We start from the raw sequence: 69872 nt of genomic DNA on the forward strand, positions 1-69872 counted from the left end.
TGAATTAAAAAAGGGTTTGGGAGTTATAAAAGAAAATGCCAACTTGTCCTATTAAACGTTTTACCGGACGCCGACGCAGACGCCGAGGCGAGTTGTATAGCTTCCTTATTATTCCGAATAGTCGAGCTGACGTATTTGACATTATTTCCACAAAAAAACATCTGTAATTAATATTGCACAGGAATTTACGGGCTCAATCCTACCGGACATTGCCAAAAACCGCTGCGCTTGCTCAAGAGTATGTAGATCGCCAAAAATGAGCTCAAACATATACACAGAGATTAAATAAAGTTATCAATCCATTTTTGGGGTAACCGCCTTGGCAAGTTAACCTCGCAGTTGCTACACAGTTTAATCAAGTTCAATTACTCAACGACGGAATGAATCGAAGCAATAGTGTTAACACTCAACAGTGTAGACATATCACGTGGTTTGTGACGTCACATTTGGTTATTACAGGAAACAAAATACGTATGTTTTGTAAAAATCGATATGGAAATAACAAAGTTACGGCGATAATTCTATCTGAATCGAGATGTATTTTGCTTTCTGCAATAACCAAATGTGACGTCACAAACCACGTGGTATGTCGACACTGGTTATCTCCTCCACAGACATTCACATGCAACAGTTCGCCTAAGAACAAGTTCGAAACTTTGCAGTCATAGACATGTGTTTCTGCAAAATATGTATAATTCAAATATGTACCTACCATATTTACTGTCACAGAGTGCACGCATAGTGACAGTCTTCGTCAAGGGATCGCTGTTTAGAAACAGATCGTCCTTATAACAATCTCCAATTGTATCAACTATGCATTTAATGGTATATTCCGTGCTATAAAATGATAACAAAATATAGAAAGTAAATAATATTGAAACTAGTAATACAATGAAATACAGTTGGTGACCCAATTGAAAGATGGGCAATGCAATGAAATTTAAGTATGTATTAAAACATATCTAATTGTAATGGTGGCATATAACTGACATATCATAAGTAGATAACCAGTTGTATAAATATATTTATAGAAAAGTGGTTATCTAGTTAACCTGCTTAACTATTAAGTGGAATTCGCAAACTATAACTAGTTAACCTGTTAGTGCTGTATAGCTAAAAATGTAAAATGTAATAGGTGACAGTTCTGGCCACTTTCAAGCCTGTTTTCAGTCTTATGATATTTATCTTACCAAAAAAGAGTCGCGAATGTTAGCTAGATAATTATCGTTAGCACGACATAATTCGCGAACTCTATTAGGTTAACTTAGGGCAATAATATGCCACCATAAATTTTGGTTTAAACCTACTTATCACAAACATCTGATAGCAGCTTCCTCAACTTAGACAGAGGATCTGACCCTACAGGTGCATCCGTTAAGAAAGCATTAGAGACCTCCATAGCTTGTTTCTGACCAGGACAGCTTTTGACACGTTGTACCAGAACTGTTGGAGAGCATGTCTGAAATAGAATATAATAGGGTTATTAGTACTGCGTTTTGATCCGGGAGGTTGTATTCGACCCGAGTGGACTTTTGCAGATTCGGATTTCACGAGGCGCAAGCCGAGTGAAATCAATATCTGCAAAAATGCACGAGAGTCGAATTCGACATTCTGGATGAAAACGCAGTACTAATAACCCATTTATTATATACATTACTGGTTAGATCACTTAAAAGCCACATGTTTTCAAAATACATGTTATTTTAACGACGCACTATTTTGTTTTATGACGTCGCGCAACGATACTTGTTATGACGTGACGTCACAAGGGTGGAATACGGCCGTATTGCACTGAATACGGACTACCGTATTTTGCGATATATATTGCGTGGGGATTTATGATGGGTATATAATAAAAATGCGTATCATCAACATAATTATCAATAACATACACTACAGTTATAAGTAGGCATGCATGTTTTATGTGTACTTTATAAGTATCGTCCATGGCCAAGAATGTAAGATAGCTTCATCCCGACCAATCTTCAACAAGGGAGGTAAATACAATGTGATGACCATTAAAAAGGAGTTCTATACGGGTATTTTATCTTTGCCCGTGGCCAAGATAGGAATTTCTAGCATGGTTAAAACTTTGGATCTACTTATCTGAGGTGGGAGAAATATGTATCTCCAAAGTTCGGTGTTTATGTTCATTACATTGACTATTTTTATGTTTCTACGTGGACCATTAACAAATTTCTTTAAAACACTCAATAAACCAGCCGTTAATGTTAGTGTGGATCAAATGTATTCAAATGATAACATCTTAAACAAAATCGGTCGGTGGACACGTTTCAAAAACATACCTGACTAGACCGTTTCACAAGCTTACCTGACTAGACCGTTTCACAAGTTTACCTGACTAGACCGTTTCACAAGCTTACCTGACTAGACCGTTTCACAAGCTTACCTGACTAGACCGTTTCACAAGCTTACCTGACTAGACCGTTTCATAAGCTTACCTGACTAGACCGTTTCACAAGCTTACCTGACTAGACCGTTTATTTACATACCTGACTAGACCGTTTCACAAGCTTACCTGACTAGACCGTTCATTTACATACCTGACTAGACCGTTTCACAAGCTTACCTGACTAGACCGTTTCACAAGCTTACCTGACTAGACCGTTCATTTACATACCTGACTAGACCGTTTCATAAGCTTACCTGACTAGACCTTTTCATAAGCTTACCTGACTAGACCGTTTATTTACATACCTGACTAGACCGTTTCACAAGCTTACCTGACTAGACCTTTTCATAAGCTTACCTGACTAGACCGTTTATTTACATACCTGACTAGACCGTTTCACAAGCTTACCTGACTAGACCGTTTCATAAGCTTACATGACTAGACCGTTTCATTAGCTTACCTGACTAGACCGTTTCACAAGCTTACCTGACTAAACCGTTTTGCCCTGGACGTTGCATGGATATTACTAATTGCACTTCCAAGGGTTAACCCTAAGTGGTCGAGTACTATGCGAGGCTCATTGTTCACACTAGTATCCCCGAAAGAAAACTGAAATTACATTTGATTAGTAAATATTGTGGAAAACATTGAATTATCAAGTATATTAAAGTATCAACAATGATACTTTAAGGCAATCGACATATATTTCGCGAAGAAAAATCATTCAAATATTGAAATCGCCCATACTGTATGCACAGTCACGTACAAAGAAAACATGATTTTTACAATTGAACATTCCCACTTCCTTTAACCATTAACCACTCAACTTTTGTAATTCAGAAAAGGGTTCTAATAGTTCCGTGTCATATCCTTTATATCTATTCGTCTATGGAATAATTTTTTACTGCATACTTTTGAATAATATACGAAAATTCAGATTTAAGTAATTTATATAAGGTCGTGGCATTTCATGCAAATTCAAGTTCCGATTTGCAAGAAAAAATAAATGTGTTGGCAATTAGAGTCATATTAAAGTTTGACCTTGGCACAGATAAGGCCACAGTGTTATAAACTATGTTTATGATAAAAAGAAATATGAAGAAATTGCCCCAATGGCAAATATCTGCTTAAAAATGCAAACAAAACGCACACTAATTAATGTATTATATGTCTGGAGAAGGGGCGAAGTATTTCATATCATATGAAAGACCTATGTCCGCGTTTACTGTAGATACTCGACAATGAAACCAAAATTATTGGAAGGGATTTTTTTAAAACAAAATATATATATTTCCCTTTCTTTTCTCTAAAAGTCTGTATTTGAAATACGACTAAACTGTTTAGATAATTACATTGATGCCAATGAAAGGCCATATCAAATCGTTTCTATATTGGGCGTCCGTGGAGGGATATGTTTCGGGTTTCCCGTTCGAAATAAAAAAAAACACATTTTATATATGATCAACGACCTTACCGAATATTTTTAATTTGTGTTTACTATAATTCCGACTACAGAACACAAGTACAAACAACATGCCAGTGTGCTTTCCCTCTTTCAAGTGAATGGTGGAGTTTGGAGGAGCCCTAGCTTTGAAGGAGGAGAAATAGTGTACGTTGTTTTGCTAAAAAGGAGAAAATCCTCATATAATGTTCAACTTGTTTTCAGATCTTTTATTCAACTAACCTATCGACATTTTCATGAATGACACTATTAATTAAACCCATTTTGCAGTGGAAATCCAGCTAATAATCGAGAATGGTCCAGAACGGACCAAAGAGGCTAGTATGGTGTTTATTTACAACTGAGGACGTCACTCATTAAGATTGGATTTTTTCTCGGGGTTTTCAGGATAGCTAGATTGGTTGAAGCTAAACATAAAAACAAGTTGGTATGACCTATACACTTACATCTCTGTGATACTGTTACTGCTACGCGTAATGCACCAGTCAATTGTAACCACGCCCCCCCCCCCAGGTCCGGGGGTATACCGGGGATAGCTGGGGAAATGGGCCGTGTTTTTACCTTCCAGGTGGCCACGCAGTGCCGGGTGAATGCGGTGGATTTGTCTTCGCGCCAAATATAGCAGGGAATCGGCCTTACTTAGGGTCCCTAGGGTGCGGGGGCATTTTGCGGGGTTTTTACCAGCAGGGATTTTGCCCGGGCTTGGCTGGACCGAAAGTCAAAGTCCCCGCTATTCCCCGGACCTTGGGGCGGGGGCGTGGTTACAATTGACGTATACCGCATAACGTATAGCAAAGATGTTGAAAAACACCTCTGCAAAATTGTGTTTACCAAAAGTATCAGACAATGAGTGGCCATCCACGGTCATTTCTGACAAGATCTATTTCGCCGTATTTTGAGTGTACTTTTCAATATGTCTTTTAATTAAAGTGACACTCTAACATACACATGTATAACAAACATTGATTTACTTACTACTTACTAAATAATGCATTTATGGAAAATATTAATTTCTGATAGCAATATTGTAACGGTGTATTTTATAGCTAAAAACGCAAGAATATTAAATGATTGGTGAATGCTAAAATATTTACAGTGATTTACTATCGGCGCATAGGGTAGAAATATTGTGTTTTCTGCACCTTTCTTTCAAATTAAACCCGGTATCCTTTGTTATTGACATTTATTTATATTTCTAGGTATATTTCAACAATTGTATTCATTGTGGTTAATCTTATTTTGGAGTAAGAGTGCATCTTTAAATGTTCAACTCATAATGACCCTAAAAGCGTGCTCGATTTGTGAAATCGAAAAGGTTTTACTTTCTTCCTTATGGAAACCCACAGTTTCGATTTCACTTTAATTAATATTCAAACAATACATTCAAGTACCTACATAACTAAAGCATATTGTGCAAACTTTCATAGACGCAATTATTTAGAATGCGAACATTTCAAATAAACACAAACAAAAGAAAACATTATCGATAGAGAAAAATGATAACAAAAAAATATACGGGATACACAAATTCACAAATATTTGTCTATAAAGAATAATATTTATTTTAAAATTTGAAAGGGAGAGGGAGGGAGGGAGGGAGAGAGAGAGAGAGAGAGAGAGAGAGAGAGAGAGAGCGAGCGTCTGTGCATGTGTGTACGTAAGAGAAAGAGAGAGGGTGAGAGCGTGTGTGTGTGCGTGCGTGCGTGCGTGCGTGCGTGCGTGTGTGAGAGAGGAACGCTGGAAGATGCTATTGCTGTCCGATAAAAAACTAATTAACTACCATTTGTTTTATGCATAATTACAAGGAACATATTACAGTAAGTAAGTTGAAACAACGGAACATGTCAGATGAAGCGAAAGAAAAATAGAGGAAAGCAGGTAAAATAACATCAAAATATACTCTTTTACAGGGTTATGTTTTATCTTCCAACATTCCGAATCTCCTGTTTTTAGCTTTTTCCACTTTTAAGGGTCTTACATTAAAGTAGTGCGAGTTTTCGCGAATGGCAATACAAATTACCAAATCAACCCCTAATGTTTTACACAACTGTTTTGAGACAACCCATTTTACGATCCGCACCTTTTCTTCCTTGTCATACTCATAAAAGTCTTTATGACCTTCAAAAGGATTTTGAAATAATATCTTTATCTCTTTGTCCTTAACCATTTATCCGACACTGTAACTACCTGCCGAACCCTTATTCGTGTATTTTATTCTACTGAATCTAAAAATAAACTTTAAATCATGTTCAACCGTAATAAATATCGCCAGGTCAAAAGCTTAACATTGATTTCATTTTCATATCAAGCACTGAATCAGGTTTTAATAGGGATTCTATGATGCATGCAAACAACTTGCTTTGGTTAAGTACTTTTGTAGCAGCATACATGGGTCAGGTGAAGGTGAAAAGTTTGTTCGCGCGCGTGCCCGTACATGCGTGTGTGTGTGTGTGCGTGTGCATGTGCGTGCGTGCGTGTGTGCGCGTGCGCGTGAACATATGTTCTTAAAGTGTAGAGATATTGTAAGGTTATGGTTTAAACATATTTATTTCATGAAAATATGCAAGTGACATCATATATTGCATTCTAAATATTTAAGAATTTGATCGAAAGCTTATAAAGATCATTTTCTTCTGTAGAAAGAACTTTAATATACTAATGTGGTTGTCTTAATGATAAGTGTATAATAATTATATAAAAAAAATACATCAAAATACGTCATAAATGTATACATCGCAATGGAACTCAACACAAGTTTTACATGTTAATGGAAAAACACATATGAAGATCCTTGAAATTTAAAATATATAAAATAATCATTGAGTGATAAAAAGGTTTCTTTTCCATTGAGTAAACAGATGAATTTTGAGTCGCATGTAAATCAGCAAATAAAATTGAACTCAGCGAAACATTTTAGTAGAATCAAGTATACGGAAGAAAATATTTTGGAATTAGTACAATCAGAAAAAAAAGTTCATTACCATTTAAGAGTAAAGTTAAGGTGATAACTGTTCCGGGAACAAGCGAGTATATTGTTGTTACCATAGGTGTTCTATTGATGTTAAATAGAGGACAAATGAGCATAAAGTGACGAACAGATTCAACTTCCCCAGAGAGACATCAGGGTGAGGAATCATGTGATTTCACATGTGTCACCACGGTTAAAAACTGATGTAAACAAGCAAGAAAGTGACAGTTATTTCTAAATAACTTTTTTGAGAGAAAAGATGGGAACATAATTCTTAGACTATAAAAGACTATCCTATTTTCTTCTTCTACAAGTGTGAAATATTTTGGATTTACTTGTATTTTAACGATGGAATCCTTGGCCAAAATTTCGAATCGACGGGATTTGGTAGAACGATGCTACGCTGCGTGCGCCGTGATTCTTTGTTTTGTACATATTTCTTAGTCATCTGTAATAGTCAAGATATCAGACATGCGTTAAAAAGTTAGTTTTGCTCCAGCTATTGCCAGAATAATTTTCAATGTATGTACATAATTTCGCAACGGTTCCTTGTGGAACAAATGAAACTGCCTCATTAACTATTCATGTTTCCGAATCGTTCCTAGCCAAACCGCCCACGGTACACACCGAAGCATAGCGCATATTCGGGTCGGTATAAAACGCAGCGATTAATGCAGCCAATATAAACATATACGAAAAACGCAGGGGTTGCGCAGCCAACTTATAGGGAAAATTGGTGTCCATGGCCCTATTACGGGGTTCAAGTGTCATTAAACAAACAAAGTTTGGATTCATTTATTAAGTGTTGTTCTTAACAAAAATAACAAAATGGCAGATGAAAATGTACACTATTTATTGAAAAATATAAACAAATGACAGAGGTATTTATGAAAGAGCAGGTAATAACATAACAGTATTAACAAAGTAGGATCAAAATACGTTATATTTTTGAAATAATAAATAAAGTATATCAGTTGATATTCAATAATGCTTTATTGGACTCATTTCTGTTAAATTTATTTACAAAGACCACACGTATACTCGGCATTTGCTAGCGAAATGTCAGATGGCGCATTTACACAATATTTATGGTACAATTTAATTGTTGCAGTCGTCGCATTGAACCATATCATCAAAACATTCTGGAAGGTTACAAATGCAATAAAAAAAATTATATTTATGGATTTGACGTTTTTCTTTTTCCGCAGACTGATGGTCTTAATTGTCAACGGAAATTCGGTTATACTGTAGCAAATTTGGGCCGAGCGATACATTGTTAAACTGCTGTCTGCTGCTTTTACAGTAAGGTATATATTTTTGCAATTGTAAACTTTCACTTTCGTTTTGAATAGTTAGAAAACCGCTGTTTTTCAATTGTCTTAAAAGCAATATATTTCTGTAGCAATTTCTCAATAAAAACAATATTTAATGATACAACATGATTGTAAATTGAAATAAGATGGTTGAATAATAATAATCATTATGCAAACAGCGATTTATAATAATAATTTTGTTTTCTGAAAATATAAGGCGAAACCCCTACGAAAAAGACTTAACGTTGAAAATGGACTATTCCAACTGTATACAACCGTCCAATGTGGTCACGTGATATCGTGAGTATAAATACAGCAAACCAGCGGGTCTTATTGGCGCAGGCCTTTTAAAAAAAAAAAAAAAAAAAAAAAAAAAAAAACAACAACAAAAAAAACCTATATTATTAATCATTATTATTTTTAAAACAACCATAGTAACCCTCTCTATATATGTACATGTACATTTAAAAAACATGTAGGCAAAACAAGTAATGTCAGTTCATATATATATATTAGAAATATTAATACATATAGTGGGCAAAAAGTCCTGTTCTCACAACACTTTCTTGTCAATGAACAGACCGTGAGTCTTGCCCATCCTTTAAATAAATACCATTCTTACTCGTAAATGTTTTTAAGATACAATGCAATATCAAATTTAAGACTGGAGAAATGAAACCATATCCAATATTCAGAGCTGTGGAACCTCCCTAGATGTCATTCATCGCAGGTTTCGCGGTATTTTGGGTAAAAAATTACTCCTTTGACGAATATCCCATCAACCGATGGGGGTATAACTCCCCTTTTGGCTTCAAAATTCTGTTTACGTCACACTTGGGGATGTGACGGGGTCAAGCCATAATGCAGGGCTCATTATAGGGTGCGGGCAGACCTATATAAACTCAACAACGACAACAAGTCTTATTGGCGCCGCACTGAAGTGCGCGCCTATTATGGAATGGGAATTTATTTTAGTTAGTGGTAGGAGCGGTTTTTAAGTTGATTGACAGTTGGGTTTTACTGTTATTTTATTATGATTGAAAAATGCAAATGGGTGGCGATTGCATGGGTGTTAAAAATGCTATTTATGGTTGAATAGATTGTCTTCAATGCATCTTCTAAACATTATTAATACCTTAATTCAGTTTAAATATTTATGGCCTTTTAGGATTTTTGTTTTCATAAAGATTTCCTGTTATATTGGGCTTTGTCAATTTTTTGTTGTTTTGTATTATGTACAATTACTACTTCTATTTCCTAACTTAAAAAAAATCGTCTCATTTGTCAAATTGAATTGATACATATTTCATATAAGTGAAAAAAACAACAACACTATTTTTAAAGATGCACTCTTACTCCCAAATAAGACTTATCGCAATTAATATCATTGTTTTGATTTTTCAAAATGGGTTGATAGATGTCAACAACAATGTTTCTTATGAAGGATCTTGAGTTCAATTTGCAAATAAGAATGAACATAAAACATGGTGTTTCTACCTTGTGATACTATAGTAGACCACAGTAAATCTTTTAGCAATCACCAATCATTTAATATTTGTCATGCTTTTTGCTATTATAAACAGGGTCACAAGCTTGTTATCAGTAAACAATATTTCAATAAATGCATTATTTAGTAAGTAGTTATTGGTTTATCAGACAATTTGATGTGTGTTATAAATACAATTGTATGTATTGATTTTAAATAAGAGTTTCACTTTAAAGATGCTCATTTAAAGATAATGAACAGACACACTTTAAACTAGACACATTTGATACTAATTATATGAATGATTATTGTTTAGGTGACCTCTGATTTGTTTTGGAGATATTCATAAATGGGTGTTATTCTTTGTTGTCTTCAGTTTCTTTTACATTTAAGGATTTTTATAATTGCTTTTCTGGTATATATTAATTAATGCAAATGAAAACACACTTTAAACTAGACACATTTCATACTAATTATGTAAATGATTATTGTTTACATGTACTCTGATTTGTTATGAAGATATTCACATAAACGAGATTTGTCAGTCCATTTTTCCGTGAACCGGTATGAAGTGTTTAACGGAACAAATTACCGTGGTTGCCGACGATTGTATAAAAGGAAATGACCTCAGAATCAAAATGTGTCAAAAAGAAGAGACCTGTTCAAATCAATTTAAGATCTCTTCAATTGATATGAAGTTATCTTCAATTTATAGGCGTTCAGATATGCAGTATTGAATAGCATTATGTTGAAGTATTATTGCGCGAATACATCTCTGCATACATAATTCTTTCCCTATAATGGCTCAAATCAGTTCTGACGTACTGTGTGTATGCTTTCTCAAGAAGGTTGACTCGGGATATCAAACCGATTCATATGAAGGAACGGAATAACAACTCTGATCGGGACATTAAAATAAAAATAGTGGACAATAACCATCTACATGCATCGGTTACCTACCTTATATGTAATATTTTCATTATTTAAGGTAACCTTTCCTGATAATTGTGAGGTGTCTTTATTTAGCTTTCAATTTTAAAAAGAAGTACAATGCTTTGTATTTGTGAGAAACTTGGACGTAGAGGTGAGAAAAGTTTTGGTTTATTAACAATTATTGATTTAAAGCAAAAAGGTCAGTATAATGCACTAGTCAATTGTAACCACGGCCTCCCCAGGTCCGGGGGTATACCGAGGATAGCCGGGAAAATGGGCCGTGTTTTTACCTTCCAGGTGGCCCAGTGCCGGGTGAATGCGGTGGTTTTGTGTTCGCAAAAATATAGCGGGAATGGACCTTACCTAGGGTCCCTGGGGTGCGGGGGCATTTGGCGGAATTTTACCATTTGTACGTCTCTGGATATTACCCGGGGTTGGCTTGACCGAAAGTCAAAGTCCCCGCTAATCCCCGGAGCTGGTGGTGCCGTGGTTACAATTGACTGGTGCATAATGAGCTCGCCACTAGTCCATATAAACAGCCGCTAAAGTAAAGAGTCTTCGACGATTTTTAACTTGACTAATCGAAGAGTTAGGAGAGCTATACTACTCACTCAGGTGTTGGCGTCGGTGTCACACCTTGGTTAAGGTTTTGCATGTAAGCACCTTTAAGTCATTATCTCAGTAATCAGTTATTGCATTGAAACTTTGGATATGTATTCCCAACTATCTTACATACTAAATTAATGAAGTTCGATAACAATATTTGAATATAATTTGCAAAAAATAGGCCTTTATTATTCAACTTAGAAATTCTTGTTAAGGTTTTGCGTGCAAGCACACATAGGTTAATATCTCAGCAACTACTTGAGGTATTGCATTGAGACTTTATACAATGATACCCAACCATCCAACCTACCTAATTAATCAAATTAGATAACTCTAGTTTGCATTTAATGCAAAATAGGCCTTTATTATTTGACTTAGAAATTCTGGTTAAGGTTTTGCGTGCAAGCACACATAGGTTAATATCTCAGCAACTACTTGAGGTATTGCATTGAGACTTGATACAATGGTACTCAACCATTCAACCTACTTAATTAACCAAGTTAGATAACTCTACTTTGCATTTAATGCAAATAATTGCCCTTTATTATTCGACTTAGAAATTCTGGTTAAGGTTTTGCGTGCAAGCACACATAGGTTACTATCTTGGCAACTACTTGAGGTATTGCATTGAGACTTGATACAGTAAGAATGGTACTCAACCATCCAACCTACTTAATTAACCAAGTTAGATAACTCTAGTTTGCATTTGCCCTTTATTATTCAACTTAGAGATTCTGGTTAAGGTTATGCGTGCAAGCACACATAGGTTAATATCTCGGCAACTACTTGAGGTATTGCATCGAGACTTGATACAATGGTACTTAACCATTAAACGTACTTAATTAACCAAGTTAGATTTAATGCAAAAAAATTGCCCTTTATTATTCAACTTAGAAATTCTGGTTAAGGTTGTGCATGTAAGCACACATAGGTTAATATCTCAGCAACTACTTAATGTATTGCATTGAGACTTTATACAACACTACTCAACCATCCAATCTACTTAAATAACCAAGTAAGATAACTCTAGTTTGCATTAAATTCAAATAATGGCCCCTTTTTTATTCAACATAGAAATTCTGGTTAAGGTTTTGCATGTAACCACTTTTAAGTCAATACCTCAGCGAATACATCATGTATTGCATTGAAACTTTACACACAGGCTCCCAGCCATTTAACCTTCTTATTTAATCAAGTAAGATAACTCTATCTTTCATAATATATAATTTTTGCCCCTTTATTATGTGACTTAGAAATTCTGGTTAAGGTCTTGCATGTTAGCACACATAGGATAATATCTCAGCAACTATTCGATGTATTGCATTGAAACTTTATACAATGGTATTCTACCACCCAACTTAATTGATAACCAAGTTAGATAACTGTATTTTGCAAATAATGGCCCTTTATTATTAGACTTAGAAATTCTCATTAAAATTTTGCATGTAACCACATTTATGTTAATATCTCAGCACATCATGTATTGCATTGAAATCTAATCTAACAGTGATCCATGCATGTTTCGCCAAAACTTTTCAATCCTTGCACTGAAAAGCGGTGGAATAGTCGAGCGCGCTGTCTCTGTGACAGCTCTTGTTGATTTGGCGACTCTATGCGTCCATATCCCACTTGTTATTTTCCTAGCCAAGAATGACAGATCCCAGCTCTAAGTGTATTGGGGGGAAAGATAACAGGCACCTGCTAGATGGTTCAAAATGGCAATGCTTTGTTGACAGAAGTCAATCTGAATTAGACTAATTATTTGTGTTTCATTAAACTCTTAAGTGTAATAAGAGAAAGGTATTGGCTAAAAATAATTAATGTTTAGCTTTTGTGTTTTCATTTAACAGTGAAGTGTTAAGGATTGTTGAGTTACAGTAACTGTTGAAGAATATATTTTACATTGGTATGGATCAGTCGACTTTGGCGTTTAGGGAACAAAATGAATATCCAAATGTTAAAAAAAAGTTCCTTAAACGGGCATTATTGTGGCAAGGTCGCCACTTACCACTTGCTCTAACATTTGACGATTGTTTGGACTAACGTTTGTTATACCTTTGCTATTTGTTCATCTGTTGTATTCATGTTAAAGTTTACTTAAATTCAGGTTCCTGATGAAATGCTTGGTTGAATAGTGTCAATATAGTGATTTATACTTTTTAAACAGAAGTAAAACTGAATTTTTTAACAAGGAGTGTTACTGTATTAGTTTTTATATATATGTGCAATAACTGGTGAGATTTTGTAATATTAATTCCATCTTTTCATGAATTTCAGGTTTTAATGTTATATCACAAGTACGAAGGTTTTCCAGAAACAACAGGGAAATAGACAGAAACATAGACAGACTGTGTGTGGAGTTTAGAAAACTAGAAGGTGGGTCAGTGGACATCAGCAAAGATGAGGAATCTGGCATCGCAACAGTCACCATGTGTAATAGTGGGAAGAAAAATGCTTTTACAGGTATATTAATGCATTTCAAGAAGTTTAAGAGAGAAAAAATCATTCATATATACCTACTTGACTGATGCTTAAACAGAACTAACTTGTGTACAATTTCCTGACATGTGTTATGACTAAAATAAACAGCCAACTACTGTTATCAAATGTACCAGTTCATGTATATTAAGATTAAAGAGACAATGTTATGTAAAATAATGTTATTTCTTATTACAAAATATATTATCCATTAAAGTTAAATAATCTCACGTACAACAATGTAACAATTTGATGCCTGTTCGCATGCAGGCATGTACATATGAATTGCATTAACATTAAAAAATTTTTTTGCATCAACCTATATTGAAGGCCTTTAAGTTGACTCTTCTTTTCCTATATACAGCTATCACAAATGCAAGAAAAATGTTGTTCTCTTTTACTGTAATTAATTTCAAAGCATGGCTTCGTTACCCCAACAATGTTTTTCATTCTACTTTTTCTTATAGGGAAGATGATGGTAGATCTCCTTGACTGTGTCACAGAACTAGAGCAGTGGACAGCTGGGAAGGGTGTGGTACTGACCGGAGCAGACAACAGTTTCTGTTCTGGAGGCGATCTTGAGACAGTAAAGAGGGTCTTGGGGAATGGTTACGGTATGTGTGAACTAATGCAGCATACAACGTCTAGATTGTTTGACCTACCCATGGTCAGCTGTGCTGCCATATCTGGACACGCACTAGGAGGTGGTGCTGAATTAGCAACTGCATGTGATTTTCGAATTATGAGCAAAGAGGCAAAAATTGGATTTGTCCAAGCTCGTTTAAATGTGGCAACTGGGTGGGGAGGGTGCACAAGACTAGCTAAGATTGTTGGAAGAACCACTGCCCTGCAGGTTCTTGCCTCAGCGAGAGTATTAGACGCTAATACAGCAAGGACTCTGGGGCTTGTGAATGATGTGCTTGATACTGACAATATAGCCACTGAAGCAATGGACTGGTTGTCCAAAAATTGTATTGGAGATGTTAATGTTACAAGAGTGATAAAGCAGATGGTAGTTGCTGGCTTGTATTTTGAGGAAAGTCAATCCTATGATATGGAAAAACAGCTTTTCTGTAAGGTCTGGGGTAGCAGATCTCATAAAGATGCTCTTGAAGCTAACATTAAACACAAATGATAGAACATGGCATTAAAATGTATAAAATATTTATGATGTTGTTGTCAAAAATTGTTTTCTTTTGTATAAATGATGATTATAATGCCAATTGTGTGCAATATATCAGTAATAGTAATAGGGGGATATTTTAAGACAATAAATGTGAAAGATTTTGTAAAATCAGTTGTTGTTTTTTTCTTTAGTATCAGTGTTCCTTAGTTCAAAGAAAAACAATTACACTTAAAGGTTTAATTGCACTTAAAGGTTTAAACAGTTTTGGTTATTTATTGATTTTATTTGATCAGTGAGATTCACTTAAGAATGTTGGGTGACACTTGAGTGATGTCTTGGTCATCAGTTAAAGCAGTTTGATTTTTTACAATTTAAAATAAATAAATATTTTTTTTACATATACCGGCAGTTCTGCGCATCAAAAAATATATTTTAAAAATGTTGATGTGCACGCATTTCCTTTAACCTGTTATTAAATACTAAGACTTTTTGAAAACTGATATTTATTTGGTTTCACTCATGAATATGCATTTCTTTTTTCCCTTCACTTTTAGCTCAACCATGCGAAGAATATGGTAGTGATGTTCCAATGATTGATTTTAATTAAAAATTGATTGGTTGGACCTGAAATCAAAGACAATCGATCGTATTTGGTTATAACCGATCATGAAAATAAATAAATATAAAAAAATAATAATAAAAATATAAGTATGTGTTCAGATGTTATCTTTAACAAAATGGCTGATGAAAGGCTCAATGAGCAAGAAAATTAACTGTTTTTTATGCAACAACACATAGTAACTTCAATCATAGACATAACGTATATGCATATAATGATTGAGTTATTACTGTATATGAATAAAACTACAATTCAGGTACTATCTAGTATTTAAAACAAGAGGGCCATGATGGCCCTGTATCGCTCACCTGTAGCTTTGCTAAATAAAGTGAACATTCTGACCTATTATCATAAAGATCCAATGAAAAGTATGGCCCCTAGAGGCCACTCTTTTATTTGTCCCACTGACCTAGTTTTTTACCCCACATGACCCTATCAGTAGGCAATGCTTCAAACCAAATATTTAAGACCTAGTCCTTGTGGCTTCAGACAAGAAAATTTTAAAGTTTTTTCCTATATAAGCCTATGTAAAACTTGTGACACCCAGGGTGAGGCCTCTTTTCACCACAGGTGCACAAATTGAACAATCTTGGTAGCGGGCCACTAGGTTATGCCACATATAAAATGCCAATGTCTTGTTGGTTTAGACAAGAAGTTTTTTGTTCTATATAAGCCTATGCAAAACTTGTGACTCCCCCCAGGATAGGGCCTCTTCCCCCCAGGGGCATAAATTGAACAATCTTGGTAGAGGACCACTTGGTTATGATACATACCAAATATTGAATGCGTAGGCCTTGCATTTTCAGACAAGAAGATTTTTAAACACTTTCCTTATATAAGCCTATGTAAAACTTGTGACCCCCTAGGTGGGGCCTCTTATCACTTCAGGGGCATAATTTGAATAATCTCGGTAGAGAACCACAAGGTAAAGCTACATACCATATATCAAATGCCTAGGCCTTGTGGTTTTAGACAAGATTTTAAGTTTTCACTAAATAAGCCTATGTAAAACTTGCGACTCCAGAGGCATAATTAGAACAATCTTGGTAGATGTCCATAAAGTAATTATACATGCCAAATATCAAAGCCCTAGGACTTCTAGTTTTGGAGAAGATTTGTTAAGTTTTCCATATCTAAGTCTATGTAAACCACGTGACCCGGGGCGGGGTCATTTTTGATCCCAGGGGCATAATTTGAACAATCTTGGTAGAGGTCCATTAGGTGATGCTACATATCAAATATCAAAGCTCTAGGCCTTGTGGTTTTGGAGGAGAATTTTTTTTAAGTTTTTCTTATCGGTTACCATGGCAACCAGAGTTTCGCATGGAATCCATGTCTTTGAACAACTTTGGTAGAGCTTCATGCAAGGAACATCCCTGCCAAGTTTCATCATGATTGGCCAAGGGGTTAAGGAGATGTTGTTCGAAGCAAAATGTTGACGAACGACGTACATCAAGTGGTCACAAAAGCTCATTATGTCACTGCGTGACAGGTGAGCTAACCATAGGGCCATGGTGGCCCTGTATCGCTTACCTGCCATCGATCCATACTATTGGGACTTTCAGGATTGCAATGCATCAATATTTTGAGTTACTGGTTCTTCCTTAATTGTTAGTAATTAATGGATGCCACCAGGCGACAAGTTTACTTTGTTGTTAACAATCATGAATGAATGGAAGTTGTCATAGTATATTAATGAGCAAACAAAATACAAACAACATCTTCAAAGGGTTTTATTAAGAGATGATCATTCTGACCAAGTTGAATTGAGTTAAGCCTAAAATTGTGACCTCTATTGTGTTCACAAGGTTTTTCTACTAATTGACCTAGTGACCTAGTTTTTGACCTGGGTTGACCCAATATGGAACTTGACCTAGCTTATGTTAAGATGATCATTCTGACCAAGTTGCATTGAGATTAGGCTAAAATTGTGACCTCTATTGTGTTCACAAGGTTTTTGTACTAATTGACCTAGTGACCTAGTTATTGACCGTGAATGACCCAATATCAAACTTGACCTACATTTTATAGCGATGATCATTCTGACCAAGTTGCATTGAGATTAGGCTAAAATTGTGACCTCTATTGTGTTCACAAGGTTTTTCTACTAATTGACCTAGTGATCTAGTTATTGACCGCGGATGACCCAATATCGAACTTGAACTAAATTTTATAGAGATGATCATTCTGACCAAGTTGCATTGAGATTAGGCTAAAATTGTGACCTCTAATGTGTTCACAAGGTATTTCTACTAATTGACCTACTGACCTAGTTTTTGACCCCAGATGACCCAATATCGAACTTGACCTAGATTTCATAGAGATGATCAGTCTGACCAAGTTTCATAAAGATTAGGTCAAAATTGTGACCTCTGTTGTGTTCACAAGGTTTTTCTAATAATTGACCTAGTGACCTAGTTATTGACTGCGGATGACCCAATATCGAACTTGACCTACATTTTATAGAGATGATCATTCTGACCAAGTTACATTGAGATTAGGCTAAAATTGTGACCTATATTGTGTTCACAAGGTTTTTCTTCTAATTGACCTAGTGACCTAGTTTTTGACCTGGGTTGACCCAATATGGAACTTGACCTAGCTTATGTTAAGATGATCATTCTGACCAAGTTTCATTAAGATAAGGCTAAAATTGTGACCTCTATTTTGTTCACAAGGTTTTTCTAATAATTGACCTAGTGACCTAGTTATTGACTGCGTATGACCCAATATCGAACTTGACCCAGATTTTATAGAGATGATCATTCTGACCAAGTTGCATTAAGATTAGCCTAAAATTGTGACCTCTATTGTGTTCACAAGGTTTTTGTACTAATTGACCTAGTGACCTAGTTATTGACCGCGGATGACCCAATATCGAACTTGACCTAGATTTTATAGAGATGATCATTCTGACCAAGTTGCATTGAGATTAGGCTAAAATTGTGACCTCTATTGTATTCACAAGGTTTTTGTACTAATTGACCTAGTGACCTAGTTATTGACCGTGAATGACCCAATATCAAACTTGACCTACATTTTACAGCGATGATCATTCTGACCAATTTGCATTGAGATTAGGCTAAAATTTTGACCTCTATTGTGTTCACAAGGTTTTTCTACTAATTGACCTAGTGACCTAGTTATTGACCGCGGATGACCCAATATCGAACTTGACCTAGATTTTATAGAGATGATCATTCTGACCAAGTTGCATTGAGATTAGGCTAAAATTGTGACCTCTATTGTGTTCACAAGGTATTTCTACTAATTGACCTACTGACCTAGTTTTTGACCCCAGATGACCCAATATCGAACTTGACCTAGATTTCATAGAGATGATCAGTCTGACCAAGTTCCATAAAGATTAGGTCAAAATTGTGACCTCTGTTGTGTTCACAAGGTTTTTCTAATAATTGACCTAGTGACCTAGTTATTGACTGCGGATGACCCAATATCGATCTTGACCTAGATTTTATAGAGGTGATTATTCTGACCAAGTTGCATTGAGATTAGGCTAAAATTGTGACCTCTATTGTGTTCACAAGGTTTTTGTACTAATTGACCTAGTGACCTAGTTGTTGACCGCGGATGACCCAATATCGAACTTGACCTACATTTTATAGAGATGATCATTCTGACCAAGTTGCATTGAGATTAGGCTTAAATTGTGACCTCTATTGTGTTCACAAGGTTTTTCTACTAATTGACCTAGTGACCTAATTATTGACCGCGGATGACCCAATATCGAACTTGACCTAGATTTTATAGAGATGACCATTCTGACCAAGTTGCATTGAGATTAGGCTAAAATTGTGACCTCTATTGTGTTCACAAGGTTTTTCTACTAATTGACCTAGTGACCTAGTTTTAGACCCCAGATGACCCAATATCGAACTTGACCTAGATTTTATAGAGATGATCAGTCTGACCAAGTTTCATAAAGATTAGGTCAAAATTGTGACCTCTATTGTGTTCACAAGCAATTGTGAACGGACGGACGGACGGACGGACGGACGGACGGACGGACGACGGACGAAGAGTGATCACAAAAGCTCACCTTGTCACTACGTGACAGGTGAGCTAAAAACAACAATTGTACTGTCGATAATTGGTTACTTGAGTGTAACCGATTATCGATAGTAAAATTGGAATTGATTCCCAACACTAGAATATGGAGAGCTACATGTATACTACTTACCCTAATGTCAGCGTCACACCTTGGTTAAGGTATTGCATGTAAGCAAATCTAAGTCATTACCTCAGCAATTACACCATGTATTGAATTCCAACCTACTTAATAAATGAAGTTAGATACCAGTAAATCTATATTGCAAATAATGCAGTTTGGCATTTTATATTATTCCACTTAGAAATTCTGGTCAACCGTCAATGTTTTGCATGTTATCTAATTTTACATTGATCCATGCATGTTTTTCCAAAACTTTGCTTTACTTTAGCTTATAAGCAGGGGAATAGTTGAGCACACTGTCTTTGTGACAGCTCTTAATTAGAAGGACCATGACTTCAATTTGGTGTGGCCTTAATCCAGATATGACTTCTGTCAATTCCAACATTTGTACCAAGCTTAATATAAAATTGGTTGAAGTTTTGCATGCGAGCCATTATCAAACACATTTAAGTAGCCACTTTTTGTTGCGTTAAACTTTTGTCAGTGTTATCAGGCTTTGAAGGTGATTCATTTTGACACAAATCTGATTTCTTTTGGAATTGTCGCATTAATTCTTCGCTTCAAGCTCCCATTATACACACAGCACAAGTCCTTGACTTGTTCAAATATGGAATTTTATGTAACAGGGCCTTTTGATACATTTTTGTGTAAGAAATTTGGCCTGTTCACCCAAGTCATACTTCGATTACCGCACACAAACTATGTGTTCAATTTTAAACTTTTTAAAGGTTTATAAAAGACCATAATATAATATATATATATAATAACATTAATTTAATGTTTGTTTGAATTTTGATACCTCAGTTTTATGACTATGTCACCGAGTATGTGGCTAAATATACCAGCACGCTGTTCTCTGAGAGGTCTTGGAGGAATGTGGAAGTGCAAAATAAACACAAACAACTATGATGTAATTTCAATGTTTTATTTGTACATGATAATCAACAAAGACATTAATTCTGTGAGTACATTTACCATAACGATACTTTGTAGGGAACAGCACACAAGGGAAGTTCTGATGGACCCGATTGGGCCCAAACTCATTTAAATATTTAATCCGAGTTCAGGTTGAGGCTCAAAACTGCAAATATGTATTGCAGTTTTCTTAGCATTGATGGCAAAAATAGTTTAATACATGTATATTACCATTCAAAAGCTTCAATGGGCCCAGATCATTGAACCAATAGTATTTCATAAGTGGTCAACAAAAGTGAGCTGGAATGTGTTACATAAGCCATAGCTTTATTTACAAAACAATATGACTTAACTGAATGTTTTTAAAAGACTTTGGATGATTCTCATATTTATTATTTTTTCTAACAGCAAGAACAATGCATGGGGATAGGCAGCAACCCCAGGCTGTCTATTTTTTTTACGACTACGGCACAAGATGTTAATAAAAAAGAAGCTTTCTGCAGCTAAGTTTAAGAATATGATTAAATATGCATTTTGATACTTGTCAATCTTATCCCTCCAGTAATAATTTCATTTTAGAATTTGAGTATTATAAAAATCCAGTTAGCATGAAAGCTTAAGAGTTTCTTGTGACCATTTCCAATTTAAAATCAAATCTTACTTAAGTAATTTTCTTTGACAATATTAATTCTAGCATATACTGAGTTACAAATTTTACTTTACTACATATTTAGACAACATGAAATATAATGTAAACAGAGTAAAAGAAACCCATATCACAGTCAAATAAATGTGGCAAAGAAATGAGAAATCACAAACCTATTTCACCCATAAACAAAACAAGTACAATTCGTAACAATAAATATACATTTTTACAACAGCAGAAAGCTCAAGGCTATTCCATTTGAACAGACAACCCAAGAAAAGGTTTTTGCGAATTGGACTTCCCCCCCCATTTCCCTATAGCAGTTTATTCAATGTTGAAAGGTTGAAAAACAAATCCACTAGACTTTTTTCATTTGCCTTCCTGGGGTGGGTTGTTAGTTTAAATGAAATTACCCTGAGGTAACACATACAGATATATACACACTATCTGATATAAAAGGAAAAGTGTGCACAACAAGATCAGCAATGCCACGCATTGTATGGGGAAATATTGAAGTCACATATAACAGAGGGGTTAACAGCTATCATTAAACAATGGCAACACAACACATTATTACTAGTCAACAGAGACCAATTCATATCAACTACTCATAGGGTTTAAGCCGAAGAGTTATTGGAGTGTGCTGCAACCAGTTCTTTATTGTTATTACTCTACTTATTACTGTCATGTAGACAAGCATGTGTACCCTTCTGTCTACTTAGAATGAAATGCTTAAGACCGAGGAATATTTCTTTTGCTCAGTTAAAATTTATAATGTGATCATAAATACAAACAACATTTTCAGCAAATGAAACCTTATACATCAAACACATCAAAGTTTTCTTTCAATTTCATAGTAAGGCCACTACTTTTATATAAATTGGTTTACAAAACCGGCGGGTCTAATTTTCCGAAAAGTACAAAAAAAATAAAAAAATGAATTTCACTATTTTTTCAAAATTATTTTCCCGACCGTATTGATTTTGGTGCGAAACGAAAGAAAAACGCACAGATAGGAGTACGAATGCAGTAGATCTCGACTGTTTTGTTGTTCCGTGGCCGTATTTGCCAATTTATAGTGATAGCATGTGAGCCAGTCAACTGTTATGGCAGCGCAGATGGCAATGGCGGAATTGACGATAGCAGTCATTCTTTGTATGAAATAATTAATTAAAATATGCAGGAGTTGTTAAAATAACAATAGCAATAAACATTGGCAAATTTAACAGCCGACACAAACAATAACTGTCACGTGATTGTTGTTATTCCCCGCCAATTTAGGTCATGAAAATATCGTTGTTTATAGATAAAAAATAAAATTGTCAGCGGCTGCCACCGAATTAGTAGACACAAATATCTGTAAATTATGTGTGAGAAAAACATTTTATAACATTTTATGGTTAAATATCAAATAACAGTGCACTAAGTGTGAGTGGTGAAATCGAAAGTAAAATTTCTAAGTTGACACCGGTGACCTAGTTTCACAACTTCGGTCGATGGTGTTTATGGATTTGAAATCACAAAATGGTTTGGAAATACTTGTTATTGAGTCAATGTAAAGCTTGTGTTTATTCTAGATTACATGTTTATTCATGTTTGGGTTAATAGTAGAGTAAAAACAATGAAAGAGTTGAACACATGTCTTGAGCAATGACATTTTAATACTAATGCCATGAGTTGTGTGCAAAACATTTAGATAAAATAACACGGAAAACTATTTTGAATAAGTCCATTTCAATTTGTAATGAACTTGATATTTCACTATAAATGAGATTTGTTGTTGTAACCAAAGAATACTCTTTAAAATGAAAAATAAACAAGCATGAAGTATAGATGCCCTGTGAACTCGTGTATACACAAAATGGCGGAGTTGGAAGAAGATGAAAATATCCGATACATGATTATGGATTTCTCTGTTACTATCATTGGTACATAAAGTTAAGTCACATGCTAGATTTATTATTTTGTTACGTGATTTTTATGTACTGATGTGGTAATTTGCTGCAAGATTTGAATTTGAAATGGATTTGGTGAACATCCCATGGTAAATATCCCGGTCCGAAAATATCCGAACTTAGCATGGATCGAGTTACACACAACTAGGACCCACCATGGAAAAGGTTATTAAAACTCAAATCTAGGTCTAGTTTGGTTTTTAGTTTTTCAGGAATTGCTTTCACAAAGCTCAAATGTCTTCATAAAATGTTACTTCCTTATTTACAAAATTGGTAATTATTTCACTTTATTGGCATTTTCCAATATTGAAATAACTGAAACAATGTTTAGAAAATAGTATGTATTGTTTTAATACAGTGCATTTTTTTTTTTGTATTTTAATGCGTAAAATTGCCTTCTCTTTTTTCAATTTAATATTGTTCAGTTTAGTGTTCTGCATTCACTTTTGCTTTATCATACCCTTGAAGCTTAACAAATGTCTTGCTGAGTGATATTCAATGTATCTTTGATAAAAAGTGTAGTTTATACATGTAAACATGTTTTATAGTCAATTTCATTGATGTTTTATATGTTTCACAGTATGTAAGATTTAAACTATGTGTTTAATTAGAACTTTGAAACTTTGTGTGTATTAAAACATGCATTAATAGCAGTTTAAAAATTTAAAATGCCATGTAAATGATATAATTTTTCAATGTTTTTATGTTGTTCTCTGATTTTTACCCTTTAAGAGTATGTTTTGTGACTTTTTTCCTTTTTTTTTTTTTTTTTTTTTTTTTTCGACCGCCCGGTGGACATTTTTCCCAAAAATTCTTGTAAACCAAAACATAAAAAAGGAGTGGCCTAATTAAGTTCTTGACAGCCTGATGCAATGTGCCCTTTCATCCCTTAGATGCATTTCCCTCTGTGGCATCATGTCCTTATTAATTCTTGGCTAAAACCCTACATTACTTATGAGTAACAGAATACAAAATTAAAATTTCAACAACTAGTCAAAAATATGTAAAGTCTATCATCCAAAAGAATACTTTGAATTAAAAATCTAGTTTTTTTTTCAGTCAATTCATCTTAACAGCAATTAACAGCAATAACTTAACAGTTTTAATATCTTTCAGTTACCTTACAACAATATATTGCATAGTACTATAAAAGGTATACCCTACATTAACACCCTACAACAGTGAGCATACTGACTCACAATCATAACCAAATCTAACTTCTGCATTCCAACAGAGATCGCAACAAGAAATCTTATTTAATTATTTAGCAAATATCTGACACAAACGTCTAAATTCGCATTTATAAATTCATTTCCATGGTGGCTGTATTTTTAACTTAACACATTATTATCGCAAAGACTTGCCGGTGTAAACCATAATGACAGAAAAATCAGATTAAATCAAAGCATTCTCGATAAAATATAGAATGTGACAGCACTCTTAACTAGCCAAACATTCTCTTTCTCAGAATAGTCAGTATTCTGTAGCAAAAAATAAGAAATTAAATAAAAACATACATGTATTTGTCATTGGTGTGAAGGAGCAAAAAAAATGTACAATCATTTGTGACTATGTTTTTGGCTCTAATTATTGCACAACAAGTATGACAAAGTCTACCATCTTGAATCATCTCTGAAATAAAACAATGAATAAATGGGCCATTCATAATCTGCACTCTTTTCTGATTCAATATCATACTTATTTATTTCTTAAATATCAAAAGTAATGTTTGGAAATAAAATGTTCATTAAGAACATATAATTATCATTATCTAAGTGAAATGACAATTAACTGGCTTCTTTTAGGAAAATATCACTGAAAAAATATTTTATTACATTTAAGTAGCAGGGTTTTTAAATAATGGAACAGGAGTCTGTTACCCTAGCAGTAACATGAACACTGAGTGAAGACATTTTAAGGAAAAATCTGTTGCTTCCCAATATTTAATTGAACACAGTTTCTTCTGAACAACTCCACAAATACTGATATTAAGACTCTGTTCATTATTCAGCAGAGTGACGTTAAAACCTCAAGTAACATTGTACACGAAATTATGAGTACACATTTCAGTAGAGTGACTTCATTCCCTCCTCTTCAAACTGGGCCCAGGCATCATTCAACTCAACAAATACTTCCCTAGCCAGATCCAGATGAGGCGAGTCAGATAGCTGTAAGTAAAATTGTTTATAGGTAAGGTTAATGTCGCAAGTAAAATATAATACATAGAATGTACTTGCGGCTAAGGGCTATTCCAGTAAAACATATAACCCATGGGGGGAAGGCGATTACTTCCTTAGTATATGGGTGGGTGTCTTTTCACTTATTTGGACATTCAAACGGTAAATTTGCTTCTGTAGGGGGTGGTATAATTTAAGAGTGCCTTCCCCCTGGTTATCTGTTTAAATGGTTTAGCCCTAATCATATAAGCTTAAGTTAAGAAGAATATCCAATGGTTAACTTTTGGCTAAATACCATAATCATTGAATCTATTTTATTGGTAAGTAGGTATTATTGGATAATATTAGCTTATCAATCAACTGTTCAGTTCCATCTTCACTAACCTTATCGGGGTGTACTGAGAGCACAGCCTTCCTGTACATTTTCTTCACCTGGTCTGCGGAGACAAGGTCATGCATGCCACACTGTTTCCAGCGCTTTTCATCCTCCCAGAGAACAGTGTGGAGAGAACACAACAAAGCTCGGATATTACGCTCCTTGCCCTTTGTCCACTCCATCACCTACAAAAGATACACACATTATTGGTTATAAGTAGAGTTGATTGGCCGGTATCGCTGAAGTAATTAGTAACACAGAACCCTGTGCTTGGAGCACAAAAACAGTTTTATAAATGGATTTAAAAAAGGTACGAGTGAAGCATAAAAGAAGAAAGTAAAACTTTGAAGAGGCAGACTCAAAAACCCTCGAAGTATCTTTATAATAATTTGCATCTGTGTCACTTCAAACAACAAAGTACAGATTGCTTGAAAGTATGTTCTCAAGAATGATGTGGTGACAACCAAAACACTTTGAAGGGATGAAACTTGCTTCTCATAGCTGCTGCTGGGGTGGTACCAACTGAGTACCTATTCGACGCAAACTTATCTGTGTATCTGATTGACAAGTCTGTCCCACTAAGTTTATTGGTAAATTCTTAAGAAGGATGCAAGTTATAAAGAAATGATGTGATGGTATTGCACATATTAGCAAGAATGAAACCATTGTGAATTTAAAGCAATCTACTACCTGGAGTTTAATAGGGTCCATTTCCTCAGCCATGACTTTCTTCTTCATGGCTCCTATTGTCTTTGGGCCATCATCTTTCTTTGTAAAAGTACTGTCCTGTGGTAACAGATCCTCAAACCCAGCATTCCTTGGTGGACGTGGTCCTATGTAAATGTACATATTACAAATTAGACTAACTGTGTTAGAGCATCTACATGCATTCATGTTTGCAACAGGTAACTTTTATCAATTTCTTAAATATATTTATTATAAAGGTATACTGCATTGTTTTCTAACTTATTTGTGCATGAAAAGATCAATGAAGTCAAGTTTTTCCATCATTTTATCCTAACACACAAGAAACAGTTTTATTCATGTTTATTAACCAGCTTTTATTTTCACACATCTTGGACATAGTGTGATTCTTAACACCGATATAAGGCAATCAACAAACTTTTTGAAAGACAAGAAAAATATCCTCTTCAGAGAAAAATTTAACCCTGCTTAAAAGCCCCCTTTCACACGGGCGTTCATCATCAAACAGATAGCATACCAAATGGTTTTTGTCCTGCATCACTTCGGTTTGAAAAAACACTGCCCTGGTTGTAGTTGGGCCCAGATTGTGGGCCCCTGGGACCAGCACCACCTTGCCCAGCACCTGGTGTCTGTTTGGGTGGTTGCTGCTTGGGTTTAGGTGGTTGTTGCTGCTGTTGCCAGGGTTGCTGTAGACCACCTATAAAAAGAAATGACAAAGAAAGGTAATGCCTTAAGAGATAGGTAATTTGAATAAACTATACAGCCATAGGAAATTTCTAAATACTATACAGCCATAGGAAATTTCTATCTGTAAATTGAGATCATTTGAAAATATCTTTCAATGAAACATATTCCATACCATCAAACCTTCTGAAGTAAATATTTTCCGAAGTTATTAATATGAAACATGTAAGAATAGTTAAACCTACACACATTTAAAATGATATTATGTCCAATGCACACAATTTCAGAGTCTATGTAATACCTTTGTATCCTGACCCCATGGGAGGCTTTCCCCCTTGTGGCACAGGTTTGCTACTTGGCTGTTGGTTCATTGGGCCAGGTGATGCCTTTCCAAACCCTCCAAAGTCTGCAAATGGATCAGCTGGTTTGGACGGTCCTGCCGGTTTACCTAAACCTTGTGCCTGACCCATTCCCCCCATTGGCTGGAATGTTCCACTATTGTTACTTGACATGCCCACACCTGACTGCATTCCTCGGAATGTACCACTGTTGTTTCGAGGGATGTTAGCCCCCATACCCATTTGTTGGAATGACCCAGAACTAGCTACATTGGGAATATTGCCACTGCCCCCTTGAAGATTGGAAGATGAGTTATTTCTTGATAAGTTAGGACTAGATGATGTTGATACAAAGCTGTTCCAATCTCCCATTAGATCACCACTACTGTCAGTTGTTGCTTTACTCTTACCAACTGAACTCGAGTCTTCTTTAGTACCATTTAGATCTGCAAATGGATCAAATGCGTGAAATTCTCGTTCAGGAGCAGTAACTTTCACTGGAGGAACATTTTGTTTTGGCTTATTATCAAATGCTTGGAATGGATCAAAGGAGTTTTCATTTTTCTTCCCAGATGAGCCACTTCCAAATATGTCATCATGAACCTCAGCTCCTCCGAGTAAATCAACATTTGATGGAGTCTTATCTATATGCATCAAATCTATGTTGTTTGCTAAGTTATCACCACTGTTCATGTTAAAGAAATCAACATCTTCTGTTTTTGACTGAGGTGCAGCATTGTCACTATTTTGTTCACTAGGTTCCACATCTATTAGACTGCTGGCTGACTTATTAGCTCGTACATCTGTTGAACTTCCTCCCATTCTCTGCTGACCAAAGGAAGCGAAGTCTTCCTCATCATCACTCATACTTCCTAATAAACCAGTTTCTGCCTCTGTCAAAACCTTTGTCTCTTGAACAGGTTCGGAGTTAACGTTTGCTGAATCTTGTCCTCCATTATTCCATTCTAATGTTTCAAAGAAATTGGCTGTTGGGACCTCTTGCCTAGGCTTGGACTGGTTTTGTGTTTTTGGCTGGTTGCTAGGGGACAATCTAGACTGGTTTTGAGGTGACGACTGGACTGTTTGCTTTGGTTTCTCACTTGGGACATGTTGTGGACTGTCATTGGAGCTTTGACTTGAAGACCTACATAATTGCGCTCTTCTCTGCTCCGATATACCTAATGAATAAAATTTTTATTGAAAGTTGTTTAGTTAAAACCACCTGTGATTGTCACATAGCTTGGATACTAAAATATGGCCTTCCAATAGGAGTTTTATATGAATTTATATGAAAATATCATTTTATTCATATGATCTTTTTTCAAATAAACAAAAAGAATTTCATAGAAATTTCATATTAATAGTTTTTAAATAATATTGAAGGACTGAAAAGCCATATTTTAGTGTCCAAGCTATGTGAAAATTGCCATTTGTAAAATCATTTAAGTATAGATCTTAGCTTCAGTGCAAAATTCCTCATTTTAGTACTCCTGGATACTGGCAATCCTGAAGACAAAATTGTTTTACAAGCACATGTATGTTGTTTTTTTTCTTTCCTACCCATTGTTCAGTAATTTCATCATTTATTATGATAAGTTCTACAAAACAATTCTCACGATATTCATCTACCTACCAAAGTCTGCCATGGTATCACTCATCTCCTCCTTGTTAGAGAAGAGAATTTTGGGCGATAGTCTTGAAATATCGAAGGTGTCCCAGGGTAGTTTCTGTTCTGGGGGTCGGTCCTTGGGGCTCACAGTGGTGTTCAAGGTCACTGTGAACCTCTCTGGGTACTTGTCTGGGGTGTCAAGCTGGTCTAGGTCATACCTGAGATAATGTATCATTGGACAAGGTAAATGCATAGACTGGTTGTATAATTTATGGACATGATCTAAAAATCACGCTCAACATTCATATGTCCAACCATAATCTTTTGCATGTGCAGTTAAGACCTGTGTTTGCTAATCTAACATGGTAATTTTGAGGGCAAGATTATGCTTCAATTATGATGATAGCATTTCAAGTACAAATCAAACCAAATGGTAACATACTGTGTAAATCTGAGGTTTTTCCTGTCTGCCATCACAAAGCCAGTGTGGATTTGGAACTGAAACATCTTCATAGACGTGATCTGTAATATATTATAGGCAAATGCTCTATGATACCCAGCAATATACATGTACAATGAAGCCCTGAATTGAAATTCTGCTTTCAAATATGCAAAATTTACCTTAAAAATATGAATTCAAATGACTTTATACAACGAAATGAGGCTTTAAAAAACATGGGGCCTATGCAACTAAGGAGCAATGGCTTACCTAGGAGGTATTTTTAACGTATTTTCAATGCGGTATTACTGATGCAAATTAATCTAACAATATTGCTCATTGGATTCTTGATGAAACAGCCCCAGCTTATAAAAACAATGTTAACCTGTTCTTAGGAATTTACATTTGTCTCAGTAGTATAGTTGCTTGCATATGTGCTGGGTTTTCTTATGTAAAAATACAACTAGAGCACAATATCCCTATCCTACCTTTCCTTGAATCTTTCCCCCAAATGTAGACCTGGCATGGTAGACAGTGATAGTGATATCCCCTGTGGCAGAGACATTCAGGGGTATGGTGACCTTGCCCTCTGCCTCGGAGAAGCCCTTTATCTTCTCGTACTCTTGTGACGTTGACAGGATCCTGTCCTCTCCCACATACACCTCCACAAACGGCGTGCAACCATTCCTGATGAAAACCAATCAGTTCATAATTTCAATTCAAATTTTTCTAAAATATTCTTACCCTGTTCTTTTAACTTAAAGGTTTCACTACTACGCAATCAGCAACTGTGACCTTGATCAATGATCATACCAATTTCATGACACCATCTGTGTCAAGGAACTTGAAGATTAAACCTATAAGCCACTCTCTTTTGAAGGCAGAAGACTATTTACCTAACCATATAAGAAAAGGTCTGTTAAAAATACTATCCTTTTCTTAGAAAACTGATTTAGTGATCAACAACTCGTGTCTGTGATAAGTTGAAATTCAAGACAACGTTGACTTACTTCATCTTATTGAAGAGGGGCACTGGTGCCATGGTGATGGAGTTGAGTATGACCGGGCGGTTGTGGGGCTTGTAGAGTTTATCTCCTACCAACTCACTCATGTACTCTATGTACCTGAAACACAACACTCAAATGTATATACCTAGGTACCAATACTCATGTACTCTATGTACCTGAAACACAATACTCAAATGTATTTACCCTGGTACCAATACACTCAAAGGATTGTGCTTCCACCTTAACCACACACTAGATCACTCACACACTCTTAACATGGATTGGATTGAAGACTGAGCAGATGAAAAAAAAAATTCCAGAGAGTTTGTGTGCCACATTAGGCCAGCAATAGGGACAGAGGGCATTGCCCTGGTGGGGGTCAAAGGTGACAAAGCATTGTACACATTATTTGAAGAAATGATTTAAAATATATGTATCCCTCTTCAATGTTCAAATCCATCTTTTACACTTACTGTTCACTTAATAATTTAATGAGGCAAATCATTTTGTGAGACCTATGATTGGAAGATATAAACAAGGAAGACTGCATAAGATATACAATGGACAATGTCAATATTAACCGTACCTTCTCTGTGAGGGTGAGACCTCTGGTGAACATCGTTTGTTACTGAACATTGTAAGAGCCTGCTGGGGACCGTCAAACAAGCGACAGAACACGAGAAACGCCCCCGCCACAGTGGCCGACGATGCCTTGCCATCCTATGGAGAAGAAAGAAGAACACATAGAACAAATTGGAAGAGTTTGTCTTTTTGTTACATAATGTAAATTGCAAATTGTGAAAAATCATAGAATTGGAAAAATGCATTCCTTACAGTTTTGAGAGAAGTACTCATATAGTAACTTTAGGTCTGAATTTTTGTGGAATAATTCAGTGACACTATATTCTTATAATTAAGTAAATTCAGAAAAAAAGAGTTAAAAATGTTTTTTTCTGAAGATCATTTCTGAATTCATGGACCAGGTATTTTTGTATGAACATTTCTTCAATGACAAATGTTACTGTATACAACTACACTAGAGCCTGTTTGATAAGAAGGATCTCAGTCCATAGTTTCTATAATCTTCAATCTGTATGAACATCACAAATGGCAACAAGTTTTTTTCTAATTTTTAAATTTTGTGCCAATATTTAATACTGGCTAAATTTCAATTAATAAAAACATGTAGACAATAATAAAAATATGAGAATAAGGTAACATTTAGGGCTATTCCATTTAAACATATAACCCATAGGGGGAAGGCACTTTTAAATTATACCACCCTCCTACAGAAGCAAATTTACCCTTTTGGGGTCAAAATTAGTGAAAAAAGACATATATACTAAGAAAATAATTGCCTTCCGTGGGTAACGTGGGTTACATCTTTTACTGGAAAAGCCCTTACTACTAAACTAAACTAAGATCATTATTGAACAGACCACAGAACCGTAGTGGTTTTAAAGAGAACAATACATTTGAAAACATTTTATTCTTAAAAATGTTCACAAACATGTACACAATCCACATACCAGGCAGTGGACTACACATATATTTTTTGGGTTCTGTCTGAGCCAGAGGTGCATGTTTTTACAGATGGCAAATAGGTTAGCCAGGGAGGGTGCTTTCCTGATAGGCCAGCCACAATCCGATACCTGAAAAAGGATAAGAAAAGTCAGCATCAAACAATGCAGATAATAAGTACTTTTTTGGTAAAATTAACAATATATCAACTGTCGAACTTAATATTATTATGGCAATACTTGCTTAGTATATCTATATTTGGTAATTTAGCTTTCAGTTTTATTTTCAAATTAAAGCATAATTTGTCCAAAAAAACTGAGGAAACATTCTGTTCCGGATGCTTAGTCTCAAAATAGCTTAATATATTTCCATTTCCAATATGCTGAGAAAATCTTTGGCATTTACAAGCGGTATTTCATAACACAATGACCAAACTGCATTATTATAATGGTTTATGTAAGTATACATGCACACATGTAATCGTTAATGCAAATCTCCAGGGTACCCACCCTATTTTCAAACTTTATGTTCCTGTACTGTCTCTGTGACAGATTGTACACGGCATAGCAACCCCGGTGTCGGCCCTCTAGGTACGTGCGCACGTCATCTATGTGGTTCTTGATGGCTGACTCCACACCCTCTGCCGGGAAAGACATCACTGAAACAACATAGTTATAGGGATCAAGAGCTGTGACTAATGTAATTCATTATAATTTATTATATAGTTCCTTTCTATCTTGTTATTCCTTTCATTGTCCTTTTAATGAAATATTCATTTAAAATCAGACTGATATATAAATGCCAATATCTCATTTTAGTTTAGTTTAAACTTATATATTTTACAACGATTGTAAAACAAGTTATTACAACATATATTAATCACTTTCATTGGCACAATTTTATGCAAAAGTGTGTCTTGTGTTGTAGGGGAAACCAGAGTACCCATAGGAAACCAAAAACCAAACTCACATGCACCAAGGTCATTTTAAAGTATTCATTATAACAGAACAAGCAAAATGGAAACTACAGAGACGAGCACAGTAGCCTAACACTGAGATGTTGTTTAAATGCACAACGGTGAAGGCCAAACAAAGGGGCAACGACCCATGACTTAATTTTACTGGAAATCACATCAGAGAGAGTTATCAAAATGGTGTACATCATACATTATAACCTGCAAAGCATGTAGAAAACTGTAACAGATGTTAATAATGCAGGTTTTAATGACACCTTCAAGAGAATATCATCTTTATGCAACTGACATTAATTATTGAAACTGTATGGTAACAGCTTACACTGTATCTCTGAACGCTTCTTACCTGCTACTCTTGATGTGATAAAACTTATGTCAAGATCTCCTTTATTCATGGTCCTGTAAAAATAAATAACTGTTACCATGGAAAAATGACATTTAAATATTTTTTAAAATCTAGCTACACAGTGGGTACAAAATTGAAGATTAAGTTAGACAAACAGGGCTTTAAAGTCTCATGGCTCATTTTTCTAGATTCGCTCCCTATTTCTGTCAGTCCTGTTCCTCATCCATCATAACATGCAATGCCATACTAAATAAATAGTTTCCAAAACATAAATATCATTTTATAAAGATCTACTGTATTAGATCTAGTCCAAATAGCCATCTTTCTAGATTTGTTATTGGCAGACACGTGGCATAGAAACATAAAAATGATAAAAAAACTAGAAATGTGTCCATAGGACACGGATGCCCCCACTTCGATTTTTTGTCACAGAAAATAAGCCATAATGATTATTCAGGATAATCTGCACATATAGGATAAGTTGAGTTGAGTTGGGTTTTACGGCATCGCAAGACTGTATAGGTTATATGGCGCCATTCAGGCAGGAAAAAACTTGTTGGATCCACATTGGACACATACTTTTCAAGAATTAGATTGGAAACATATATTTTTGAAGTATTTTTGGCAAAAAAGGGCCGTAACTCCTAAATGACTAAAGCGATTTCCATGACTATCGAACTTGATCAAGATATTATGGTCACAAACATGTGTTTAAAGTTTGGTGAGGATTGGACAAACAGTTTTCAAGAATTAGATTGGAAACATATATTTTTGAAGTATTTTTGGCAAAAAAGGGCCGTAACTCCTAAATGACTAAAGCGATTTCCATGACTATCGAACTTGATCAAGATATTATGGTCACAAACATGTGTTTAAAGTTTGGTGAGGATTGGACAAACGGTTTTCAAGAATTAGATCGGAAACAATCTTCGGGACGTACGTACGTACAGACAGATGTACGTACGGACAAGGGCAACCCTATATGCCGCCACTTTGTGGGGGCATAATTACTGAACGTCCATTATTGTGGATATTACTAGATCGAATTATCATTCAAGAAATATTTCAAGCAAGACAAAAGATGATCAATATAACTATAATGAAACACCTTGCTGAATAAAACTTTAATGAAATACCTTGCTATCTTCTTCCAAGGCAAAAATTGCATAGTGGTTATAAAATTTCCCTGAGTCAAAACTGAGAAAAATATGCCATGAATCTAATGAGCATATTTTTTTTAAAGAATGCTTGAGTTAAACAGAAATTCTGCATGTATTGTTAAATTTTCTTCAAACCAATGCATCCTTGTCAGAATCCACTATGCATCACCAATATACCGGAATTAAACCAAAACATTGAATGATCATATTGCGTATTTCCTACAATATCCATTTCATCAATTGCAAAGCAATCAAAATTGTTATTGCAACACATTATAAACTTGTCATTTATTTTTAGTTATAGCTGATAAATTTAAAACAAAAACAAATTTAAACTTTTTAATTTAATTTAGATACATGAGCTTTTTCCCCCCCAAAGCCATCTTGGCTAGCAAAAACTGCAAAAGGCATTCGTTTATTAACAAAATGGGTGGAGCTATTGACTGCTGCTAATTTACAAGGTAATGGGTTCGACTCATGCAATCATTTGAACTGAAATGATGTCAGGTCAATGTTGATGCTACTACAAATTTATGATGCGTCAAATTCAGGGTGTATACTGGCAGCTCAGACCAATTAAAAACGCTGACTAACTGATGGTAAACAACAAATGGTTTCCAAGATTTTATATATTCAGGTGAAGAAAAAAAGGTGATTAAATTACTCTTATCAAACTTACAATGAAACAGTTTCCACCACTTTAGCTGAGGCATCTTTTACATTCTTCATGAGGTTTCCGGCTCCAATCTTGAATGAGCTAAACAGGGAACCAGCTCCATCCTGGGTCTGCTGACCTGCACTGCTGGGCCCAGAACTTGGTGCAGCGTTGTACGCTGGAGACAAGCATGGATAGCAGAGTCAACATACATGCATTTCTTTCTTGTTCAAAATAATGCACATAAAACTTGTTCATTTAATTTTCAGTTATACAAACCATGTTGGTAATCTTAAAGTTATCACACTACATACAATATTTAACCAATTTGTTAAAAGAAGAACTTTATTTTAAGAGATAAACAGTACATTTCATGGTAGCTCTGTATTCCTGAACTTTTTAGTGTTATAACTTTATTAATATAAAAACTATTTACATAACAAAGATTCATATTCAATTAAATTATGGAAAAAGGATTCTTTATAAGCTAAAAGAAGGAAAATAGCAGTCTCAATTTAATTGTGATTGTCTTGAAATGATTGAAACTGTCCATTGACAGTCATGATATATTTCAGTGCAACAAAATGTTTATGTCCACAAGAGCATTCATACAGCAATCTCCAAGCAACAACCCTCACAACTTACCCTGTGGTGTAATCTGGACATTGGACAACAAAGCTTGTGGCAGGGGAGCAGTCAGCTTGACCTTCCTGACCTCGGCAATCTCCTCCAGCCTCTCAATTATGTCCTTGATTGTTGGACGGTTTCTTGGGTCCACTTGGAACATACCCACTGCAGAGAGAAAGTAAACGTCTAATGCATGATGTCATGTTCGCCAATACATTGTATGCTGTATGCAACTAATAAAGTCTATGCCCCTGAATTTGTTTCAGCTTTAAATGATTTCTTTTAAATAAAACTAAGGCTGCTTAGTAAATATCTTACAGAATAAATGCTTATAGAATGTTATTTCTAAAACTGCCACATAAACAAATAAGCAGATATGATAGTCCCATTCTATTTGTGGAAAGAAATACCAAGTGTTTATCCCATATATTCTCTATATTACAGAACTTACTGATGAGATCATGGAAGACAGTGTACTCTTTATCATCTTCAGGTATCTGGTAGTTAGCGTTGATGATGCGCAGCTTGGCCGAGTCCTCATAGGGGTGGACACCAAAACACAGCATAAACAACACACAACCAAGGGCCTGCAAAACATGTGGCTTATTTCATTTATTATATAAGATGACAGAAACAAGAGTACTAATTGTATTTTTCAGAAAAAGTTTGTATCATTAATGCCTATGCAAAGAATTAACTGATTGATTAACACATTCATACATTAACAAAAAATGTGAGACCATTAAAATATAATTTTAAAAGTAATATCTACCTTAAACTTCCAAACTGACATGAACAACACCCAGGCAATATTAAGAAAATGCATGTTCACTGTTTGCCTAAACAACATCCCGGCAGTATAAAAAACATGTCTGTAAAGTGTTGCATGTCCAACACCCAGCCCGTGTTCAGAACATGCATGTTTAGTATTTTTAACTCCTTATTTTAACTGATGTTACAAAGCTAGATTCCAAACAATTACCCATATATCGAGTGCCTCATTGATGGGGAAGTTCTGGTAGAGATCCAACATCTCTGGAGTCCTGTACATAGGGGTCGTGTTCTTGGTGATCTATGAGATCAATACATGTAAATGGCTTATTTATAACAAACTATTCTACCGTAAATGACTGTGACACACTTTTTTCCCTCAGATTTTGATGTAAAAAATGCCTGCGTCTAATAAACAGTAACAAGCTTTTTAACTTCTTTCTGAGGTCGATTCCATGCAGAGTTTATTTAGATTTATGTAGGAAGGGTTGTTACTCGTGTCACATGGATCGATATATACAGGTTAAAACGGCAGTTGAAGATCAGGATACAGTATATCTTAAGACATTTTCATGTTGTTTTTTTCATCACTGTCAACAAACATGGTGGCCAAAATAGGCAGACGATTTTGACATTTTTTCTATGGTTTCTTTATTATACCCAAAACATAGATTAAAAGTTTTTTTCACAGATTTTTTTGCCTGTGCCTTATACCCCCTATTATCTTATACCCAGTCATTTACGGTTCTCTTTTGATTTTTGCATCTTCATTTCATTCATAAACCATTGGAACTATTTAAAAGATACTTCTATAGGATTCTTTAATGTTTGCACATAACTCAAAAAATATCTGAGCAAAAGTGGCAGGACCTACATGTACAATACATATGGCATAATGCAAAAGATACATACAAAGTGAAAGGGAATAGATTTAATGGTTTTCCAGTTATATCCAATATACCAACAGATTCTGATTGATTAATTTAGACTAAAATGAAGTTGCTCACACAAAAAGGCAACACAATGAAACAAAGTGATTTTAAAGCATTTAACATCAGTATGATTATGTACATGTATGAGTACCTCATCCTCGACTAGACTCCTCCTCATGGCACTCCACGACTCATTTACGGAGTGGGTCTCTGTGGTGGCACTACCAAAGTCACACAGCTTCACCATACCACCAGTACTTATCAGAAGATTTTCTACCTTGAAATACAGGGGAAATAAGAAAAAGATCAGCAGTTTGGCTGAAAATAATCAGCAATAGTGTTAGATATTGTTACAGCAATCATTTGCTTGCGATTGCAACCTGTTCTTTACAATACATGGTTCAAACTTTAAACAAATGTCTGAAAATCCAATAATTTCACATATAATATTTCAAGGCTTTTTAAAGGCTTCTCTCATAGATTGGCGACAACACGTAATCACTATTAAATCAACATTAAACCCAACTTCTGTGATAGAAGTGTTGTAATTGTCAGCTGTGCATGTGCAGCCTTCTATTGTTTCCTCAATTCCTTTACTTACACAGTTTAAAGTTAGCAATTTAAAGGCAAGATCTTTTCATTTATAAAATATTTCCTGGATGGTGCAAAGTGAATAAACTATAATCAACAATTTTGCAATGCTTGAATCTTGTTGTTATTTGTTTTAATGTTTTGTCTTCGTTAACTATTTAAGTAAATGTTATTTTTTACCAAAATGTAAAACACTTCAATTCAATTTCTGTTTCATCATTTTTTGATGGACATGTACCACAGATAACTATATCAATATTAACACAAGTCCCTACCTTTAGATCTCTGTGTATGATAGGTGGTGACTGTGCATGCATGTGCTGAACAGCCTTACATGACTGGTAGAATATCTTCAGCACCACATCAATGGGGAGGGGGCCATCACGCATGTTCAACACATCAACCACCTGACCTCCTGGTCATTTAAAGAAAAGGTTTATCAGTTTAACAGAGATGTTTATGGAACCATTTTTTAAACTACCAAGTTGTTACAAAAATGCACCATTTCTGATTGTTAAATAATCTTTTGTAATCACTAAGGCTCTTTTCAATGAAGATCGTAAGGTTCAAGATTGTTAATATGTAAATTTCCAGGCGTAACTTCGCTTTTGGCATAAACTACATTTCAATATAAAATATCATAAGGACATTTATTGCATAGATTATGCACAAGTGTACCAAAGCACTCATGCAGTGTAAGGTTTACAACTAACTTATTTAAACGGGGCCCTGAAGTCTCAAGTCAATTTCTAATTCAAGTTTTCAAGTTTCATAGCTCACTGAGTTGGCATTTGACAGATGTCTCCACCTAAAACATTAATGTTTGATACTCAGACAGCAGGAAAATATCACATCATATCAGGAATAGGCCAAAATCAAGCAAATAATATCTTATTTAAAACACTTATATAAATTTTATCATGTGTGTCTCATCTCAAACCCTTTTGGCACAATATTGAATTTTGGTGAAAATGTGTTACCAACATATAAGTAGTTGGCCCAGACTCCCCAGATGAGACACAATCTTCCTAAACCATGAGAAATCCATATGATTTACAGAAATACTTTAAATATAACCACTGATACCTGTACAGAGTTCCATGAGAAGCAGGAATTCCGCCTGGCCATGGCCAGACTCCTCCTTCCCAATTGAAGCTGCTGATATGAACTGCACTATGTTCGGGTGCCCCGTCAACTTTTTCTGAAATATAAAAATCCAGTCACAGTGAATTTAACAAACAATTTAAACAGTTCAGTACTAGTTTTAAATTGAGCTATATTAAACAATTATTTCAGAATTAATAAAACAGATAACCTTTTATTTGAAAGTATTCAGGTTATAAGATACCTGCCATACCTCATATGTGTCATAAAAAAAACTCTCCAATGCAAATTATTTCAACAACAATACAATGTAATACTATGTACTATTAAAAATTATTATGCTTCACATTCTTTAAGGAAATAGGATTTCAATTTTTCATTTACATAACAGTCAAACCCCGTTGGCTGGAACTTGCTTGGCTTGATTTCATCGTTGGCTCGAACTGGATCCAAAGGACCGATTTCTTAATACTGATTGTTAAAATTTATGCTTGGCTCGAACTCCTCGAGGCTCGAGGTATTTTCGCCGATCCCTTAGAGTTCGAGCCAACAGGGTTCGACTGTATTGTTAAAAGTTAAAACTTGTACATGGTATGTGTAACAATTACTTTTTCAAAATTATGAACTTAGCACTTACCAAGAACTTTATTTCTTGCACAACTGCTTTTGTTTTTTCTTCGTCATTTGCAAGCAGACGCTGAAAATAACAAATGAATATTGTTTTCAACTTTTAAAATGACAATTCTTCTTTTTAATATATTTTGAACTTAAGCATCTTTATATTTAACAATTTATCTCATGAATGAATGATAGTGATCATTGATTGAATTTTGTTATTTACACTATTAGAAATATCGGACAATTACAGATAGGTAGTGTTGGAAAGTCTGAAACGTATGGCAACAGCAATATAACACAATTTGAAATAAAAATGGATAACATAGGGTAAGTAGTAAAGACAATGTTTTTTCTCTACCTACGAAGCTTTAACTAAACCCCATTCACAATTAAAACAAGAGCACAAACTGTCACAACGTACACCCTACCTAATTCTAGGACACAAAGTATGTTGATAAGTGGTTGTATGTTAGGCCGAATTTAGAGAGCTGACACTGTAAAGACATTTTTTGCCAATTCAAGGGTCATAACTCTAGAGTGACTGAGGCAACATGACCTGACCAAAATATTCTGCCCATACACATTCTGAATAAAACTTGGTGGTGATTGGACAAAGGCTTCTAAAGTTATTGAGAGGACATGACAAATTAAGGTAATTTCTATTAAAGCCAATTACTCTTGAGACACTAAAGTGACATTGCTGGTTATCGAACTTGTCCAAGTCATTATGCCAATACACATTCTGACCGACTTTGGTTATAATTGGACTTCACTTATTAAGCAGACAACAAACTGGATGCTGCCAAACAGGTGTATAAAAAGTCTAAAATTTTTACTACTTCGTGAAAATTTTAGACTTTTATACACCTGTTTTAAAATGTTGGGACGTATTATAGTTTAACCTGTGGCTAACGAGCCATAGTTAATGGAAGGTTTAACTGCTATTATGCATTTACTATAATCTATTATACATAAAAAAATATTTGCCAAAACTGGCTATGAATATTATAAATACCAGGAATAAGTAAAATGCATTTAAAATGACAACCCGTTATGCCATGTAATACATAAAAAAATATCAATATGATTGCCCCACTTTATCAGTAATATTGCAAATCCCTATGCACAATCATACTAAATTCTTAAATCAAACAAACAATATAAGAACATAAGGTAAATCTTGCACCTCTACACATGCAGTAAAAGAAAAAAATGTTACAAATTTCCTACCTTCAATGCAAACTCTTTTCCAGAAGAATTGTCTTGTGCAACAAAAACAAACGCAAATCCGCCTGAATTTAAACAAATAAAGTATCAATGATCAGATAAATTTTATGATTTATAGAAAAGATGGTTACACCAACAAAGATAATAAAGAGAAAGGTTTCCTCGGCAGCAGGATTCAAACTGAGTACCTCTCAGTCTGCTACTGAGGATATGTACCCAAAGCAGTTTTATCTAAGGAATGAATTGCTGGATTTATGTCATTATCGGGGTATGAATGCCGTTGGGCTGGTTAAAGTGTGTGGAGTCCAAAGCACTCCACACATACGTTAACCAGCCCAACTGCGTTTATATCCCCAAGAATGAAATCAATCAAGCAATTCATTACTTATATTTACACCAATAGTTCATTATTTATTTCCAGAATTGTTAATAAAATACTTATTTTCATTTAAGAAAACCTTTCAGAAATTCTCTCTCACCCATTCAGTAAATAGAACAATCCGATCGTAACCGGAAACAGTTTGTCATATGACATCATAACAATGCGGGAAAAAATAAACAACTTCATAATTGATTTTTAATGTAAAATTGAAACACTAATGACAACAATGTTTTAACAAATCTTAAATTAATGCTTTTTAACATGTTGATTTAAGTTTAACATGGCCTTCTTACACAATAAAAACAATAACAAGATAAATTTCAATTTACATATATATATATATTTATATGCAATCCGAGCATATCGGAAGATGTTGCATTTATTGGATGATAATGGCAATTGCTAAATGGTCATTCATTAAAGAAAGTGAAGTTAAGGTGTAAATATATAGCATAATCAACTTTTAGTATCATAATTGCAGCAGAATACATGTATACCTTGACCCCCATTTCAATAAAGATCATTTGCTTAAATTGCTTTAAGATTGAAAATCCAGATGTAACCTCCCTTTAGGCATAAGCTGCATTACTATAAAAATGATGTAAGGACATTGATCGTATAGATTCTGGTTAACAACTTAAGGTTTACGACGAATTTTATTGAAACGGGCCCTCAGCTATATCTTAAATTCTGGGCAGTAATAATCATTGGACTGCCAAACTGGGTCTTATACATTGTACATGTCTTTCATAAACTTACTTTATCAAAACTACAAATTGACAGCTCAGTGTAATACAAAATAAAAATAAAGGTTGCATACATCGTATGCCAAGCCCTCTTTAACAGGGTTGTCAATAAGTTTTGGGTGAACCAACTGAAACAGAAAAGTAGGCGGCCAGCTAGGGGGATCCCCCACCCCCCGGAAAATTTTAAAATTCAGCACTTCATTTCCTGCATTCTGGGAAATTTGGGAGTATTTAATTAACCCTTTACTTCATAGATACGAAATTTTACTTATCTATCCATAGCTTCATTATTACGGAGATCCACGCTTCATCGATAGTTTCAAAGATACATAATTCTACGTATTGGTAATGAAGGGTCATTTATTTTCATATCTGTTGCTTGTTTATTTGCTATAAATTCATTTCCATGAAGTATAAACATCGTTAAATACAATGCACTAAAACAACACAACACTATGCTACTATTTTAAGAATTTTCGAAAATCACGAAATAAGGTCATTGGTATCAAAGATGCGTAAATCGTTGACTGCGCAGGTTTGTAGGCATTCCTGTCTCGTGTTCCTCATGGAAATTTACACAATGCTGCAAGTTATAATTTACTACAAATAATACAACTATATTTTATTGATCACGCACCTGATGTCACAGAAACAAAAAATTGTGTACTGCATCTACAAAAACGCCCAGTCGTAAAATAATGATTCCGATTATCAGAAAATTTTAAACCAGTCAAGGCGATGCTCTAAATATAAGAGATGTTATAGGCGAAAAGGACTGTTTAAGGGGTAAGGAACATTTATTGCCAAAAAAAAACTTGCGATCAATTCTTTCTTTCTAACGAATATGAACTGGCCCAAATTCCATTTGAACCTTCCATTTCGGCTGGCGACCGGTTCTTATTGACAACCCTGCTTTATTGCCTTTAACTGTACAAAAAGGCATGATAATCTCAACCTATAAATATCTTATAAACTTATTGACAAAATATTTGTAACATTTGATTACATTATCAAATAACAACTTTATTATTGATTACATATAAGGTGGGAGGGGCAAACCTTCTGCTATTTTTCTCTTGACACGCAATTTTTGATTGCCCAGTTCTACAACCTGACCAACAAAATCATTTTCTTCTCTGCCCGGAGTTGAGCCACTGATCAACCCAAGTGCGGATTTAAAGAAATCACTCATGATTTCTTTGAGAAAACATTTAAAAATATCACATTTATTAGACTTGGGATGCTGGCGCTGGCGTAGATCACATTAGTGACGTCATGAATATTTCACCAAGTGTTCTATTAATGTCGTAAAATACGTCGTAAAATTAACTTAAAATGCATTTTACAAGAAATCTTATGGCATTTAAATTATAATAATGTGATGAGTAAAATATTTATTAAAACTCCTGAGCAATTAATGTGAAAAATTATATTAAAAAAGTAAATTTGGTAAGACTAATCCTGATTTAAACGGTGTCATAGTAAAAATTGACACATCATCAAAGTCAAGTATCAAAATGCTTGTGTTTGTTTTCACCGCTCTTTCTCTTCTCTCCCCATGTCTTGCGACAATTCCAAGGCCAAGAGGCGTCGCCATATCAAGTAATGTATTGTCCACTACTTGCTATTTAATCAAATGAATATATTGTATTTTATCTTGGGTCCAATGGTAGGATTATTTTTCAGACCTATGTAACCAGCTAAACTTGCATGTGTGTAGGATTATTGTAATTGGTCCCAGCATCAACCTATCGACAGTTTGTTGTGATATGTTACGTAATAGTTGTATATGTCAGTACTCGATACAGTTGTCAATGTCAGTATACATGCTCCATAGGATAATGCATAGTGTATAAATATGCACATGTTTGAAATGTGGTATTTTCAGTGGCCAGCTTCTACAAGCCAGATGTTCCATTCCAGTGCCTAGATGGAAGCAAACAGGTCCCGTTTGAGTATGTAAACGATGATTACTGTGACTGCCCAGATGGCTCTGATGAACCTGGTGTGTATATTACATGTGCTCATTCATGTGACATTGGATGTGATTTTATTCATCTCAAATTGTGTGTTTAAATGCAGTATTTGAACAATTATGGGGTAGAAAATAGAACTAGTTTGATTTGTAACCTAAAATTTGCTTGATTTTGATAAATACTTATATAATGATTACTGTAATGCCCTTACCCAATGATATCAATAATGTTCTTAAAGCTTATTAAAAAAAAGTTGTTTGATATAGAAACAGATTTGCATGTCCTATTTATTTTAAGGTACCTCTGCGTGCACAAATGGCAAGTTTCACTGTACGAACGCTGGCTATAGACCTATCAACATCCTGTCCTCCAGGGTCAATGACGGCATTTGTGGTATGAGTCTTCTAACACTTACTTGATAAGCTTTTGTTATTAGCATGATTGGCACATTTAGTCAGGTTTTATAGACTTGTATATTTTTCTCAAGTTATTTCTAATATTTTAAATTTATACATGTATATCAGCTATTATCATTTACAAGTGATATAGTTTATTTTTGTTTACAATATATTTGCTGTTTGAAGAAATTGAAACATACCTTATATATTAAAGGCCAGGCTTCCATTTTAAACAATGCTATATTATCAATATACATATAATAATCTTAAGGAATTTAGAATTTGATTGTTTTATATTTGCCGTAAGAAGCGCTTAGATAATTCATTATTAAGATAATCTATATAATGACCGTACATGTACATAGCATTTGAACTTAACTTTCAGACTGTTGTGATGGTTCCGATGAGTGGGAGGGGAACATTGAATGTGTTAACAACTGCAAGTAGGTTTTCAGTACAATTTATATTGAAGCAAACAATTTATGTTTCTCCATGAGTTAACTATATTAAAGTCAAGTCAAGTCACCTCCCATCTTCACTAAGGACTATTTTTTGAAAATTCAAAATTTTCAGTTTTTGGCTTTCAATACATAGCCTGGCCTTATCACCAGGAAACAAACTCTAAAAACAAACTAATGGACTCTCATCATTTGTCTGAATCAAGATACATGTAAATGGTAATTATAAACAAAAACTCATGATTTGAATAAATTTAATTGAAACTTGAGATAAAGGTAAATTCAGGCCGCAAAATTACAAAAAAATATCCCAAAAGAGAGTTAAACTTAAATATAAAAAGAACTTAAATATAAAAGAGTTGTTTACATTGTCCGTGCCTGTAACTGATTGGAATTTTCACCACCTTTATGTGCATATTCAAGGGAGTTAGGTCGTAAGATGCGTGAGGATAGAGAGAAACAGATGCAGCTGCAGGACAGTGGCTACAAGGTGAAACTGCAGTACATGGAGGAGGGCAAGAAGAGAAGGGCAGAGAAAAGGGTATGGTTGAATGGGTTGTGTTGAATGTGGTCTATACTGAAAATGTTGAGATTAACTCCATGTGCCAGTTGTTGACATGTACCTTTTATCATAATCTTAAAGTGATACTTGTATCTAAAATCAATATAACAGACATAAACTTTGGGTGATAAACCTTTAACTACTTACTAAATAATGCATTTATGGTAAATTTGAATTACTGATTACAAGATAACCATGCAGTTAATAGCTGAAAATGCACAAATGTTAAATGACTGGTGGGTCCTAAAAGATTTATGGTATTCTTTATAAGAACCATTGTTTTTGATATTTTTTCATCCTTTGTGGTAATTAAACAATTGTATTACTTGTGGTACTGCTTATTTGGAAGTAAGAGTGCATCTTAAAAAATAATAATTATGTATTGTAAAAGTTTGAATGTTAATGCTTATACAATTGAAAAAAAACATTGTACCTGGACTTTCCAGTGTTTGGTTTTTGGCATTTGCATTAGGCAGACATACAGAAAGTAAAGGGTTCAAACTACATGTATAGCAATCATGGTTCAACAAAAAGGCAGCCTTATTTCCATCACAAAAATGGATACTAAGAAAATATGAAACTAAAATAACATTCCTATTTTAGGCTGAGATGGAAACCCTGGAGCAAAGCAAGGTTGAGCTGGAGGCGTTGAAGAATGAGGTAGAGGCAAGGAAAATCGAAGTTGAGGGCCCAGAAAAGGAGGCCAAAGAGAAACATGAGCAGGCTTGGAAAGGTGGGTAGGGATTTCTTTAGCAAAACAGGTCATTGTATCACCCCCTAAACTTAAACTCCTTTAATAGAAAAACATTCAATATATGCAAATGAACTTGATACAGATGTTGTCAGAGACAATACACAAAAATGACATATATGTACAACAATGCCCATTACTGTTGCTTAAATAATTTTTCAGTTATGCCACTTTTTTTACTAAAAAAATAAAATGTCAGGTGCTGATGATCTCTCGCTGTGCTTCACTGTTTTTCTAATATAAAAAGTAGAGATTATAACTGTTGTGGCCCAATAGTTGGTGGCAGCTAGGGCATGTATAGCTTTCATGGTGGCCATTACTTGAGAACTCATAAGTTTAATAAATATAAATTTCAAAATACTTAAAGTATGTTCAAAACTTTGATAATATTTATGTTTATTACTTTGTTCTATTTAGAATATGCATTGTAATATTTGAACAATTATTGAAAAATTGAGCATGCACATCCATCAATATAAGCAGTCGCCGTGGAATCACCCTTATAAAATGAATCTTAGTATCCATGCTCACAATGACAATGTACATTTCCATAAAACATCACACAACTTAAGCTTGAATACTAGTAGTTTCTTTAGTTATGCCCTTAACCCACTGAGAAAAACAGACACATGTGAAACTTGCTTCACTAGTTCAGGTGCCTTCTTGTCTTGAAAGCTTTGGCTGGGCATTTTGTCATTTATACTTGCCTGACGTATAAATAAAGCCATAGCTGATTAGCCATTAAAATAATTAAATACATGTAATACACAACTTAGTTCTGCAATTCACACTGAGCTATGAAACTTAAAAATATGTTCAAAGCTCAAATTTTGTTACATAATGTATACAGTAATTACAAAAGGTTACATAACCGACCATTAAGATTCTTTTATTTATTTATTTTGGTTAACAGAAGTGCAGGAGGCAAAGAAAGCTGAGCTGGACAAGATCAAGGCTGAGACGGCCTTCTACGAGATGGATGAAAACAAGGACAATAGGTGAGGCATGAATTGCCTTCCATTATGTATATGTCTCACTTATCAATTCATTGCAAATGAAGTTTATATAGAGCTGATAGGAATCATACCAGTAGTTGGTAAATTGTAAAGCACTTACCCGTAAATACTTCATGGATTTGCAAGCATTTATATTGCATAAACCCTAAAAAAATCCTTAAAAGTTTGACTGGTTTATTTTCAAATATGATTGTTTTGTAATACTGTTTATATAAAAATTTCACCATGCTTCTAATATTTTGCTGTCTTGATTTCATCATTTCATTATAGATATAGGTTATTAGTTATAGCTTTCAACCTGTATTTCACCATCATCCATTTACCTACCCAGGGTTGACCTAGTGGAGATCAAGGCCCATGCCCAGTTTGACGTGGACAACAACGGGGAGGTGTGTGACAGTGAGGCAAGGGTATGTAATTCCTGACATTCTGAAGACAAACCACTGGGAAAGACAGCTTAGTACATTCACAAATGAAAATTGCCTTTAATAATACATATAAAATTGAATTATTTCAAACAGTTATATTCTATTACAGTTATAAAGCAGTTATTTGGTCCACGCATATTTTATTCAATTGTCCAAATATTCCTGATAACATTGCTCAGGGCATAATGTTTGACAAACAATTCTTGTTTTACTCTCTTAACATGATGGTGATGGCTAAAAGTTTACACTAAGGGTGCTAAAATGCTTCTAAAATGTTATTGGATTGCTAAGTTTTAAAATTGAAAAATAAAATATATAGCGTAGTTTGTTTATGACCATAATACTTCTTCATAAATTTGACTAAAAAACAAACCTGGCCAATACAGGAGCACCTTGAGATCGGTGAGGAGGCCGACCATGTGGACCTGGAACACTTCATGGAGAAGGTGTGGCCCAACATCCGAGACTTCTACAAGTCACCTGCCGAACAGGAGGACAAGGGAGACAACCAAGAAATTGAACCGAAGGTGAGACAGAGTTGCCTCCCTTTACAATGGGCAGTTGTCTGCTTTACTTAAGACAGAGTTGCCTGTCTTTAATAAAGACAGATGTTTTATTGCACATATGAGTAAATGATGTACAGTGATATCTGCTTCACATGAAACTGGTTTGGCTGTCTTCGCTAGAGAAAAGAAGTGATTAAGGCATTTATATAGTTATCAGCATTTCCAAGAGATTAAATTATTTGTGACAGACTGAATTAGTTTTTGAAAGAAAAAACTATAGAACACGAAAGACCTGACTGTGTATAAGTTAAAATTTACATTTTCCTAGTTTTTTGTATAGATGAAACTTGTTGTTCATATAGTATAACACGCAAGTAGTTATGGCGTCATTAGTTGTTTCAATATTGCACTCTGATTGGATTAGCGCGGCGTCATACTAATGAAAAATGATGTTACAAAAATCAGCTATTCTTTAATGCAAATGCATGTTGTCTGTTACATTTCTTTCAGAAAAAATACTCAATTGCAGAAGAAAATGCTAATTTTTAATCGTAATGAATAATTATTTAAAATTTAAATATAAGTATTGATTGCATTTTTTCTTACATTTATGCTGTATGAATGCAGCAGGGCAGGCAAGCAAATGACCAAGAAGTTCTAGCGCCCCTAATGGAATTTGCTCGGTGCCCTACTGTGTTCATACAGCATAAATACAAGACAAAATGGGATCAATCCTTAAATGCATCAAGAGTGTATAGATACAGCACATGTACATTTTGTCAGGTCCATTTAATGTGAATATCCAGTATGTGAATGGGAAAATCCTGAGAGTATTGGCAACTTTAAAATGGCAAAAATAGAGTGTTTTGTATGCTCAAAATGGAGTGTCACATACCAATTATACATGTATGACATTTGCAATATTCTGTAAGCTGCCACCGAGACCAGGTAGACGGTATGTTAAAAACAAACTACCAATGATTGAGCGCAAGAAACTTCAGATGAGGGTAAACCATCTCTCGTCACCTACACTTTTCCTTCTTGTGATCAAGTGGATTTCCTGTAGTCTGACCATTTTTTTGTAATAGATTACCATAAATAATTTATTCAACAGGTAATATGTATGTTTAATGTTATATCCTGTGATGAAATTCCAAAGCTTAAAAAAGATGATTTTGTAGTCTATCAACACTCATGCACATTATAAAAAAAATGCTGAATGAAAGTATATTTTCCTATTTAATTCATGTGTCAGACTACATGTCATGTATGTGCACTACTGGTTTATTTTGACTAATTACTAGAGAGTGTCCCACCAACAACTATCATTATCTAGTTAAGATTTCTCTAGATTTCAGTATTTTTCTTAATGGTTGATGTTGTTCATTCATATTTCAGTTTCTATTGTAGATTATAGATCTGTATAACATTGGTTTACATTCCCAGTCATCGAGATAAGTCTTTGGGATAAACAAGCCCGAATTCATATACTACTTCTTGGCATTGCATTTTTGAACAAGGCCTGGTGTATAAAACCAAAAATTTGAGCAAGCCCAGGAAGCATTTTACCAGTGCAGGGCTTGTGCTTATTTCGACCACTGCATTCTCATGTATCACCATGCTTATACATAATTGTAAATATGTTAGTTGACAAGCAAATATAGGTCTTATAAATAGTAAAAAAATTGTTAACAGGAATTATGACATCAAATAATAACTGAAATAGAATGAGGGCAACCATGGGGGGATATGGTTTGAAGGTTGTTGGTAATTTCAAGTTTACATTTATGTTCTGTTTAAGTAAAACAATATTTGGTGTAATGTCTAAAACTGAAAAACTAAACAAATACATACTATTGTCAGACCTATTTCTGCCTGTTCCAGCTTAGGTATGTAGACTTGAAACTAGAATATTTATGTTGATTTATTTTTGTTCTTAAAGTATTGCTTAATCATAGTTTCATATATGTGCAATATCTGTCACATTGTGCCATACTGCACCAACATTGTTTTGTTATGTTATTTTGATTTTGTATAGATTATAGTGTTCTTGTGTAGTTCTAGACAAAGGATGACTTTATTTTCTAGTTTTGTGCATTTTTCTGTGGCATGACTATGAAATGTACTGAGAAAGTAACCATATTTTAATGATTGTGTGTTCGTACAGAACATGACTTGTTAAGTACCTTTTGAGAAATTTTAGGTTGATTCAAAATATATGATTAATTGAAATTAATAATAATATATATTATTATATACTGTAATTTTTACATTTTGTGTTTTTATAAGACTTGCAATTATTGAATGTCTGGGCTCAATTTTACCTAATAACAGGCTCCTTAAAATTGAACATTTCCTATATTTCCTGATTCTAATACTATGTGTGCTATCCTACGTATGTAGGAATGTTTTTGAGATAAAACTGAAATAATTGATTTCAATGTATGATACCGTGTACATTTGTTTTTTTTTAATGTGGTGCTTGTATCTCAAATACTAAATTATTATTTATAAATAAGTTAAAATAAATAGTTTCGGAGTTTTAAAATGTGAAGTCGAGTTTTGTATCAAACTAATTCAAATTTGGTATTCTTTCATTTCCGCACATGATTAATTTGGGTAATTATTTGACCGAGGTTTATGGTATGTCATTATTTAAGAAGAAGTTATTACTCAATGAAGCGCATTCATTTACAGAACTGGAGAAGCTAAAATTAAGCACATCAGACAATTGTGTGGTGCAGTGTGAATTAAAATTCCAATTAAAAATGTGCAAAATAGTATTAAATAAGTTTGCGCATAAAATTATTGACTGCAAACATGCATCACTTTAATGTTTACTTGCTAACTAGTCAATCAGCCATTTTGGCATCTATTGTATGATTTGTTCAGTAAAATGGTATAGTTTAATGCACAAGCACAAAAATTCTACGATAAACAGTTTCAAAATAATTGACATTTATTATGTTGACGTCATCATTTTATGTTGGTGTGTGCCGGGTTTCATTTAGATTATTTTTATATTATGCCCACTATTGCAAATATTTTTATGAATAAAATCACCAAATTCCATAACTATCCGGCAGTCATTTCTTTTGCAATAGCGATTATCCACAATATTCTGGGACACACCTCGTAGATACACTTTTAAGTATATGTTCTTGTTTATGCCTTGGAAAGAATCATGAAATAAGTATGAGCTCAAAGAATGAAAAACAACACATTTTGTCATGCCATCGACACAAAATTTCCCCAAATTTCTAACAGTGTTGCATATCTAACACAAGTCATCCTTTGTCATTTGTAGGGAAAATATACAGAGGATGATGGCTATATAGACCATGAAGAAGATGACGATGAAGATGAATTTGATGATGATGATGACATTGATGATGATGATGATGTAAGTGTAGGGAAAGTGCTTGTTCAAGGCTTTTACTGTTGTTGCTGACATGTTCCTGTGGGATATCATTGCTAACATTTCTCAATGGATTATAACATACAGGGCTGGATTGATGGAGACATACTGTTTTAAAACAATGGCAACCATATGGAAACTACATGATGTAAATTAAAGAAAAGTCTTATACACAGTTCTGTAATTTCTTGAAATTTAAACTGCAAAACATTACTGTCAAAATGATGGGGAGTTTTGTGGGTGGGAATTTGTGTGCTCTACTTAAGTATCAGTCAAAGTGTGATATTATTACCTTTTCCTACCATCATCAGTGTCATATATTATGTTGTATTACTATGTGTTGAATTTGTTGTTGTTGGTAACCCTCACTATCCATCCTTTACAGGAGTGTAGCTGCTTAACCATTGGTTGTTAACCATGGCTTGTTAACTGCGGTTCGTTAACCATGGCTTGTTAACTGTGGTTCATTAACCATGGCTTGTTAACTGTGGTTCGTTAACCATGGCTTGTTAACTGTGGTTCGTTAACCATGGCTTGTTAACTGTGGTTCGTTAACCATGGCTTGTTAACTGTGGTTCGTTAACCATGGCTTGTTAACTGTGGTTCGTTAACCATGGCTTGTTAACTGTGGTTCATTAACCTTGGCTTGTTACAATGCATAAAATTTTATAATGCTCATGTTCATCATGAAGGATCAAAAACGCTTAAATCGCAAAAATACCTTTTTTCAGTCTTGACACAGATTTGTACAAGCATAGACGCAGATACACCCTTGTTTTTGCCTTGTCTCCCTAACCAATAACACCTGGTTTATGTACACCTTTGTGGTTTGATAATCACATCCATTGAACCTTTGAATGTTTATTGTTGATTTTCATGGAGGTTATTAAGCAGGCTTTAAATGTGAAAAACAGTTGTAACTCAATAAATAAAAGGAGGAGGATGCAACAGTCTTGTGCTAAGCCGGAGAATTTTGCCTTTTATCTTTAATTATCCCAGTATAATTAATCTTTCATTATTTTGAGTTAAGTTGAATGTTTTTATTAAGAAAATGTGTTTTACTATTTATTTTACATGCATGTGATTATCTTTGCATTTTCTTTGCTTTCAAAGTGATAAATGTGTTGGTCAATGGTAAGCAACCACTTATTATGTTTATCAAAAGATCAGAAAGAACATGTATAATTATCACTAACCTGGACTTGAACTGTGACCCAGGAGAAACCAGAAGACAACATGCTGGAACCTCCCAAAGCAACTTCGAGTGGAGTTCCTGATCTTGTTGTACCTCCAACTGGGGTATACATTCAATATATGTTTTGGGTTCAGGTGTACATTAATTCAAGGCCAATGGTGTATGCTGGTGAAAGCTTCTTGTAGGGTTGCTAGTATGATGCTTTAGCAAAATCCCTGGATGTTAATGCACCAGTCAATTGTAGCCAAGGCCCTCCAAGTTCCGGGTTATACCGGTGATAGCCGGGAAATGGGCCGTGTTTTCACTTCCAGGTTGCCCCGCAGTGCTTTTGTCGTGGCGCCAAAAATAGCTCGGAATGGACCTTACCTTGTTTCCCTGGGGTGCAGGGGCATTTGGCAGGAATTTTACCAGCAGGTAGCCCCCCGCAGGGCGGGAATTTTACCAGGGGTTGGCTGGACCACTATTCCCAGGACCTGGGTGGCCGTGGTTACAATTGACTGGTGCATAATGTGTATTCATTCATTTGTACATGTAGTTATTTACTATACCCGAGTATATTACTATACCTGAGTATATAATGATGTTTCCTAGTTCCTATAGTTAGTATAGTTTATGCCGATCTGCATGATTGATATATGTAGTAGTTGGTAATTTGGACAATTTCAATGGTCCAAGCAGGCTGTGGTTATAATGTTGTTCCTTTGGGGTACTGGTCATTTGTCCATCCGATTTGTGAATTCTTTTGATTCAATAGTTTCCCAAGCTTTAATAGATTTTGTTCTTCGTTCGAATTTCAAGTATCGTAATTCCAAGTATTCTAAATCCATATTGTAAGAGTATTATAAGTGCCGATAGTTTGGTTTCTTTATTTTTTCCTGTATTGAGTAGAGATTTAAAATAAGTATAAGTAACTACTAATGGTGTTGAATGGGCAATAGGCAATTTTTTGGGGGGTAGATTGTCATGATGTTCAATGTTGAGGTGCAATAACAATAATTCAATCACAGAAAAGATTTGCACCCATCTGATTAAGGTAAAGAACCCAGAGCTTTTCTATAAAGCAATATAAGGTAGAATACTACCTCACATACGGTACTGTCCATTATTATTCAGGAAGAGGAGAATCGTGTGGGAGAAAATAAGACAGGGGAGGAGGAGGCAATGCCGGAATACGATGACGAAACCAAACAACTCATTGCAGGTACAGAAATGGATTACTTTTAGGCTTGTTTCTGTTTACAACAAAGGAGTCCATGAATTGTGACAGCTTTAGTGTCGCAGTCAGTGTGGGCAATGTGGTTGTGAAAAAACCTTTAACTTTGAACATAACTCAAAAGCTACTCAAGATATTTAAATGAAACTTGGGACACATGTTAGCAGTGACGATAGTCACCGAAACAGCAAGGGCGATAATTGTTTGGATCATGGTTTGGCAGTTTATAGGTTTGGGACTTGTGTCTATTCAAATTAAGAGACCAAACAACTCCTTGTAGGCATAGTATAGGTATTACTTTCTTGGTGAAGTGCTCAGTATTTATCAGCTAGTGGGCAAACTGAATGTGGAACTACTTTCTTGGTTAATGGGACTTAATTCTTCTTTAGGAAGGAAAAGATTTAGGTGTCTTAATATTTGTTTGGTCAGTATGTAACAGGTAACTAGGACCACAAAGGCTTGGAAGGCAGGGATAGACTATAAGGCACAACCATGTAGTATTTAAATTCTATAAAAGAGCAAAACACTGGAATAATACTATTAAAAGTATTCAATTAGAATAGCTTTTTTTGTGTATGGGTACCTCTGTAAATTGCTTAAATTATTTACATGGAGTCATAAATTTCACTCTGTATTTTTTCAGTTGCTGATGCAGCAAGGAAACAGTTTACAGATGCAGATAACGCACTCCGGGATGCTGAAAATGCAATAAGGTAAACAACGTGTCAAAGCACATGACCTTTCTATTTGTATTTAGTGAGAGAAAGAAAAACAAACTTTGTTACGGTTATTAGAAATATCAGAAACATTATGACCACTCACTTGCATGTATTTGTAATGGAATTGAACCTTGTTTCAGAGATTTGCAGAATTACCTCAACTTGGACTATGGTCCTAATGAAGAGTTCAGTGCACTGAAGGGGAATTGTTACGAGTATACAGACAGAGAATATACCTATAAACTGTGCGGGTTTGAGAAGGCAACACAGAGGCCTAAAGCTGGAGGGTCAGAAACTACTCTAGGGTAGGTTCCAGTTATAGAAATCAGGTCTGTTGTATTAATTTTCTCCTGGATCCCTGTTTTATTTGTGGCAATTGCAAGTTGTGGGAATGTCAGACTTTGGATCAGAGGGTCCTGTAATCAAGTCTCCCTTTCCCTGAAGAGTCTCATTAATGATACTAGAATGCATGCATACATGTATTGCTGATTTTATAATGACAATTGTTTTGTTTGTCATACTAAAACCTCTACAGAGATTGACAAAGTATTGCCTGTTGATGCCTTATGGGTAGGACAAAAAATATATCTTCACTTTATTTTGCAGAAACTGGGGTAAATGGGAGGGCACTCCAGAAGATAAATATGCGGCCCAGAAATACGAGAATGGCCAGTCCTGTTGGAATGGGCCTAACAGATCTGTCAAGGTATCCATATCCAGTTGGTTTGGTTTATACCTTGCAAGTTTTTGAGAAAAAACATAGAAAATTTTCTAGGGTGATAGTGCTCTAGAGGTATAGGTGTCCGCTTCTCACCTAAGAGGTTGTGGGCTCCATCCCCACCCGGGGTAGTTTGTCAAGGCCATTCAAAATTGACACAAGTACTGGTTTTTACCCAGGAGATGGACACGAGAGTGATTCTATAAGCTTTCAGCTTTAGTTTGTGCTTTAAGAAATTAGTATAAACTAATGTGTAGCAAGTTCCATAATTTGCTAAAATATTTGTCAAGCTTAGTGATGAGGTAAAACAAGACCTTAATTAATAAATTCATGTGTGATATGTAATTGATCTTGCTAATGCTAGAATATAGAAAAAGTCCAGGAAGAACATATTTTGTTAAAATGATCGTACCCTAATATTAGGTTTACACTTTTTATACGCACAAAAAAATATTAAGCAAAAAACAAGGTTTAGCCTGTGATAAAAGAAATGTTTTTGCACTTTTTTAACTGCACAATTTGTGGCCAGGTAGCTACGAATTGAAAACCCTATTTTTAAGGGCTGATCTTTTTTAATCTGTCCATATATCATACCGGTATGCATAATTTTTCATTAAAAAAAGTTTGTTGTTTTTTTCATAGATTTAGTGTTAACAAATATTGTGCCACTTCATATAGAATAACGAGTGTTTTTAGGAGCAACACTATGTGATGCAGTTCGGTTATTGATACCACACTTATTCATCTCTTTAATATTCATCTTTTCAGGTCAACATGAAATGTGGTCTGGAGAATAAGGTGACCGGTACCTCTGAGCCGAGTCGTTGTGAATATGCCTTTGATTTTGAGACTCCTGCCAGGTGTACAGAACCCCCAGCCAGGGCCTCAGACGATACGCATGATGAACTGTAGATGTGCCAACACCCTCAATATTGTCCATCATTCTATAGGACTATAGAGGAGTGTCTTAGAGAGTATAATTGTGCTAACATTTTGTGATATTTCGTACCATAGTGGAGAAACCATAGTTAATATGAATTTAGACACATTGCCACCTAATGGTATAAATTGGCCTGCTGAATGATGAATGTGGATTGTTTTATAAAGAGCTAACATCATTTTAATGATATAATCTAAGACTGTACCTGATCTAACTAAAACCTTGTGTACTTCCATATACGTTGAACTCACTATTGGTATAAAGCTATGAATTCCATTGCTATTATAAATACTTACGCATTATTGTGCTTCTTTTTAACTTACTATTCTATGAGCACAACTTAAGATTCCGTAAAATTTTGTTTGTATTATAAAGCTGCCTTACTCAAAATATCATGAGTATTCTATGCAATAAATATTAAAACATTTGTTGTATTTGTATTATACATTTTTTAATATTTCCCTAATATTTTCCATCTAAAAAAAGATGTGCTTAAATTTTCACAAGGTTGAAGTATGATTGTGATGGTCTGTGACCTTGAAAGATCAGATTATCTGGGTGCTGGCTCAATGTGCAGGTTTGGCCAGTTACTTAATCCTTAGAATTAAGGCTATTTAACCCTTGATCCTGAATTGAAGTGACCACTTAAACAGTGACCTTGATCCTATTTGGTTTGAATATGCACTCTGCAGCTTGTTCTTTCAATTGACACGACACCAAATCACCATGATATAAATGTTTCTGTTTAACAAATGGGAGAGACATTTAGTCAGATGATTAGCCTCGAAAAACAAATGCACATTGACTTGCATATTTCAGTCAGGTGAACCTTGTCTACACAATAACTTTTCAACACCTGACCATGAAACATCAGTGATAGGATGCACTTGGCCTCTAGATGAACCCTATTGTATGAGGTCATTATGTCATGGTCAACTTTGTCTGCAAAACTCGACAGTAAGATCTAGGCCAAGAAACTTTAGTGGAAGATTGCCTTGGATTAGAATGCGCTATTTGGGGTGGGGTTCCATCAAAGGTCAAAGTCAACTGTCAAATGAAAAAAACTTTGACCGCAGTCTTTGATGGAAGGTTATTATAACTTCCTATTAGCATTCCATACTCTTACTTATCAATGAATATCATTGCCAAGTTATTTTAACATTTCCCAACGTGCTGGCTTCTCATGGTGAAATTTTGTGTCAAGTCAATTTTCAATCTCCTGTGCATGCAATCTGTCATGGTTCGCATTTAAATCTGAAGCTACCATTTGGGGAGAGTTATTGCTTCTGTGATAGCGATAGTTTTACCTACGGACAGGACTAAAACATAAACTTTGCATGTGTTTCAATGTGGTAAACATATATTTCCCACATAAGATAGATTTCCTTGAAGCAGTTCAAGAAATATTACCATGAACATGTATCATAATTCGAATTTGGTGTGTTGAATGTCACCTGCTTTTGAGTAACCACTTTTTGGAATGAAACATTTTAAAACGATTAGTAACTAGAGTTATCACAGTTGTGATGATAAACCCCAGATGCCGCCTAGACAAAGAAATGGTTAAATGTCGAGATGTGGAATAAACGAGTAAACTGTGAAGGAATTGCAGGTGTACAACAGCCCATGTTGACCAACATGCCTATCAAGTTTTATGTGGGTAGGCGCAATACTAAGATCAGATTCATTTTGAGTCGGCAAAATAACAACCGTACATCAGCTGCTGTAAGCTTTTTAATGAATAGCAGGACTGGTACACAACAGCCCATACTTACCAACATGCCTATAATATTCATGTGTAGAAGTCCAACATTTTTCGAGCTACATATGAAGAGATATTTGGTATGAGAGCTACATACAATTCAATATTTTTGAGATGCAACAGGACAGGAGGAATGCAACTACTTTGTAGCCCTAAGATATATTTAGCATGATATGCTGTTGACATAAAATTGAGCCTTTAAGTGTTTCCGATATAGAGCAGACGTAAAACAGAATACCTTAAAATGTATGTAACATGTGACTGCCATAAGTTCTAGATAGGACCAGCAGTTTCAGAGGAGTGGTTTGGACAAGTGTGAAATGCACGAGTCACTTTTCAACACAATACCATTTATTGTATGCTTGAAATCTATACTTCAAAAGGACTATTTGGATATATTTACAAGAATGTTGCATACATTTATAACAATATAAAATACATGTTTGTTTGAAAAGTCAAGATCGGTTATCAAAATTAATATGCCTAAATATATCAGCTGCAAGAAACATACAACAGAATAACAAAGATAATAGTAACAAAGTTTTAGTTATTTTATAAACATATATATTTTCAAAACATATAATTTGAAATAATACATGTATTAACAATAGCATATAAAAAAAACTAATGCATATTTTGTATACAAATAATGTTCAAAATTCAGTATAATATATGTTATGTTATGGTAAACAATTCTTACAAAAACAATACAAATGAAATATTACACTTACATCATCAACCTTGCATTAAATACATTCACAGATATCACATCCATTATGTACTTTAAAACAAATTAAATGTGAATTGAAAGTTGAAACACTGACAGTTAACATTAAGAAAATTTCAAAATATTAATAAATGCATATAATTTAATTTTACTGCAGATACAAAAGATAATCAGATATAATATCAGTTTAGTGGTCACGCTCAAGCTTCCACCAATGGGACAGATTCACACACAAACACTGAGAAGATTTCTGACCACAAAATATCCAGTCAGCCACTTAAGAATTCCCTAAATAAGTTATTTTGAAATGCGAACAACTGCCAAGTTTCCATTTAGCCATTAATTGGTTTTATTTTAAGTGAGTTAATTAAAGCTTGCACATGTAGGCTTGTATAGAGGAATTTGATAGGCAATATGCGCTGAACACTAAGAAAGTTAGAATTTTGGTTTTCCAAAGACGAAGTAAGCACTGGGCTGCGCCCGACCTGCCAACTTTATTAGTTATTAGATCTACAATAAACACCAGGTCATTTTCTCTCCTAACCCTTTACCCCATGGATACGTGTTTTAACGCAAATACGACTATTGCAGATCCAGATCAGCCTGTACATCCGTGCAGTCTGATCAGGATCTTCACTGTTCACTTTTCAGTCAGAAATTCTTCTATGAATATAAAAGCAAACAGTGGAGATCCTGATCAGACGGCACGGTTGTGCAGGCTGATCTGGATCTGCACTGGTAGCATACGCGTTAAAACATGTGCCATAAGTGTGACAATATTCCCTCCAGCCATTATACAAGACATATTTATTTCATTAATGTTGCCATATTTGGGCCTGCAATTATCTTAAAGTCTAGCTGGAGGTCTGTAGGATGCCTTAATTAGACACATATGGCAGGATTTAGGTTTTGCGACTTTTCCCTATTCAAAGTAATTGTTTCCTTTCCTTCTCAGGATCAAGGAAGAAATACGTGCACTGAGGAGGAATATAAGGAGGCTTGAAGATAGGGTTGTGGCATTCGAGTCGGTCGGTTCCAGTCAGCAGGATAATCTTTTAAATTTGGTTACCCACCTTGATGCTAGAGATGTCCAGCAAGTTTTATCAACACTATGTAAAGCTATATTCTCAAATGAGGAGTTGATGAACTGCAGCAGAAAAGGGAAGAGAACCAATAAATGTTCTGAGAGCGGGCCGCGTCCGCCTTTGGACATTGTTAAGCTTGAAAAGCTGGAGCATTTAGTGCGTGAAAAAACAAACATGAGTAAAGATTGCCTCTGTAAGAAACTTGAAAATATGCAAAAAACACTCCGCCAGAAAAAGAAGCAATAATTAAATTTGTCATTGCTGATCTGAATTAAAAGAGCAATAGAGTCACATTCACATATTTTATTGTTTATTCATTTAGCATTCCTTCATAATGATTAAGTGTTTGTCCATAGTACAATAATAATATATTGTACTTGATGAACTTTTGTGATAGCTTTTTGTCCATTGACAAAAGATAACGAGTTTTACAACTCGAAAGTGGTCCCAGATGTCTCAAAGTTGGACCGTCATATGGAGGCCTTTTTTGATTCTCAGAAAGTCTATTTTGGGCCATAATTTACAAGTTAGACCTTACAAACATGTGCAAAATCAGCTGCCTCTTGTGAGCGCTCATTAATTGGGGCGCTTTTTAGCAGAATATTTATCACTGCTTCTTTGAGGTCGCTGTAAAATCTAAGGCAAATATGAATATTAGGCAGTTTAATGGGTTAAACTTTACTTCTTGAAATATTCTTAAAATGCAAATGATTTTGTGCATGAAATTTCAAGCCTTTATCTTCATGCACTATACACGAATAAAATATTCATGAAGAGAAAATGAGACGTTAAAATAATGAACAAAAAATTTCATGAACTCTTCATGAAGTTCATTTTTAAGAATTTTGGTCATATGTTCTTGAACTCTTCATGAACATGAGTTGTTAATCATTTCATGAATAAATCCATGATAGAACTACTTCATGAATACTTCATGAATTTGGCCTGTTTTAAATTCTATGAACCCTTCATGAAGTTTTCATGAACGTGGGCTGTGCATGAAACCATGAATAATTCATGCATATGTCTCTTCATGAATACTTCATGAACTGTCGTTTCATGAGTTTTTTATGAAAAAGTCTCATTTTCTGTTCACTTTTTTCACTTGAAGTCTTCATGAAGTAACTTCATGAATCGTTCGTTATTCATGAAGAATGACTAAACAGTTCACAGGGGTCTAAGCAGCAGTGACTAGATAACTTGGTCTTGCCGCTCTTTGGTCATTTGAGGCATACTTTTTGGACTGGAAGAAAAAATGTAGTATTTGCACACCATATATGAGTGTGGATGCTCACAACCTGCAGTATGTACCTTCAACTCGAATTCCAACACCATTTGTCTGAAACAAAGATCACCAACACTTGAAAAAACACCTGAGCAAACATCAACATAATGTGGCTGGTTGAAAGATTAGAACAGCTGCAAGTAAGGTTCATAGTCTATCCAAGACAGCTTGTGGCAACCCAGACAAATATGTGACAAGAAAGTTTTAAGGGATGTGTCGCAACGAGGCATGGAAATAGATCGCACCGTTTGCATGAAGGTGGTTTGAAAATATGAGTCGACTGTCTGTATGGAAATCTGGTTTTGTCTGTATTTGAACAGTATCTTGCTGCAAGTCCTGATGGTATTATCGATATCAACATGATACTTGAAATTGAGTGTTCTTTGAAACACATTCAAGAACTTGTGAATTCTGGCAAATATGACGGGTTTTTTTTGACAATAAGGGGGCAGCCTATTTGAACCCTAAGGGTAAAAGTGGATACTACTCACAAGTGCAAACAAGAAAAAAGTTGATGCATAGCATCAAGTCGGCGCAATGAAAAACGCGCATGCAGATAACCAAAAATGGTTATTATTTCAATGATAATATTTTGTTTTATGTTGGGTGTACATATGCTCGAAGGACATTATGGTTATTTTTTTCCCAAGCTAATCCTCCGGTTTAAACTGAATCATAACAAAAATATACATACGAATCTTCGGACGAAATAGAGTCAATGGTGTAATACATAGATTTCAATAACATGAAATTCACCTTTTATTTGTACCGGCATGTTCAGTGAATTCCTTACATTATATTTTGTACAAGTTTTTGTAACACATTTCACTCATATGAGCATATAGAATGGGGATAAAAATACTATACATCAAAGGGAATTATCTGGAGTTCATTCTTTCGAATGACATTTTCAAAACAAACAATTAAGCTCAAGGTGATTTTTTCAAAACTCGGCATTTTTGCTGTCACCAAGGGAGATAACTGCGTAGGAGGTTTACAGACATGAGGGATATTTTAATAGTACCGTGTAACCTTCATCTATTTATCAATCGGAACACCTTGGCCTGTATCTATCACGGAGATGGCCGAGTTGTTATGACTGAGTTGGTATTAATAATCAAAATGATAAGCAGGGCTATTATAATTTAAGGTTTCATTATCAATTAAAGTGTAAAACTTTATAAAACAAACTAAACTTCATATTTTATCATGCAACGTGGAAACTATTAAAAGCATAATATTTTGTTTTATGTTGGGTGTACATATGCTCGAAGGACATTATGGTTATTTTTTTCCCAAGCTAATCCTCCGGTTTAAACTGAATCATAACAAAAATATACATACGAATCTTCGGACGAAATAGAGTCAATGGTGTAATACATAGATTTCAATAACATGAAATTCACCTTTTATTTGTACCGGCATGTTCAGTGAATTCCTTACATTATATTTTGTACAAGTTTTTGTAACACATTTCACTCATATGAGCATATAGAATGGGGATAAAAATACTATACATCAAAGGGAATTATCTGGAGTTCATTCTTTCGAATGACATTTTCAAAACAAACAATTAAGCTCAAGGTGATTTTTTCAAAACTCGGCATTTTTGCTGTCACCAAGGGAGATAACTGCGTAGGAGGTTTACAGACATGAGGGATATTTTAATAGTACCGTGTAACCTTCATCTATTTATCAATCGGAACACCTTGGCCTGTATCTATCACGGAGATGGCCGAGTTGTTATGACTGAGTTGGTATTAATAATCAAAATGATAAGCAGGGCTATTATAATTTAAGGTTTCATTATCAATTAAAGTGTAAAACTTTATAAAACAAACTAAACTTCATATTTTATCATGCAACGTGGAAACTATTAAAAGCATTGTTCTGCAATTTATGAACTAGTCCCTAAGTTGGAATATTTCTAAAGTAATATCAAATATAGTCGGCGCCCTTCTGGGCGCCGACTAATGACCATGTAGTGTACCAAATCAGTCCTTTGTAAATTTGTTATATGGACTGTTGACGACGAACTAGTGGTAGTTGTGCCTTTTGATCAGGACTTTATGCAGGGCTCTCAATCAGAGCCGGGGGCCAGGAATGATCCCCCTGCAATTATATATAGCCATATGACCCGGCTATTCTCACGTTAACAGCCGCCTTCTAAATTAGTAATATGTCATGATTTTGTTCTTAAAATGATGTCTATACGTTCAAAAGATTTTGAATTGAAATGAAAAAAATATGATTATTTGATTGTTAAATACGTTCAATTGCCTATTTCCTTATTTGCATCATGGTTTTCAAAGCGCTTGTATTTGAACTAATATGCATCTACTACACTTGGGAGTGCTCTGAGTCCAACAGACGTTTATTTAAAGTTCTAAAATGTCCAAAAGCAAAAAAGACGGAAATGACGATGGTAAACAATGAAAACTTGAATCGTTCTTTGTCTCTATGTAGGGCAGCTATTTTGCCTGTCCAGGACACTGGTCGTAAAACACAGGACATGTTGACACTTATCCGTTAATTGGTACGTGTGTCGTCGAGGTCATCGTCAATCACCCAAGTGATAAATTGATATTTTTCACACATTTTACTGACAAACGAGCATGAAGGTAAGTTCAAAGAAAGTGACAAAATGAGTAAAAAAACAAAATTAAAACACGGTAAACATCCCATATTCCATTCAAATTTCAAAGTCGATATGTCGTTATACTTTAAACAACTTTAAACAACTTATGCGTCAATAAGGAATTTTAGTGTTTTGCACTTTTTTTTAAATTATCGTTGTGTATATTATTCATATCTTAGATTATCATTGGCTTTGTGTGTGTATTCAATAGTGGTGTTAAGTGTAGTGTGGACAATGTCCAAACGTCCGGCAGATTCTACGCCTTGCATCGGTAGCACCAAGAAGGCGAAACGGTCAAGCCGTTACCAAGACAGCTGGGAAACGGACTTCAAGTGCGTCACCGTCAGCAAAAAGGAAACCGACTGTACGCCCGATGCACAGCATGTAACACAGACGTTTCCATCGGCAGCGGTGGTAGAAACGACCTGACACGCCACCTAACCAGCAAGACGCACCTTGCGAAGGCCGAAGCAATTTCATCAACGCCAAGCATCAAGAACGCTTTCTTCAAACCGGCATCCAACGATCCCGTGGTTAGGGCCGAAGTCTACTTCGCGACATTCATTGCCGAGCACAACCTGTCGTTCACAGACTTGGTGAAAGTCATGTTCCCTGACAGCGAAATCGCCAAGAAGTTCCTCTGCCGACGGACCAAATGGACAAACATAGTAACAAAGGCGCTTGCTCCTGTCGCCGACACGCAAGTCACCCGCCTGTGCCGGAACAACAAATTTAGTATCATGATGGACGAGAGCAACGACCAGAGTGATAGTAAATGTGTTGCCATACTTGTTAGAGTGAACGACAGTGCTACTGCTCACCTTCCACTTCCAATCGTACATCCTAAAACCACTTAACGGCTTCAACACAGATTTCCAGGTTAATAAAATAAAGCCCAGAATGTACTTCAAAACCAGCCATGTTATTCGCCATGCTTCCGCGCATACCACACAAACTTTGTGTACTGGAAGTGAAGTGTACAAACTTTATGTTCTGTATTTTTAACTGATTTGATAACTTATTTGAGAACTATGCTAGTAAAGTAACTCATACTGTATAGTTATGTTTATTACACAGTTATTCACAGGTTTCTGACTATATTTGCAGTGTTTTAGCTTCCAGTACAAATAACATGAAAGTATTTAGTTGAAAATTACAAAAATATGACAATACAGATATTTCCACATGTTGAAAATTTATTTTTGTGACATGCTATCAATACAAAATTTGTTTCAGGCATCGATTATATTTTATTGTACAAGCAAATTTTAAGTAAGTCCCTCGAGTAGTTTTGAATTTATAAGAAATTATAAGTTATCAATACATAACAGCGTAGAAATAGCCTTAAGTTCCGCAGCAATTGAAACTGAGGTGTTCAAAGTTTGTCAACTGTTACTGTTTTCAGTGTTTTAGCTTACAGTACAAGTTACATGAAAATATTTTGGATGAAAATTCATAAAAAAAATATGAAAACAGATGTTAAAAAATTATTTTTATGACATGCTATCATTACAAAACTTGTTTCAGACATTAAGTTATGACAGGTTCCATTTAAGAACGTAAAATGTCCGTCAAATTTCCGTCAAATGCAATCAGATGTAAATTTTTCTGTGATTAATCAGATTCAATAAATTGATATATTTATGGTGAATAAAGTACAAGAAAAAAATCAAGAAAAAGAAATTTATCTGTTGTTATTTTGCGTACAAATGGAGAAATGAACACAAGTATGCAGCAAGACGTCGATTTTTTTGACGGACAGAACTCCCGACTTCTTCACCATGTTGATCAGATTCGCGTTTTTTTCGACTAATTTCTAAGTTTGAAATGAAACAAAGGTATTTTGCTGTTGGGGTATGTATTTCTTTGTTTTCAGTTTGCTTTGTTAGACTCATCTATGGTTAGTTTGAAAAATAAAGGAATTAGAATGTGGGCGCTGGAAACATGATATAGTCCGTCAAATATTACGACGTTCACAAAAACGGTCACTCTTATCTGTTTTCATTGACATTTCTGGCAGTTGGGGATTCAAATATAGTGTAAAACAGTTAGTACTTTCTGCTTATACGGTTGGTTTCAGTTAATTTTGAGAACATATCCAGATACATTAACAAGAAATGCTGCGACCGTAATTTCTGTCAAAGATAGATAATGACGTTCGCACAATTGATCCGGGGCTAGAGCGGTTACTTCCCTTATTTTTGCAGTGAAAAGAAACGGGGATTATATCCGTACATATCCGAATGAAAAAAGATGGCTGATGGGCTGCGTGTGAATTCGGCGATCTAATAATTTTGTGGAAGTGAGTGTCTGTCGACTTTTTTTAACGTTCGCAACTGTTGACGGTAGCAACTTTTAGTGCATTTATTGGTAAATATAAATTTTAAAGCAGGGAAAACCTATTGATGTCCAGTTGTATGCACTAAATTGATGAAAACATCGGCGTCTGATGCTACCAGTGGCGGGAAACTCGTCGAGCTGTTGCGAATGTCACTTTTTGACGGAAATTCTTACTGCATACGTCATATACTGACAGACACAGTTGGTGCTATCGTCATTCTTTGACGCCTGTTATTGTTGCGATCGTCGTATTTTGACATACATTTTGTTTTGAGTGATCGTGAATGTTTTTGAGCTCGAATTGTTCCGGTAAATTTCAACATGAAAATCCTGTTCTCAATTTCTCATGGTAATTTCCCATATAAAGAGGCAATATTTGAGCAGCACTGAATGTGCAGAGATTTTTACAAATTCCTATTGCACCAAGGTCCATTGGAAAAAGACTGTTTAAAGGCAAAATTTGAACCGTACCCAAAATTGTTCGTACTTTTTAGTGCATGGATAACAGTTTTTATCAGATATTTCTGTTGCTACTCAAATTGGAATTTATGTATTCACACATCCTGATGTTTGACCCTTTTTTATTATTTTCTATGCAGAAAGACCACACAGTCTGTAAACATCTCCTTAATATGTTTATGATTTTATGTCAGTAACAGTTTTATTAATAATTTCAATTCTGCTGTCCTGTTAGACCAGTGACCAAAAATAGCTTTTACAAATTAAAAAAATTCCTTGTTCCAAGATTTATGCTCTGACTTGGCTAGCAGGGCTTGACTCTAACACTGGTTCTCTGGTCAGGCCAGTGAAAATCGAGGACCAGTGAGAATCAGTAATTTAGTTTTATTTATTAATTTAATGTCGCTCTCCTGTCCGACCAGAGACTGGAATTAGTGTCTAGGTCTCGGCTAGGCTTTTCGGAAGATGATGATTTCGAGCATGTACATGCGAAATATAACTATGAACATACTTGCGACGGCGATTCAAAGCGCATTTTCAAACCTGTGGGATGGCTTGTGCCGCTACAATTTTTTTTTTAGTTATTAAACAATTATGAAATCCCATTCACCTGTACCTTTTAAAAACACACAAATTTTAAATTTAATAAGAAGTTTGTGACAGTTAATATGTTTGTTGTTGTTGTTGTTGTTGAAAATGATGATGATTATGATGTCAAGTGATTATGATAATTTTGGTTGATGCTGTTGTTAAAAATGATGATGATGATAATACTGCTGCTGATGATGATGATGACTATGATGATAGCAATGATGATTGTGTTATTTGCGCTGATGATGATGGTGTTATATTTGATGATGACGTATTTCCCCTATTTTGTAGGCTGATCTCCCTCTGACAGGCAGATCGGTGGGTAGAACTGGAAGTGGCTTGTCTGGAAACTCCTCGGGTAACATTTATAGCAATCTACCACTGTTACAATTATGTCACCTTTAGTGTAAAAACTCAATAAGTGCGTATAGAATATATAAGCACTTATTGAGTTTTTTGCACTGGGGTGACGAATCATTATTTTATGTCTTTCAATGTTAGGTTTTAGATGTGTCATGACTAAACCAACTGTGTGAGCTGTGCGACGGGCATGGATCCAGATCATCCACGCAGTCCGATCAGGATCCATACTATTCGCTTTTCATATTCTACTGACCAGTACATGTATATTGCAGATCTATATTATTTAAAGTGAACAGCATGGAGCCTAATCAGACTGTGCGGATGCTGGTCGCAAAGCCCACATTGTTGTTTTGGTTGTGACATGGCTCATTTGATGTATTATTGAGCCTAATTGCCTATATAGCTGAAGTTCCGCTCGACGAGATACGACGATCTGGTAGAACTGTGATAATTATCCTTGGCCAATAACATTTTTACCTTCGGAAAACTGTATTTTAAAGGTCATTTACACCTTCAGTTTCATTTTCATGACAAAAGAATTGTTAAGCCTCGAAAGGGGCTAGCAAATAGTTGCCGGTTTGTCTGTCCGTCATATTTAGTCCAGAGTATACTCAAATGCTCAGGAAGGTGATGCATTAAAATTGAGACTTAATGATAGTGCAAAACTCTACCTTTCTCCATTTCTGAATTATTTCTCTGTATTGAAGCATTAATTACATGTACTTTTAAAAAAAGTTATGAAGGGAAATCCCTCAAACTTTATAATTATGATATCTAGAGGGCAGTCATGGTGAACTTTTAGGGTAGATGGATGTCCGGCGTCTGTCAAATACGTCCAGCATAGATTGCCCCGTCCACATTTAGTTATACCCCCCGAAAACTAAAGTTTAGGGGGGTATAAGGAATCACCCTGTCCGTCTGTCCATGTCTGTCCATAGAGCTTGTAAGCGCAACTCCTCCCACACGGTTGGTCGGATTTTGATCAAACTTTACCAGATGGTAGAGCATGACCTATAGATGTGCATAAAGGAAGATAACTCTGTTTATACTTCAATAAAGGGAGATAATCAGACTTTTTGTCTACGCGTCTAAAGAGCTTGTAAGCGCAATTCCTCCTACATGGTTGATTGGATTTTTATCAAACTTTACCAGATGGTAGAGCATGACTTGAAGATGTGCTTAAAGGAAGATAACTCTGTTCAGACTTCAATAAAGGGAGATAATCAGACTTTTTGTTGACGCATCTAAAGAGCTTGTTAGCACAACTCCTCTTACATGGTTGGTCGGATTTTGATTAAACATACCAGATGGTAGAGCATGACCTGTAGATGTGCATAAAGGGAGATAACTCTGTTTTTACTTCAATAAAGGGAGATAATTTGACTTTTTGTTTACGCATTTAGAAAGCTTGTTTTTAACTGATTTTTTTGCTTTTTAACTGTCCCTATGCATTTTAAATCGCTCTATGAAAAAGTCTCGCTATCATCAGTCCAGCAGTACGGGGGGTATAGAAGCCGTTAGGCGGCAGTCCTTGTTTGTTTATAAGCTAGCATCTACAGTTCTGAGATTTTTCTTTTTGTTCAGCTTTGAAAGATGGACAGATCTACTACATTTAGAAGTCGGTTGAAGGAACATGATCCTGGAAGATATAAAGAGTACCTAGAAAAGCAAAGGATACGAGCAAAAGAAAGAAGGGAGCACCTGAAGAAAGAACTTCAAAAGAAAACCCCAAGTCCAGCTGCAAAGCAGAAAAAAGAACATGAATTACAGCTCCAAAGAGAAAGACAAAGAAAGTGGTTAGCAAAAAAGAAGGCCGAGACGATGCCCAGTATTAATATAAGAAAGTCAGTAAGGAAACTTTGTGTGGAAACAAGACACAGCAAGCAACACAAAAGGGAATATAACAGAGAAAAGAAAAGGGAAGAAAGAGCCAATCAGTCATACCAAAAGAAAATGTGGATTAGAAAAAAAGACAATGTGGATTAGAAAAAAAGACAGAGAAAGAAAAGCAGCACAGAGGCAGAGCAAAAAGCTGAAAATTAACATTAATTGTGTTACAAGTCAACCTACAAGCCCTTTTAGCAGCAAAAAAACTGAATGGAACATAACAAGTCAAGTTCGGGCAGTGATGCCTGATACATCTGAAAAATTTGCAAAAGTAATAGATAACATTGAAAAGAAGGCAACTCCCAGAAAGAGGAAGGCTTTACATGACTTGAAGAAG

The 69872-nt window shown here is 35.0% G+C and overlaps 4 protein-coding genes across 11 annotated transcripts; 3 read left to right on the plus strand and 1 right to left on the minus strand.

Annotated features, from left to right (window-relative positions):
- Positions 1-10589: 10589 nt before the first annotated feature.
- On the plus strand, positions 10590-14944 carry LOC128214581 (ethylmalonyl-CoA decarboxylase-like). Its single transcript, XM_052921133.1, has 3 exons — positions 10590-10726; positions 13459-13644; positions 14127-14944. The coding sequence occupies exons 1-3, from the start codon at positions 10693-10695 to the stop codon at positions 14792-14794; spliced, it is 888 nt and encodes a 295-aa protein (XP_052777093.1). The 5' UTR covers positions 10590-10692; the 3' UTR covers positions 14795-14944.
- A 5561-nt stretch (positions 14945-20505) lies between these two features.
- On the minus strand, positions 20506-43359 carry LOC128213783 (cyclin-G-associated kinase-like). The gene is made up of 23 exons (XM_052919839.1): positions 43160-43359; positions 40976-41037; positions 39765-39824; positions 39110-39224; positions 38299-38438; positions 37584-37709; positions 36712-36801; positions 36181-36316; positions 35748-35894; positions 35127-35280; positions 33288-33340; positions 32478-32626; positions 31977-32099; positions 31034-31167; positions 30451-30564; positions 29929-30127; positions 29444-29523; positions 29026-29219; positions 27356-28570; positions 26888-27067; positions 26356-26498; positions 25674-25850; positions 20506-25280 (listed from the first exon to the last, which is right to left on the minus strand). The coding sequence occupies exons 1-23, from the start codon at positions 43290-43292 to the stop codon at positions 25179-25181; spliced, it is 4026 nt and encodes a 1341-aa protein (XP_052775799.1). The 5' UTR covers positions 43293-43359; the 3' UTR covers positions 20506-25178.
- A 128-nt stretch (positions 43360-43487) lies between these two features.
- On the plus strand, positions 43488-56825 carry LOC128214408 (glucosidase 2 subunit beta-like). 8 transcript variants are annotated; one of them, XM_052920861.1, is made up of 17 exons: positions 43488-43702; positions 43989-44105; positions 44374-44469; positions 44860-44917; positions 45356-45473; positions 46098-46227; positions 47159-47243; positions 47593-47671; positions 48076-48216; positions 49128-49202; positions 51503-51598; positions 52832-52912; positions 53922-54009; positions 54665-54734; positions 54881-55045; positions 55347-55446; positions 56227-56825. In XM_052920861.1, exons 1-17 carry the CDS (start codon positions 43618-43620, stop codon positions 56368-56370), a joined length of 1728 nt encoding a protein of 575 aa, XP_052776821.1. In that variant the 5' UTR covers positions 43488-43617; the 3' UTR covers positions 56371-56825. The 8 variants fall into 8 exon arrangements, with proteins under 8 accessions (XP_052776821.1, XP_052776824.1, XP_052776823.1 ...); XM_052920864.1 differs by lacking the exon at positions 51503-51598 and having other exon boundaries at positions 43495-43702; XM_052920863.1 differs by lacking the exon at positions 52832-52912 and having other exon boundaries at positions 43496-43702.
- Positions 56826-69241: 12416 nt separating this feature from the next.
- On the plus strand, positions 69242-69634 carry LOC128215107 (coiled-coil domain-containing protein 34-like). The gene has a single exon (XM_052921829.1). It carries the CDS (start codon positions 69242-69244, stop codon positions 69632-69634), a length of 393 nt encoding a protein of 130 aa, XP_052777789.1.
- Positions 69635-69872: the final 238 nt, after the last annotated feature.

This window comes from Mya arenaria, chromosome 13 (genome assembly GCF_026914265.1).
Source record: "Mya arenaria isolate MELC-2E11 chromosome 13, ASM2691426v1".
Classification (NCBI taxonomy): domain Eukaryota; kingdom Metazoa; phylum Mollusca; class Bivalvia; order Myida; family Myidae; genus Mya; species Mya arenaria.

What these genes read in the sequence shown, in the direction of transcription:
- LOC128214581 (XM_052921133.1), top strand. Translation starts at nt 10,693, where the DNA reads ATGCTTTGTATTTGTGAGAAACTTGGACGTAGAG. An exon ending in TGAGAAACTTGGACGTAGAG is followed by an intron (nt 10,727 to 13,458) that starts GTGAGAAAAGTT and finishes CATGAATTTCAG; the next exon opens with GTTTTAATGTTATATCACAA. An exon ending in GAAGAAAAATGCTTTTACAG is followed by an intron (nt 13,645 to 14,126) that starts GTATATTAATGC and finishes TTTTTCTTATAG; the next exon opens with GGAAGATGATGGTAGATCTC.
- LOC128213783 (XM_052919839.1), bottom strand. Translation starts at nt 43,292, where the DNA reads ATGAGTGATTTCTTTAAATCCGCACTTGGGTTGATCAGTGGCTCAACT. An exon ending in TGTCTTCCATGATCTCATCA is followed by an intron (nt 35,895 to 36,180) that starts GTAAGTTCTGTA and finishes TTCTCTCTGCAG; the next exon opens with TGGGTATGTTCCAAGTGGAC. An exon ending in ACATAAAGTTTGAAAATAGG is followed by an intron (nt 32,100 to 32,477) that starts GTGGGTACCCTG and finishes ATCCTTTTTCAG; the next exon opens with GTATCGGATTGTGGCTGGCC.
- LOC128214408 (XM_052920861.1), top strand. Translation starts at nt 43,618, where the DNA reads ATGCTTGTGTTTGTTTTCACCGCTCTTTCTCTTCTCTCCCCATGTCTT. An exon ending in AGATGGCTCTGATGAACCTG is followed by an intron (nt 44,106 to 44,373) that starts GTGTGTATATTA and finishes ATTTATTTTAAG; the next exon opens with GTACCTCTGCGTGCACAAAT. An exon ending in ACATGAGCAGGCTTGGAAAG is followed by an intron (nt 46,228 to 47,158) that starts GTGGGTAGGGAT and finishes TTTGGTTAACAG; the next exon opens with AAGTGCAGGAGGCAAAGAAA.
- LOC128215107 (XM_052921829.1), top strand. Translation starts at nt 69,242, where the DNA reads ATGGACAGATCTACTACATTTAGAAGTCGGTTGAAGGAACATGATCCT.